Source organism: Bidens hawaiensis, unplaced genomic scaffold (genome assembly GCF_021521415.1).
Source record: "Bidens hawaiensis isolate Kalapana, Puna unplaced genomic scaffold, B.hawaiensis_p1.1 tig00006617_1, whole genome shotgun sequence".
In the NCBI taxonomy this organism is placed as follows: domain Eukaryota; kingdom Viridiplantae; phylum Streptophyta; class Magnoliopsida; order Asterales; family Asteraceae; genus Bidens; species Bidens hawaiensis.
Window position 1 is genome coordinate 1,215,562 of NW_027491447.1, and position 72,089 is coordinate 1,287,650.

At 38.1% G+C, this 72,089-nt stretch overlaps 2 protein-coding genes across 2 annotated transcripts; one reads left to right on the top strand and one right to left on the bottom strand.

Annotated features, from left to right (window-relative positions):
• Positions 1-18,616: 18,616 nt before the first annotated feature.
• On the bottom strand, positions 18,617-22,081 carry LOC143633131 (uncharacterized). The gene is made up of 7 exons (XM_077101476.1): positions 21,983-22,081; positions 21,815-21,913; positions 21,425-21,664; positions 21,276-21,334; positions 20,861-20,996; positions 20,213-20,780; positions 18,617-20,136 (listed from the first exon to the last, which is right to left on the bottom strand). Exons 1-7 carry the CDS (start codon positions 22,079-22,081, stop codon positions 18,617-18,619), a joined length of 2,721 nt encoding a protein of 906 aa, XP_076957591.1.
• Positions 22,082-46,394: 24,313 nt separating this feature from the next.
• LOC143633108 (BEL1-like homeodomain protein 8) lies at positions 46,395-50,301 on the top strand. Its single transcript, XM_077101455.1, has 4 exons — positions 46,395-47,338; positions 48,290-48,693; positions 48,791-48,851; positions 49,798-50,301. Exons 1-4 carry the CDS (start codon positions 46,400-46,402, stop codon positions 50,260-50,262), a joined length of 1,869 nt encoding a protein of 622 aa, XP_076957570.1. The 5' UTR covers positions 46,395-46,399; the 3' UTR covers positions 50,263-50,301.
• The last annotated feature ends 21,788 nt before the right edge of the window (positions 50,302-72,089 follow it).

The window sequence follows — 72,089 nt, forward strand, 5'->3', positions numbered from 1 at the left end:
TCCCTGATCAGATCTTTCGCCCATACCTCGTCAGGTACAGTGAAAGGTCCTTCAGTATAGACTGGCTTATTTGGGCGGGAGTATTCCCCCTCCCGCCTCTGTGCGGGATTGCTCCCGGCTTTGCTCATTCCTTCAGGTGACACTGAATGATCGAGAGCTAAGTACCTAGTGCGTGTAGCCATGCTGCGCGGGTGGCCTTCCCTCATGGCTTGTATCCGAGGCTGCGGGAACAGGCGGAGTCCTTCACCATGGGAGGCATTTCCTGCGGGACCAGCTTGCATACTGCGCGTAAGGACGTCACTTCTCTGAGCATGGTTGGTCCTGCGGATCCAGTTGGTCTCTGCGCAGACGTCCCTGTTTAAGGTGAGTCCTGCGGGTCCAACTGGGCTCTGCTGGGACCTACCTCTTCAGTATACCAAAGACGGCATATACATATGGTTGTATATATATAGTCTCGGCGTATACATTAATCATGTTACTAACTAAAGTTTATCATTGACTTCATGTGTAGATTTATACTAAACGGGTGTTGAGCATTTAATATATCAAAATTGAGTCACTATAATTCTATTTAATGAGCCTTTAGGCCGTTCAAAAATTTTAATGGGCCTATTAGAACTTCTAAATAAGCAGCACTCTCCGTAGCCCAATGTGATCGGGCTCAACTATTGATTAAAAGAGTATAGCTGGTGTAATACATAGTAACATAGGTGATTAAAAAGATAAACAAAAAAGTTAAATTTAATAATATATATAATAACATATCTTATGGATTCATAAGATATAAATAATGATAAATAATTTTATAATTCATAAATATCTAAAAATATCATTTAACAAAACATTCAAAATTATACTTATGGCTTTGTTAGTAATTATATATATGATAATAGTATTAGCTTGCATCTTAGTTGGCTGCTCTAGGTGAATTACATGTGGATGAACGGTTTCGTTTTAATAGTATAGGTAAATAAGCATGCTAAATCATCTTTATCGACGCCAAAATTAAGAAAGCAAAGCGTTATTCGATCAATAATTAGTATTAACAGTTGCTTAGAAATCAAGATCGTATATCAAAATAGATAGTTTCTATTAAATCAATGGGATGGTTAAATTAAGCAATAAAATAAAAAATATATGTGACGCATACAAACATCTATTGTAGGGTAGGGTGAGGATAGATACATACGAAATTTATAAGTTGTTTTACACAGATCATTGCATGGTTTGAAATCAACATTGCAATTGTAAAGTTCATTCATGCGTCAGGCCAGCATAAATTCAAAAATATATCACCCTTTTTGAACTTATACGATCATATACGTGACATCCTGTTAATAAACTTAGTAAATAGTATACTTTGTAAGAGTATGACTATATTCATAAAGTGTGTTCTATATCCATAATTTTTATATAAGTTTTATTTCTATAATAGTGTGCCCATGCTTCATGTTAGTTCTTCAATATTTTATAAGGACGTGTCTATATATATTCAAAATGGGTGTCTGATTTTATATACATTGTCGGTGACGTGCATTTACCGATCTTCATGTTAGTTCTTCAATATAGATAATGAAGATGTAGGTCCCAGCAGAGCCCAGTTGGACCCGCAAGACTCACCTTGAAGAGGGACGTCTGCGCAGAAACCAACTGGATCCGCAAGACCCACCATGCTCAGAGACGTGACGTCCTTACGCGCAGTACGCAAGCTGTTCCCGCAGGAAATGCCTCCCAATGGTGAAGGACTCCGCCTGTTCCCGAAGCTTCGGATACAAGCCATCAGGGAAGGCCACCCGCGCAGCAAGGCTACACGCACAAGGCACTTAGCTCTCAATCACTCAGTGTCACCTGAAGGAATGAGCAAAGCCGGGGACAATCCCGCACAAGGGCGGGAGGGGGAATACTCCCGCCCAAATAAGCCAGTCCGTACGATACGGGAAGATCTTCTGTACTGTACCTGACGAGGTATGGGCAAAAGATCTGACTAAAGATACGACAGCTTATTGACAACAGTATGGCGAGCAGCATGCTCCTGTACTGTATGTCACTATTAGCCGCTGCCTACTCACCAACTCCTGTCATACCACGTGCATAGCCGGCAGTTGGTGGAAAAGGAATAGTACACAGCAGGCCTGGTCACTATCAGCCGCTGCCTACCCACCAACTACCAGCAGGGCACGTGCGTAGGCCACAGTTGGTAGAACAGGAATACTATTCAGCAGGCCACACCTCCTTGGAAACCTACCTTCGGCTATAAATACCACAAATGGTATGACCATCTCATCTTATCATATCTTATCACATTATCATCATATTATACCTGATATCTGCTTTAGCAATCTCTTAATATACATTTATATTTAAAGAGCAATCTAGTCTGATTCTCACGCCGGAGGGTGGTCACAAGGAGGAACCCCCCCCCTTCTCAGTGACAAGCTCACGGTGTCTGTTTTGCAGGTCATCAGAAGAACCATCTTCTCTGGGTCTAACCCCTCGTGGGAAACATCTATCTAACCCCCAGGTTACCCGTAATCTGCCCGGGGTCCGGTTAGTGTTTCTTCATTGGCGCCATCCGTGCATAAAGCTAGAACTTCATTTTTCTCCAGTTTTTTCAAACTTCTAGAAAGATGGTTAAAGAAACTCCGGTAACCACAACCCCAGCTACTGGGGGGAATACCGGCTACACAGTTTTTACAAACACTACCCCGGTTACCCAAGCCGGGGCAAGTGAAGTAAATTTTACGAACACTACCCCAGTTACCCAAGCTGGGGCAAGTGCAGTAAATAATCGCTCACTGGGATTCACCGATACCCAGTTAGAGAAACGAAGGCTCCCCCACCAAACACTCGATGAAGTTAAGGCATGGGCGGAGGCACGTCAGAAGGAATTCCAAGCTGAGTTGGACGAACGCTTGCGTTCCGTCCAACAGGCTGACGAATTCGAAGAATACATGGACGATGACTCGGAGGAATCCGACTCCGACGCGAACCATCGCCATAGGGCAAAAGGGAAGCGTAAGGAAACGGACTCCCAACCGACAAGGCATTTTGGACAAGCCTTCAAACCAAAAAACACAGGTGGAAGTCCACGTGACTTCTCCAAAACATTCAGACCAAACGTTGCAAATGCGGGAACGTCCAAATTTGCAAGGGACATTGAAAAGCAATTGCCCCAAAAAGTGCCAAACAAATGTCCAGCATAGGCACATATGATGGTATATCTGACCCAGATGATCATTTGAACAGATTCATAGCGGGGGCAACCGTCAGTAGTTGGACGGAACCTACGTGGTGTTACATGTTCCAAATGATGCTTGTTGGGGCTGCTAGAAGGTGGTTCGATCGTCTACCGGTCAACCACATCTACGACTGGGCAGACTTCCAACAGAAGTTTAGCCAACACTTCAGCCAGCAAAGAAAGTATACCGAGGAGCAATGGACAATCCTCAAATGCATTCGAGAGGAAGATGAATCTTTGCTAGACTTCATCACTCGCTTCAACTCGAAGAAGCTAAGTCTGGGTAACATTAGCGAAGATCTTGTTCGCGCTGCTTTTATTCAGGGCGCGAACGACCCAGAGCTCATCCGCACCTTAACGGGTAAAGATGGCATGCCATCCACATGGGATGCCATAATGACAGCAGCTAAACGCTTTGCGGAAACGGAGAAGCAACTGGGTAGAGATCTCCCTCAGAGCACAAACCTCTACACCCAGAAAACAAGGGAAGACAACGTCCTTACCGCCCGATTAAACAAAAAGCGAAAGCTAGGCATTTGGCAGTCAAGGGTAAACTTTGACACCTCATCCGGCTTGCAACATCGGTTAGGCGGAAGGGATAACGTACGGTCGAACCAGAACTCCAGATGGACGCCGCTCACCAAAAGCGTCACCGAGATATTCGCCACTGAGGAGCTCCCATGGCCAAAGCCTTCAATAATCCGACATCGTCACAATGCTGATCGGAGCAAATACTGTGACTTTCACAGGACAAAAGGCCATAACACCGAAGAATGCATAGACGTAAAGGACATGGTCAAAGCATTCGTCAGAGATGGGACGCTCGCGCACCTCGTGGCGCAATGAACGCTGAGCAGGCTGATGCGTGTAGAACCCCAGCTGGGGAAAACACGAATAAAAATTCCAGCTTCAATGAGACTACATGCTGCGTAAAGAACGGGATCCCGAACCAGGTGCGTATCGGCTCGATGGCACTCCCATCCCAGTAACATGGAAGGGAGCTCATTTACACAGTTTGCATGTAAATCAATTCCAAATTTGTAAAGAAAAGGCCAAGAGCCACTTCTAATGGAAATGATTCTCCTTAGAACATCGACGCTGATGATTTTACATTTATACTTTATGAACTATCAACACTGATGCCGGTTTTCACCGCATAATTACGTGGAAAGTCGTTGCATGGGGAAGGCGGCAAAACCCGCATAAACCCAAAAAACGGCAAACCTTCACGCAGGTCAGTTGAAGGGGAAAAGTTCAGTCATCCCATTAAATGAAAGTGCCGGTCTATCCGCATGAATCATGATAGAGGAAACTGAACACTAACCTATTAACAACCGCGCGTCGAACGGTTAATTTATTCAACATGGATATGCCGGTTTTCACCGCATAATTATGTGGAAAGTCGTTGCATGGGGAAGGCGGCAAAACCCGCATAAACCCAAAAAACGGCAAACCTTCACGCAAGTCAGTTGAAGGGGAAAAGTTCAGTCATCCCATTAAATGAAAGTGCCGGTCTATCCGCATGAATCATGATAGAGGAAACTGAACACTAACCTATTAACAACCGCGCGTCGAACGGTTAATTTATTCAAAACAGAATTTCTAACAAAAGGATGAGGAAAACCTACACGCAGGCCAGATGTACGTAAAGTTTAGCCATCCTACTAAGTGCAAGTGACGGTCCTACCCGCACAATCACGAAAGAGGAAGCAAAACTTCAACCTATTATCTACCACGTTCAAAGGTTAACTTATCCTAAACACTTAGAAATTTCAAAACAGATGAGGAAAACCTCCACGCAGGTCAGATGTAGGTAAAGTTTAGCCATCCTACTAAGTGTAAGTGACGGTCCTACCCGCACAATCACGAAAGAGGAAGCAAAACTTCAACCTGTTATCTACCACGTTCAAAGGTTAACTTATTCTAAAACACTTAGAAAATTGCTAGTTTAAACTAAAGTATGCAAGTCATATAACGTTTATAAAGCAAGGAATCCAGAGAAAATAGCGGTCTTACTCGCACAAAGATTTATATTTCACAATGATTCATTACAAGAATGGCCGGGTAACTACCCGCCTACAAGAAAATAAATCTATACAAACTAAATCTATCCTAGCAGTGGGAAGGGATATTCAGGATCAGGCTTCAGGGCCACTTCCACTTGGACCAGCACCATCAGTAGAGCGTGGCAGTTCAAGGAAAGCTTTAAGGATAGCTAGCCCATCATCAGCAGCAGCAACTTCGTTTACCTTCTCCACCACCGGATGCGGGAAGGCGGCATACTGATTCCCTGCTTGGTCGTATACAGCGTCAGTATCTACATCGAATAAAGGGAAGTTGGAAGGCGGGATGCCTTTCTCAACGAACCCTAGACCAAGCAGGAAGCCGGCCTTTTCCCCATCCTCGTGAGAAGCGTTGAGGGCTGCGCTCATAGCATCGTCATAAGACGTCTCAGTGAAGACTCGATGCACAACCTACAAAAGAAAATATACGTGTCAAAAACCTTTTCTATTTACAAAGAAAAGCGTAAAGACATGAAAAGCTTACCTGAGACAACGCTTCTCGAAGAAGCCATTCCTTGGCAACCAGAGCTTCTTGGAGGGCAGCTTGAGCTTCGTTACGGGCGCGTTCGGCTTCACTCTTGTTGAGGTTGGCAAGCAACACTTCTTTAGCCGCAGCCTCTTCGACGCCCTTTAGCTTCCGCTCAGTATGGTCAAGCACCCCCCTCTGGTCCAAGATCTCCTGGAGCTTTTTGGCGTCTTCCATCGCCAAGGCATCATGAGCCTGCTGGAGAGCCTCTAATTTGGCTTTAAGCTCTTCATTCTCCACGCGTAGAGGCTCAGCAACAGCTTCAGCCTTGGTGGCCCTCTCGGTTGCGTTCCTTGCAGTTTCCTTAGCCAGCCGAAGCTGTTCATTAACAGCTTGGGCAGCCTTGGAACGGGCCTCGAGCCGGGCCTGAAATTCAACCTCGAGGGCCTTGAAGGCCTTCTCCTTCTCCGCAGCCACTGCGGTAAGTCTTTGGTTCTCCTCCCGGACAGTCCGCGCCTGAGCTACTTCTTTAACGCGAGCTGCTTTTAACTTGTCGTTTTCACGACAAAGCAGCTCGACGCGCGGCTGCATCCAGGCCAGGAGAACCCGAAGCTCATTGCTTAGCCTACCCTCCTGGTAGCTAGCCATGGCTTCCCCCAACGCACCACTGGGAGCAGCGTGACGAGCCCACTCCACGCACTCCACAGGGGTGCGAAGGGTTGTTCCTCGGCGAATGTTCCATCGTGGAACATACACTTCATTGGAATCCGACACTGCAAAAAACATAAAGCAGTTAGGAAAAGATGATATAAAAAAAAAATATATGAAAAGGGCCAAAAGAACCCTACGCACCTGTAGGGTCAATAACAGGCCGATAGCCGCCGAACCCATCACCTGAACCCAAGGGAAATCCATCCAAGAGGTCAGGCAGATGGGAAGGTGGCAGAGATTGGCGAGAAGCCCCATGCGTACCTGATGGATCGGCCGTCGTTGCCGATGACGGGGGCATGGTAGCAGCCGCCGCGGTCGCCGCTGCGGAATCTGCAGCAAAAGTAACCGCCGGCTCGGTGAAAGATGCGGTAAAAATCGCACTCACAGCCGGCGGTGACGTCATCACAGCTGGAACAGTCGGCTCAAAGGAGTGAGCAACTGAACCAGCGGAAGCAGGCGCAGGCGCCTGGGTCGTCGCCTCAGGTAGGCTGACCAAGCCTACCGTCATTGGCGGAGAGGTACTCCTCTGCGCTCCACCCTGGAATGCGTCAACATCCACGCCTGCGTAAAGAAGATAAGTGTTAAACGATATTAAACTATGAAAAAGATAAAGGAAGTTTGTACTTACGGGTTTTCTTGAGCCTAAAGGTACGGAGAGGCGGGGACGAACCCGAAGGAGCCGGCCTCTTTGCGCCGGTTACCGTCGTCTTCTTGGGCTCTCCGGAGGTGACAGTCGCAGCCTCCGGAGCGGTGGTCTTATCAACACCGGGATTCCCCGCCACCTCTTCGCTCTCGGTCTCCGAATCAGACCGAGGCGCCGGATCGGCAATGGAGGCCACCTTCTCCTTTCCCTTCCCGCCGGCAGCCTTCTTCTTCCGCACCAACGGAGGACCATCTGCGGATTCCTCATCAGAACATACGATTAGAGGAATTCCAGCAGAGGTTTCAACATTGAGGGGTCGAGGGTTGAATAGCGCCTTACCTGGCCGCCTGGAGCTCAGGATCTCGTGGCCTAGCGGGTAGACCTCCACGAACCGATCCGCAGTTTGTTCTAGGATGGGCAACTCGTTCTCGTCTAGAGCGCGAGTACCCATCCGAGCGGGACCATCAGCCTCCCGCGGGTTCAGGAGCGACTGCAAGTCGTTTCCCTCTGAAATAAACAGGAAAAAAGTTAGAAGAAATTCAGAATCAACAAAAAGAAACAAAGCATACCGTAAGGAACAGAGTTCGAACCGTATTCGAGGACGATCGGAATCTTTCGCGCATCCGCCTCCTTCCACACCCGGCTCATCCCCAGCATCACCATCCCGGACTCCGCAAACCGGTAAACCGGAGATTGGACTCGGGATATCTTCGAAAACCATTCCGCCTCCTCGTAGTTGGAGGCGTGAAGGCTGGGAAGTGCTTGCCCGTTCTTGAATTTCATGGCAAGGGGGATGGCGCGAGCGGATATGTAGAAGAACTCCCGCTTCCACGCGCGAAGACTGCGCTCGGTTGCGCAAATCTTCAAACCCTTTATCCGGGTTATCAACGTATACCACCCCTGGATGCACCTCCAAGTGTAGAAGGTCATCAGGCGGTCAACATAGGGCTCATTGCCCAGAATCCGGCACACCCACTCGAAGTGCCGAATCTTGGCAATCGCCATCGGGTGCACCTCGGTCAGGTGCACACCGTGCCTCTCAAGGACACGGTAAACAAACTTTGTCAATGGGAACCTAAGATTCCCATAAACAAAGAATGCAGCATATACCCCGATCTTGCCTCTAGGGGCATCGTACACTGTCTGATGGGGTTCAGGAAACTCAGGCTCGAGAGACTCGAGCATGAACTTCCTGACGACGTACTGGTACAGATCGCCAGGCAGAGCACACTGGCACTCGCCAGCAGTACTCTTGTCATCGGCTGTAGATTCAAGATCACGAGACATCTTGTAAAAGAAAGAAGAAAACGATTTCGGGAGAATGCTTGCCTGAAAAGGTGAGTATTCGCCTGAAATCGCTTAGAAGATGAAGAGAAGAGTGAAAGTATGGATTACAAAGAACCCTCTCCCCCTTTATATACTAATCGCAATTAATGCGATGCATTTAATGCGGAAGAGAGAGAAATCGAAGGTGCAATGAAACTATGACACGTGGCAAAAAGCAAGCTGGCAATAGCTGTTGAAAGGACGCGTACCATTAATTTCGCGGCCACGCGCCCGAAAAATCGCGCCCACGCACCTGAAAAAGCGTCTGGAATGACCATGTACTGTCATGTCACCATAACTTCCTGCACGTCCTGACAGTCAGAAGAAACCGTCGCACGACGTTTCAGAGGTTTGGACTGTTCTTATCTTTCCACCAACTCTTCGAATTTCAAAATTCAAAATTCAAAAAGATTCAAAAGTAAGCGGGAAAATACCCCTTACCTTGGCAAACAAGTAACCGTAAGACGGATGCGGGTACAGTGTTATGGCAAAACCCTTCACATACCCGCACCCGCAGGGAATTGAAGCCAAGTATACCTCGGCAACCAAGTAACTATAAGACGGGCGCGGGTACAGTGTTAAGGCAAAACCCTTCACATACCTAGCACCCGCAGGGAATTGACGCCAGGAATACCTTGGAAGTAAAGTAACCGTAAGACGAGCGCGGGTACAGTGTTAAGGCAAAACCCTTCACATACCTAGCGCTCCGCTGGGAATTGAAACCAAGAAGGATCTTCTGGGCAATGCTTGCGGAAACGGAAATAACATCCCCGCATAGCGGGAACGTCGAGAACTACGTTGTTTGAAGCTCCAGGATGGAATTGGTGGTTTTAACATAATTGATCACTATGTTCAAAACTACCAAAACCTCATGGAGAATCCACACAAATGGGACTCAACGCTCCTGACTTGCGAGGAGGTTACAGACCTACCCGCATCATACCCAAAGATTAAGCAGGAAACTCGGGAATTTCTGCAAGTGACAAGGACTTCCGCGGGAAGAATCCCCATGGAAAACCTTAAAAAACCCTTTTCAAAACCCTTTGCTTAAGTCCAAAAGTTCACCTCACTTTATTAAACACTCATGAGAAGAACATTGGACTGGGGGGACTTGAAGAGGTAGGTCCCAGCAGAGCCCAGTTGGACCCGCAAGACTCACCTTGAAGAGGGACGTCTGCGCAGAAACCAACTGGATCCGCAAGACCCACCATGCTCAGAGACGTGACGTCCTTACGCGCAGTACGCAAGCTGTTCCCGCAGGAAATGCCTCCCAATGGTGAAGGACTCTGCCTGTTCCCGCAGCTTCGGATACAAGCCATCAGGAAAGGACACCCGCGCAGCAAGGCTACACGCACAAGGCACTTAGCTCTCAATCACTCAGTGTCACCTGAAGGAATGAGCAAAGCCGGGGACAATCCCGCACAAGGGCGGGAGGGGGAATACTCCCGCCCAAATAAGCCAGTCCGTACGATACGGGAAGATCTTCTGTACTGTACCTGACGAGGTATGGGCAAAAGATCTGACTAAAGATACGACAGCTTATTGACAACAGTATGGCGAGCAGCATGCTACTGTACTGTATGTCACTATTAGCCGCTGCCTACTCACCAACTCCTGTCATACCACGTGCATAGCCGGCAGTTGGTGGAAAAGGAATAGTACACAGCAGGCCTGGTCACTATCAGCCGCTGCCTACCCACCAACTACCAGCAGGGCACGTGCGTAGGCCACAGTTGGTAGAACAGGAATACTATTCAGCAGGCCACACCTCCTTGGAAACCTACTTTCGGCTATAAATACCACAAATGGTATGACCATCTCATCTTATCATATCTTATCACATTATCATCATATTATACCTGATATCTGCTTTAGCAATCTCTTAATATACATTTATATTTAAAGAGCAATCTAGTCTGATTCTCACGCCGGAGGGTGGTCACAAGGAGGAACCCCCCCCTTCTCAGTGACAAGCTCACGGTGTCTGTTTTGCAGGTCATCAGAAGAACCATCTTCTCTGGGTCTAACCCCTCATGGGAAACATCTATCTAACCCCCAGGTTACCCGTAATCTGCCCGGGGTCCGATTAGTGTTTCTTCAGATAACTTTGCACATTTTTCACAAAGATATATGTCTCCATATTTAAATATGAGCATGTTTAATTAACAATTTTATAAAGATGCGCCTAAATATATTCAAAATGGGTGTCTGATTTTATATACATTGTCGGTGACGTGCATTTACCAATCTTAATTCACAATTATAGTTATATCATTTACAAGACGGTATATACATATGTAACAAAAACTATTTCAAATAACGTATATTTGACATATGTAAACAAATTCAATTCGCTAATTTTTAAAGTAACTGGTTGTAAATAATAAAGGATTTCTACTTGTTTGGGAACAAATGATTAAATTACATAATTAAAGAGTGAGAATCACGATTAGGCAGCAAAATTATTATTAATATATAGCAATTCAGTAAAAAGTTTTATAAATAAAGATTTGAATATGCTTGGATCCTTATCAAAGTTATAGTAATAGCCAAATAGGGGCTACCTAAGATCACTTCATCATTTAAAATGTCGAAAAACTCTGCCCTCCCTCCCTCTTTGACGTTTGTTCCTTCTGTAGTCTTTCTTTATGTCATCCCATACCTTATATTGTTATTATTTCTCCATTTTCAAGCTTATACTGTTACATTTAAGCTAAAAGAGAAAAACAAAAACAATATAATAACAAGGAGATATCTGTAAAAGAAAAATAAAATAAAATAAACTAATACTACAGACACCGTCGCATGCCATTACTATTACCATTTTTTCGTTTCGGTAAAAAAAATAAAAATTTGAGGCATACTTATTTTGTCCTTATATTTCATTCATTCATTTTTTTTACCCACCAAACAAAATAAAATAAAAATTCATTTCATTCCTAGAACTTAATTAAACAAGACAATAGCCTAGAATTAAGGATAGTCATGATCTATTTGATTCATCTATTAATTTTATTTTCTCGTTCATTCTATTACTTCAGAGCAAACAGACCCTAATACTAATTCCAATGTAAACTATAATTTTTTTTGAACGAACAATCAAGGACATTTATCAAACGATAAACGTCGACCTAGCAAGTTGCTTTTTTTTATATATTAATATCATTAAACGAAAAAACATGACGACTTACAAGAAGCAAAAGACTTAAAACATACAAGGAAAAGACACACCAAACAACTATCAAGAAAAAGACTTAAAGCAAAAAATTCACAAAATTAAACTTACACCATTTTTCTCAACCCAATATAGAGCGTTTATTTCTACGCTTAACCCAAAGGAAAGAAGCAGCTTTGATATTATTCGCCACCTTAGACACCGAAAAGGGAGCGCCTCAAATATAACCTCATTCCATGATTTTTGAATCATCCAACACATGATCGCCGAGATGGATTGAATAGCAAGGCATTCCCCCTTGTTCGAAGTGTACCGGGTGGGATACACGAGTAGCTCCTTAACCAAATCAAAGTGATTTAATTTTGGTATCCAAACCCAATCATGTGTACCACACCAATCTAGCCACTTTACATTGTACAAATATGTATTGAGATGCTTCAACAATCACACCACAAAGAAGGCGCATGCAATCACCCATCTGAATATCTCTATACAAAAACGCAAGTTTGGTTGTGATTCAATCCATTAACAAACTCCAAATAAAATAGTTTATTATAATCGAACCCAATTAATAAAATAGAGATATATCGGATAAATATCGAAGCAATATGTTTTTAATCTTAAAGTTTTTTTTTTACACCGAAACAGAAGGCAAGCGGGCAACAAGTTGCGTCGCTACCCAATTTAACTAAAAAGAAGGTCAAGAACCTGATGATCCAAATTATCAATTTTCCATCTTAAGGATTTCACCGTAAATCAAAAAAGTACGACATCTAAGCCACTTCAAAGCCATCCTCCCGGAGTACCAGAAAACGAAAATTCTTAAATCAATTCAAGACATCTGTTTAGTTCGTATTGCTGTTGAACTGCAAAATAGGTTGTCTCTACCATCTTCGGTTCCAATATAACTCATTATTAAACTGTCTATAACAATCCACAACCCCCCCCCCCCACCACCACCACCACCAACCACACACACGTCTTTTTGCTGCTCAAAAGAAAATAAAAGCGGAAACAACTACATAGTGGTTGAGATTTAGCCCATCAATCTATCCAAAGGAAAGTCTTATAACCAAAACCAACTTGATATGTTTTAGCGATACTTCTCCACGTACCACCGATAAAAGTTTTAACAGGAGGCGAAACCATTTTTGTGAGCTCCTATGGACGGCCGTGATGACTTTCACCCAAAGAGAGTGATTATCATTTTTATGCCGGGCTAGCCACTTTGCTAATAATGCTATATTTACTGCCTTTAAAGTACCAGCTCCTAAACCACCGTGGTCTTTATCAAGAATAATTCTACACCACGTCACCCAACTAGTTTTCTCCTTTTCATCCGAACCTCCTCGTAGAAATCTCCTCATTTTCGTTTCCTCATTAGAATCTCCTCCTTTTCATCCGAACCTAGCAAGTTACTAGTCTGACAAAGTTAGAACGAATCTAAACTATATCAAAAAGCAAATCTCACACCAATCAAACAATTGAAACACTAATTAGTAATCGTTCTTGTAACAAAATGATCATTAATCACAACCACATGATTAAAAATATTTAAAACTATTAATACTTAAAACATATGTAGTCCACACCTACAAATGTAGAAACAAGCATACAACCATTTTTAGTGGTTTGAGTAAGCAAGAGGAAAGTGATGGTTTTTACTTTTTACCTAATTGTGTAGCATGGTATAAACGCAACAATGTTTTACTAGAACAAGAAACGATTTTTCTTAGTAACTAAAATGTCATGTTTTCCAAAGTTGATAATTTCATGTAAGAGTGAGATGACAAAAAGGACATGATTGTGAAGGTAGGAGGAAGATAAGATCAATTGTATCATACGAACCATCCGAAAACATGTTTACATAAAAATCAAAGGAACGAGTCAAATGAGACAAAAACATAGTGAATATACAAAAAGATTAAAAAAAACACTAGCTTTTGATAATTTAATTTGAGAGAATAACATTAAGTGCTAAAATAGAATATGAAATTGGAAATATGACCAACCAGTATCAGTGTTAGGGAGTTCGTTTAACTTTACCAACCATAATAGACTCTCATACACAAGAGTACGCTTGAAACAATATACTACGTACGTGTGGGTGTTACATGTAACGCGAGAGCTAGCACCTATGTCCATGTAGTAATTTGATCTCGTGACGACTTACGTGCCAACATGCTAGAGAAGGAAATTGTGTATCACCAAATGGGTTGAATTATAGTTAACCGGTAAGACGACTAGTTTAAAGATCAGTTGGTTATAAAAACACTTCATACGTTTATTGTTATATTGTTAACATGTTTTCTTAATATGTGAATAAAATGGAAGAAATTAACCCGGCCATTAAATATTGGCTGGATTGCTGCAGCCTTAGTCAAATATATCGTATACGGACGTTTAGAGAACGGATTTTCTAGGGACACCGCCCAATTGATAAAACACTGGCCTATATGTGGCGTATAGGCCTATACGCAACAGCGTATAGGCCGGTGTTTCTAGAAAATCCAACCAATTTTGTCTTATTATGTTTTTTTTTTAATTTTTATTCTTTGTTATTTTGTTATTATTATTATTATATATTAATAATAATAATAATATATAATTAATTATTTATTTATTATTTAATATCCTTTCGGTGAAAAACAGTTAACACATATATATACCAAAAATCATTGTTAAATCTGTACAAATAAAAGAAAATATGACAACTAAAACATAAAATCTACGTGAAGTCCCCCATGTCCATGCCCATGTCGTCGTCGTGGCCCACGAGCCCCGAACGCATTGCCAACGTCGGCGTCGTTCTCTCCCCTGCGCCTCGGCCCCGAACCGTCCGGGGCATCCACGTCGTCGCCCCGTCCGCGTCTCACGCCAGACGTGCTCGCCTCGTGGTCAAAACTGGGGGGGGGGGGGTGGCGGTGGCGGTGGCACGGTGTACTGCTGTCCAGACAGCTCCGCTACCCGACTGGCAACAAGCCAGTTGATCTGGCGCGACATCTGGCTCATCCGCCAGTCAATCTGGCACGACATCCGCCTCATCTCCAATTCTAGGGCCTCCAACCTAGCGTCGGTGGCGGGACCCAGACGCACCGCGCGATATGTGCGTGAAACGTGCTGCGTCGGCCCCTAACAACAAAACCACGTAAATACGTTTAATACGAAGTCGAATTAAAAGAACCGATAAAACGATAATATATTAAAACGTACCTGAGATGCGCCCAGATCCTCACGTTCGGCACCACCGTCGTCCGAATCCCCGCCGGCCCCCTCCCCCGCGTCAACAGCCTCATGGACAAGCTCCACCTCCGATGCCGCGATCGGGAGAGGCTCGACTAAAGGCACCGAGACATAAGGCGCACGTGCCCCCGCCCCGGCCACCAGTCAGTCCCGCGGCCCGTGGGGCCCGGGGAACGAACGTACAATGTGCATGTCGCCGCAACGCTAGCCGTCCAGCGAGCAGGGACGGGTCGGAGTGATACGCAGGCCGTCCACCAGGTCTCCATGGCCCAGAGATATCGCAAGCTGGGTGACGTACCCGCCACCCATCAAGGACCCTCGTCCCTGCCAGAACTAGTAGGCAACAAAATAGTCTGCAAACCCCCTAGCGAGGTTGCAGTGCCTGTGAGTCAGCAGACAGGTCGTGTAGGCTGTAGTGATCCGCGCCCTGATTGCGACCTGCAATGGACATCGCAATCAGCCTGTGAAGTGTAACATCCCGAAATTTCAAGATAATATTAATTATATTACTTAATAATAGAGGGAAAGTTTACTCGGGTTATCGGGATATAAATAGAGTAGGAGTTGGTATGGGTCGGGCTAGTGTTAGGTAATGGATATGGGCTATGGACTTGGGTTATGAACGAAGGAAGGAGAGTCCATGGGCTTAAGCCCATGATCCCTAATATAAATACCCTTAACCACCATTTCTCACATATTCCATACACACACTCAAAACACACACATTCCAACCGATCAAGATTCGAAGCCGAGACCCGAGATTTTGTTGATAGATCTGAGTTGGTAAGGTAAGAACAAATCCAACAAAGCTAATATTACTGAAAATGGTTAGGATTGGATGGGTTAACCGGACCCGAAACCCAAACTGCCCAAATCGGACCCCTAAAACGTCGATTTTAGGCCGATTTGATGGTTGGGATTTGTAGGCGCCGATCATACGATTCCGTGGGTACCGAAATCGAGTTATTTGGCTAAGAAACGAAGGATTTATGGGCAAACAGATCTGCAGCGCGATAACTTCGCCTGCAAGATTAAGTTCGCCTGATGAACTTCGCCTTCAAGCGTAACTTCGCCTTCAAGCCAAGTTCGCCTAAGGTTTAACTTCGCCTGAAGCCAAGTTCGCCTAAGGTTTAACTTCGCCTGAAGTCAAGTTCGCCTGATGGCAACTTCGCTGTAAAGCTAAGTTCGCCTAGCTGGTAACTTCGCCTACAGCTAAGTTCGCCTAAGGTTAACTTCGCCTAGAGCTAAGTTCGCCCGAGGGTTAACTTCGCCTAAAGCCAAGTTTGGTTAGAAAATAAATTATAAAGCGATAAGTTAAAGTAAGCTAATACTAGGCCACCAGATTAGATCAGACGAGTATTGATACGTGTAACTTGTACAGTCAGCCGAGCTCAGTTAGAGAAGGGATTTACAGCTATCAGAAAAAGAAGCAGAATTCAGGTGAGTTTCTAGCCCCATTCCTTGTTATGTTTTCGGGGCTGTGTGCATACTCGATGTGTTGTTAATACATTTATCCTAAGTGATAAGTGTATGTCATATGTGATAGGTGTGATAGATATGAATGATTGTTTGTCGGTACGCGAACGATCTTCGGATATTGCGCGTACTGTCAGGTTAAAAATAAAGGTACGAATATTATATATCGAAGATGTATGAATATTTCAAATGAATACTTGTCGGGGCGTGAACGATCTTCGGATATTGCACGTAACGTCAAGGGGTATGGTTGTTAAATGATTGAGGTAAGGAATGCCTAGAGTGTTCTTATGTTATAACGTAAGTATGTGTATATAGGTACACGAATGGCATGTGAGTTCTACGTTCGACATAGTAAGTTAGGATGGCAAATCCCTCTAGCTTCTGTCGGACATAGACTCGGCTGGTAATGGCGTAGTTAAGGACTGCGAGCCTTATACGTGAAGTAGATGATATATGTAAACGTAGATAAGGACTGCGAACCTTATACGTAATGTAGATAGGCGTCAGCATAGGAAAGGACTGTGAACCTTATACGTGCTGTATTTGTAGCATAGGGGAGGACTGCGAACCTCGTACGTGCTATGAATTAGGTTGCAACATAGGGAAGGACTGCGAACCTTGTACGTGTTGTGGATGTATTTCAGCATAGGAAAGGACTGTGAACCTTATACGTGCTGATTTTGTAGCATAGGGGAGGACTGCGAACCTCGTACGTGCTATGAATTAGGTTGCAACATAGGGAAGGACTGTGAACCTTGAACGTGTTGTGGATGTACTATGGTATAGGGAAGGACCGCGATCCTTGTACGTACCATAAATGGTGAACATAGGTAAGGACTGTGAACCTTGTACGTGTTCACGACCTTGAGTACAGGTATAGACGGTGAACTATGAACGTACTCTCGGTAGACTGAGGTTAGTGATTGTAGATATGTATGTATGTATGGTAGCAAGTATGTATGTAGAACAGAAGGGAAACTAGTGAAGTATGGATATGTATCTACGGATATGTATGTATGTGTATGTATTGTATGGCGTTCGATTAACTAGAACTCACTCAGCGTAGCTGACTTTTAGTATGCACGCAGGTGAGCTGATTACAGAGTTAGCATGAGGATGACACACGGCATGGATTGAACGGCTGGCATCTGAAGAAAGAAGTAGAGATGTTTTAAATATAAAGTTTTGTGTTATGGTATCAAAGAAAAGATTTAATGTTTTGTAACAAATGATTGATGTTTTATATTCCGCGAAAAGTTTTAATAAACTCTGATTTGAAGAACTGTGTTTATGAGTAAATCCGACGCTAAAGTAGGGCCACCGGGTTCGGGGCCTTACATGAAGTTACCTGTGTAATATAAGATAATATAATTTATTAACAATAATAATAATAATAATATAATGTTATATTCTATTATATTATACTGTATTAACAATAATATTATATTATATTATATTATATTATATTATATTATATTATATTATATTATATTATATTATATTATATTATACTATACTAAACAATAGAATACATTTTAAGAACGTACCTGTGCAGCGGGTCCCTAATAGACGAGACCTTGGAATTGGTGTCCAAGGTCCTATCCCTGAAGTTGTGATCGCTGATAGCCCGCCACCATACCCGCAGCTCGTCCTCCGGCATCATGTTAACCTAATCATCATCACTAATATAATATTAAAAAATTACCTCCATATCGTGTCGGTGTCGAGTGAAATCTCGTCGGCTCGTTTGGTATTCCGGTGGGTGTCCATCCGATATAGGCTCGTGTGTGGATGCTCAGTTGTTCGCACGGGAGTTTTGAAATTTGAAAGTGTGGCAGCTGAGCAGGCGTCTGCTAATATAAGGGGTCCTAGACGCCACGTATAGGCCTATACGTGGCGTCTTGGGCCTAAGTGTGGTTGCTGAGCAGGCGTCTGCTGATATAAGGGGTCCTAGACGCCACGTATAGGCCTATACGTGGCGTGTTAGGCCTATTTTTTTTATTTAATTATCATTATTTATTAGTATTTATTATTTATTAGTTATTAATATTAATATTAATTTGTTATTTATTTATTATTATTATTATTTATTATTATTATTTTTATTTTTTTTATATTATTTAGTTATTAATATTAATATTAGTTTGTTATTTAATTATTGTTATTTATTATTATTAAAATTATTGTTATTTATTATTTATTATTTAATATTTATTATTAGAGATTTTTTGTCCATTGATACAATGTTTTCTATAAGCTGTCTAGATCTACGTTAGAGGATTCCCTTCGCCAACCCTAGTGTATGTCTTCGTACTCCTTTCAAACGCTGTCCGAACCATGTTTTCCATTCGAGCGCCGCCGGTACGGCGCTTCTTTCCCAATTAGGGTTTGGCGTAGGCATTGGGAAATCCCCTACCGGGTTTATATATATCCAGTGATCACATCCCCAGTTAGCTATGCCTATAACCTGTGGATCCGGAACCAAGTCAAGACCGATTCTCAATGGGAAGTAAGATTCGGTCTGATTGCCAACTAGGTTGACTAACACACACGCGTATGTCTGAGCATCCATGTGCCCGTGACCGGGTAAGCTGAACCAACAACTCGGCGGTGCCGGTTTGGCCGTGTTGTAGTACAGAATGCTGGAATGAACCCAGCCGTACAACCTGTCATCCTCTTTGTTGAACATCGCCCTCCACCACCCTTCGTTCGTTTCCAGCTCGTTCTGCATCGCTCGCCTAATATCCGGCCAAACTTTCTCATGTATCCCCAAACACACTGCAATTGATCGAAAACCGCAGTTACCGTCTGGGCGTACGTTTTTGATGTCTGCGACGAACGGCTGGGCCCAGCTAGGAATGACGCTCCTAAACGTTTCTATCGCCGGTACTTGCGCTGGCGAAACCATCAAAGGAAACCCGAGGTGAGCTCCCGTAGGTCGTCCACGAGGAGTTTTAAACCACGACGCTGACTGGGACAACGAACGAGTCAGCGAGGATGGGGTGGGGTTTTCTTGGCTGGGCCCATGTGACGAGGATGGGTTGTAGGCGCTGTGTCTGGGGAGATCTGGAGTAGGGGTGCATGCACTGTGCCTCGGGATCTGGTTTTTTGGGACGCCCCCGAGGATCTTCTCTTTTTTCTGGCCCTTCTTTTTAGATCTCCCTGGAATAGCAGTCAAGAGCCTGGCGAAAAAACTTTTCTTTTGATTAGGGTCATCTATGGACGATAGCGTATCTGTGATGTCCCGTAAGCTTGTTGCATAGTCTGGCTCTTCGTTCGGCGGACAGGCTGGATCAAAATTAAGCCTCCTCCAGAACGGGTCAACATCCTCTATTGGGATACACGTGTCGTTAACTATGTATCCCTCAATCCGACCAGCACATGGCAGCCCCAAAGACGAATACAAATGGTGGTCGCATGAAGCGCCGCCGTCACACATCTTGTGTATCAACCCATACTCGTTCACAAGTAGACCCAGGGCGTGAATCGACACCCTGTTTATTAGCTTCTTCAACCAAACGTGCTGTCGATGTCCTTCCATGACCTTCGAACGGGAGGCTTCAAAAGATTTACCGATTTCTTTCATCTGCGAGTTGACCATTATAAGGATTTGCCTGGCAATTGTGTCGAGCGAGTTGTTGCTCCCATTGAGGTACCTTTTCAGATTTGCGTGCTGGCTCTCAACTCGGTTCATCGTAGTTTCGCTGTAGTTTCGGCGTTCGTCGATACAGCAGGCTACAAACTTGTGTTTGTATGGATCCAGCCAACTCTTGCGAATGTATTGCCAGACCTCTGAAAAATAAAAGGAAACGTTATTAACACGTATGTTTAGGCTATTAAAAACTGTCAGGTGATACGAAGGACTCACCGGCTCTATCGTCCCGTATCAAATGACGCTCCATGTTGAGGGGACGGTGGTCGTACTCCTGAATCGTCGGCGACTGATACAGATTCTTCCACCAGTACGCAAAGTTCGTCCCCATTTCCGTGCTATATAGGCCCTTAAATTTTCTCCTTATATTCTCGGATATGTGCCACCTGCATAAATTTTTGGTGGCATTAGGGAAAACCGCGTCGCATGCGTTCATGAGGGCCTGGTCCACATCAGTCAGGATCACTCGTGGCTCCATGCAGCCATAGATCATTTGTTTAAGTTTCTCTAGAGCTCTGCCGAAGTTCCTCTGCCGTTCCCTGATCACAAACGCGGCGGCGATACAAAACGACTGTGATGTCGAGGTCACACCGATAAACTCAACCAACGGCCAGTCGTACATGTTGGTGTTGTACGTCGTGTCAACCATCAGTACCTCAGGGAACGCACGCCACATCTTATGCGACTTACTATGACAGAAGAAAATTTCCTCCGTCCTGTCGTCGGTATCACTCTCCCGGGTATATAATGTGAAACCGTTGCCTGTGAGAAAGTTTTCCAGCGCCTGCATTGGATGAAATAAAACTTTGCTAAATATTACAAGCACGACAAGTACACATTAAAACTACAAGTGTTTTGAACTACCTTCATAGGGGTGTCGCCTAGTAGCCCATCCCTCCTAATCTTGACGGTGTGGTTGTATATATCTTTTAATACAAGTTGCACACCGGGAAACTTTTTGCGGAGGGCTGCTTCGATTTCTTGCGGCTTCACGCCGGCCCTGTGTAAACTCTCAACCATAACCAGCTGATCGGTGTTCATTTTTCTAAAAGACACACACCCCTCCTCGAATTCAACGGGATCGTGGTTGTGAGTCTCACTTACCACTTGAACCCTCCAACATGCACCCCTCGAGTCGTACCTGCCCAGGATCTTAAACGGACAACATTTTTTGATGCTGCCGGTACGTCTCACCGTCGCCTTTATTTTGGGTTCGCCTCCACGATTGCATGCAAGGTCCACGGCGTTTTTCCTTGACCGCTGGACCACAACAACAAACCCATGCTCTCGTCCTCTAATTTTTACCCAGTTCTCCAGCTCCTCTCGGCTCTTAAAAATCTAAAACAGTTTTACGCTAATTCTTAAGCCGTTTATTAAATAACATACAAACAAATAATATTAACTTAAATAAAACACACGGTGTCTTACAGCATCTGTTTTATACGAAACCTTCACCTCGTGTATGTAGTCGTTATCGTAACCATCTTCGTTATTTGGGTTTGGCTCGGCATAATCATTTCGCCCGTGGTGCGATGAAGACTCGGTTCCATAAAACGGATCATTTGCTACTGGTGGCTGGTACGATGACGTAGCCTGACCTCCATAATCCGACCAGGCGACAGATGACGGGTACGAAAGCTGTCTACCGTAATCCGACACGAAGTACTCCTACCATACATAAATTATAAATTCAAACAACAGTGCCAGTGGTAATAATTAATAATAATAAATAATAATAATACCTATAATAATATAAAATATAATATTTTAATAATAAATAAGAATATTAAAATAATAATAACATAGCCGTATATTTACAAAAAGACTGTATAACGAAACATGGTTCAAGTTTGGCAAGCCCGGCGAGCTAGTGTTGCCATAAAACTGTTCGGGCTGGGTATCATACCCGACATACTCCTAACAAAACGTAATGCAGCATGTGTTAGTAAAAAAAAACTACCAAATTCATACTAAATAAATATATACCGAAACCTGGTTCAAGACGGGTAACCACGACGTGCCAGGCTGATCGTTAGCGGCGTATCCCGGGTCCTCCTCTGGAAATAAATGGTTAAACCAAGACATTCTGGATATATATAGTACAAATATTGTGTTGTTTTTTTGTTGAACGATGAAACATACAACAACGATATTTATAATAAAGAAAGGAAAGAAGGGAAAGGAGGGGAGCCGGCCTCCAATAATTCAGCAACATCAAGACGTCGCGTGTAGACCTATACGCGGCGTCTAAGGTACGAGTTGACAACCTAGCCCAGCTTTTGCAGGGCATGTTGTAATCCAACTAAGGCGCCGCGTATAGGTCCATACGCGGCGTCTCTCTCATAAAAAGACGTCGCGGAAAGATCTATACGCGGCCGATAGGGGAGCTTTTCTAGAATAACCCACCAGCTTGTCTTGTTATGTTTTTTTTTCTTTTCTTTTTTTTTGTTATTTATAATAATTATTATTAATATTATTTTAATTATGAATAATATATTATTATTCACAATTCGGCAAAGCGTGTTCGGTAGCAGGCCTTATATGGGAAAATTGACATTGCAAAACGTCCCTTCAATTTATTGGCTGCCATCGTTATGGACATCTTGAATCAGTTACGGTGATTACCTTGGGAAAAACTGACAGTGCCAAACGAACCTTTTCTTGGATGCTCTCGATATCGGCACCTCAAATCCGCCTCTTCGATATCTTCAAACTCCGACAGTCTTGACCTTCGGCCACCACTGGCAACCGTAGTTGTGTTCACTCGAACACATATCAGTCGTCACTAAGCTTAAGCTTAGGCTTGTTATTAGTTTTATTTTTAGTTGCGGGTATTCTAAGTTGGTCATGTTGCGTATATTAAAGAATTATCGGCTTATATATATACGCATACATATATAGTAGATGTGCGTTATAAGAATTCATTGCGCCTACATAACCAGAACCAGATCGAGACGCTAGTTTGATGAGTTTCAATCTCTCGGATCCGCGGTATCCGTTAACGGCAGCGAGAACGTGAGCCCATACTTTGGACAGATAAGTGGAAATTCGGTCATTGCTCAAGCTCAACGAGCACCAGACTGAGATATTAGCCGGGACTTACCTGAACCGGTTGACACGTATGCTGACGTGGATTTAGGCTCCGTGCTGGCGCTGATATTAACACGTTTGCATAATACACAATGAAAGCACAAACTCAAACAACAATCCATACAATAGCAATTCTCTTCAACGACCAGTCAAACAAGAAGAAGAGAAAAATAACGAAGACAATTGCTATTGTATGGATTGTTGTTTGAGTTTGTGATTTCATTGTGTATTATGAAAATGTGTCAACAAATGTTGTAAACAAATGTGTTAATATCCGGGTCAGCATCGAACCTAAATCCACGTCTGCATACGTGTCAACCGGTTCAGCTAAGTGCGAACTAATATCTCAATCTGGTGCTCGTTATGTTGGAGCAATGATCGAATTTCCACCTATCTGTCCAAAGTAGGGGCTCCCGTTCTCGCTGCCGTTAGCGGATACCGCGGATCCGAGAAGTTCAAACTCATCAAACTAGCGTCTCGATCTGGTGCTGGTTATCTCGACGCAATGAATTCTTATACCGCACATCTACTATATATATATGTATATATATACGCCGATAATTCTTTGATATACGCAACATGACCAACTTAGAATACCCACAACTAAAAATAAAACTAATAACAAGCCTAAGCTTAAGCTTAGTGCGAATGATATGTGTTCGAGTGAACACAACTACGGTTGTCAGTGGTGACCGGCGGTTAAGACCGTTAGAGTTCGAAGAAATCGAAGAGCTAGATTTGAGATGTCGATAACGAAAGCAGCCAAGAAATTGAAAGTTCGTTTGGAAATGTCAGTTTTCCCAAGTAAGCCACTGTAACTGATTGAAGATGTCCATAACGAAAGCAGCCAATAATTTAAAAGTTCGTTTCGCACTGTCAATTTTCCCAAATAAGTCCTGCTACTAAACGCCCTTTATCGAGTTTCCAATATAATATGTTATTGATAATTAAATATTATTAATATTAATAATAAATAACATTAATAATAACAAAAGAAAAGAAAAGAAATAAAAAAAGGAAAAAAAACCATAATAAGACAACACTGGTGAGCTTTTCTACAAAAACTCACTAACATAAATATAACATAATACAATATAACATAATATAATATTATTATATTATATTATATTATACAATACGCTATACAAACGTACCTCCGAAAGTCTTGCGTCGCCGCCTAACCACGGCATCTGACTCTCAAGCGTACATCAGATACCTAATAATAATAATATTTTAGTACTAATAATAATAGAAAACCAAATGCTTTAATAATAATAATTATATGTTTAGAATAAAAATAATAATAATATAATAATTAATATTTTAATAGTATTTTATTATAATTATTATAATAATAATAATATAATAACTTATATTTAAATAGTATTTAAATATTATTATTTTAATAATAATAATACTATTTTAATAAATACAATAATAGTATTTTATTTTACTAACAATGATATTTTCATTACAATAATATCTTAATAATAATATTAATATTTTAATAGTAATAATATAATAAAACTTTTAGCGCTAACAGTAATAATACGGGAAATCTATTTTAAGTTTAGGAGGCCCGACAAACTAGGGTTACTGTCAAACGGTCGGTGCCTAGACAAATTTATAAAGTAAACCATTCACCAAATCTCTGTCTTAACATCTACAACTATGTCCTAACATGTAAAAAATAAAGATAAAACGAAACCTGGTTTAACTCTGACTGACCGTTAGCGCCGTCCGGCATCTCCTCGTCCGACTCCGGAAACATACATGGTTTAACTCCGACTGACCGTTACCCGTCCGGCATCTCATCGTTCGACTCCGGAAACATATATGGTTGTTTGTGTTGGTTGAATGAAGAGGATGAGGGTTAAGAAAAAAAATTAAAGGAAAAAAGAAATGGTGGAGAGGGAGGGGAGGGAGCCGGGCTCCAAAAATATACAAAAGACAATACGCCGCGTATAGACAATACGCCGCGTATAGGTCTATACGCAGCGTATAGCCCGTACGATCCGACAACCCTATGACAGGCCAGGCTAGGACATCAAATCGTAGTATAGAAAAGTGTGGACGATGTCATGTCACAAATTCCAAAATGCATTTGTAGGAGATTTTATTTGCACTGCAACTTCGAACTGACATTAAATAATTATTTTTTATTTAATTAATTAAATACTAAGGAGATTGTGTTTGGTTTATTTGATCTGATTTGATTGGTCATGAATGGTTCCATCATACTTTTTGATGTGTGCTGTACCGCGTCACTGTTTTATTAGACCATGGGCCCCTTTCATACCATTTTTAATTATCGAACAGTTAAGTTTTAGCTCAAAGGTTTAATCGTATAACTATTTATTTGAAATAACCTATAAAAAACATGATAAAAAGAAAAAAAGTTAAGAAACAATTGTGTTTATGAAAATCTGCTCACAACTAAATGACTTTCATGTTGCAAGTTGTCACGGAGCTTTCATGAAATATCATGTAAGGGGCCATTGCTAAAGTGACATTATTTGTACTTTCTTTTACTATTAGTAATAATATGTTTTAAGATATGTGTTATGTTTGCGACACGTTTTAAAATATGTCGTAATTATCACTAATTCTTTAATGTGAGTGTTTGATAAACTTTAGAACAAAATTTTAAAAAATATATCACGAATTGTCTCAAGACGTAAAAAAATAAAACACTATCTATTTTATATATAACCTAGTATTAATATAATAAAAACAATACACTTTCTCATTTTTAAGGAAAAAGTCATTCAACATATTTTGAGCGTATAAAAGTCTATGTACATGTAAAAGAATCACGAAAATGTTACGAAACCCAAGTTTGCTATATTAAAGTCCATGAATTTATAAAGAATGCATTTACTTGTGAAAATATATAAAATAATAATTCATAGTTGTGAAAATTTCATGAAGCGGCATTCAACTTTTTAAGAAAAAAAACTTATACAATCTTATGTTGATGAATTTAGGTGATAACAAGATATTATTCTAAATATCTATTCGTAAGTACTTTTATAAGTGACTTTTTCATGGAATAAATAGTAAGTAGATTTTTATACTACTAATCTATTCGCCTAATTAAAAAGTTATTACTTTAAAGACATTTTAAACCAAAAGATAAGAGCATATTTTGAAAAAGTGTGAGAACTATATCTTTGATAAAAGTATAAGCTTCTACTTTTCTTTATCATAAGATCATTTTGTTTAATGTGTATTGTGATGGATTGTATTGATGGAAGTGTTTCTTTTAGTGTGGGGTGGGTTGGGGGGGGGGGTAAGGGTTTACTTCAATTAGTATAGAATTCAGGCCTTGGGGGGTTGAGCAAAAGCATAATCAGTGGTATATGTCTTTCCATCACTTTTCCCCCGTTTTCCATGGGTTGCCTGCATTTATTCCTGGATCTAACTCATTTTTCACTTCACTACTGTTACCACCTTTCACTTTTCATTAAATACCCTACGGTCCTCGTACTATTGGAACACCAACCACTAAGTATGTCTTTTAAGGACAGCATGTCCTTAAGGACATAGGAAATTCGATTCGAATATCAAAGGTTTAGTTTTAGCATATATGATTTTAACAAATGACGGGAAACATTAAAGCAAATAAAATTACAAATACAATATTTATATGTTAAAACAAAATTACATGATCATCTAGACTTGGGTTATGTAACATTGTATGGAGAGTTGCAATACCTATACAAAACAATGTGACTACGTGAGTTGACTTGCATGGTAATGCCGTGTTAGACTTGTTACAATCAAATGAGTTTTTTTTCCTTTAGCCAAACTTCAATGTGAGAGTAGTTATATCTATAGAGTTAATACAGTATGCATTATGTTATGAGATAGCAATGCACCCTTTTTTTCTTGTGAGGGAGAGGGTATCCATACTTACACTAATTTAAGGTTTTTTTTTTGGTCATGCGGCATGTATGAATGTTTGCAAACATGCAGTACACCAGACCTTTTGCTTAGGCATGCAATAGGCGCGGGTATTGGTCGTTGATAATGTGTGTTGCATCTTCGTGGTTTTGTGGTGTCAACACTAGGGCACCACGTTCTAGCAACATTACGTACATGTAGATTTTTCATGATTGTGTCTCTTTAGCCTGTGCTCCGAATCATAATCTAGATTTGGACTTGTGTCCACGCATGTATGAGATGGTGTTAGAAGCTCATGCTCTAGAGTGGAAGATTTGATCTAGCTTGAGCTCTGAAGAAAAATGGTTAATCTTAGTTTTAGAGATATGTATAATATGAATTATGATCTTGTGGTGAAAGATATAATTTGAACCCTTATCTTCAAAGAGATTATGTATTTGGGAGCTTTAAACCTCAAAGAGAAAAATGTATGTCTTACTTTGATCCCCGAAAAGAAAGATATATTCCAAAAGGTAAACTTTCAAAAGAAAGATGTTATCTTAAACATCAAATGTAGCTGGAGCCTAAGCTCTAAAGGTAAATACGATTTAGAAGCCTAAACTCTAGAGGTAAAAGTGTGGTTTGTCAAAGATATGCATTATGGATTGTAGAATTGGGATATAGAGTATTAATCTTACATTTAAGAAGATAACGATTCAGAGAGTATAGAATTTATTGACTTTTTCTTTCAATATACAATATATTGAAAATGGTGAAAGGAAAGAAGATGAAAAATAGGAGGTGGGAAAATATTAAGAGTGAAAGACGAGGGGTTGTGTATAAAATATGAAGTTTATGACCGGTTCAAGTACCGGGAGGTTAATAACCAATGAGGGTTATTCATAGTCTTTGATGATTGGGGCCCATTGTCACATCCAATCAAATCCAGAGATCCAGATAACTTATCTTTTGTTTTAGATTTTTATACCATTAACCTGTTTATATTTTTTTAAGTGTGCCTTACACCATTGAGGGCAAACAACGGCGTTTCTTTTTAACCGCAGACTATATAAAAATCAAAACGGTAACCTCCTAACCGTAAACCAGCGAACATAGCTATAAAAAATAAATAATCAGAAACGGTCCTTGAGTATATTGTTTAGACTTAGGATATCTAATATAGCTAGATTACTAGAACATATATACATTTATTGCACTTGGATGTCGACATGGACATATGGTGCTTTTGGATTTTAAGTTGATCTAACATTTTCTTTTTCATAAATATAAGATGCGAAATTTATATTTACGATGGTGGGGTTGTGGGATTTGAGACGACTTACTTATATTACATTGCAGCAGTGGTACAAAGACAGCGTTAGAGGGGACTCATGCCGGAGCCTAGCACACTCTTAAAAAGATGAGGGCAACTCCTTGAAGCACTATGACCCACTCTTGGGACTACCCAAAGCCAATAATTAAAGATATATGATATATAAAGGTGGAAGCTATATGATGGTAATTTGAGCTTACCGAAACACCCTAAACTTCGAGGTCAAGGTGAGCATTTGTAAGGAGAAAGCCAGTGGCTATCTCATCAACCTCATGTGGCACATTTGTACCGATCATCGAGATAACTATTTTACCGGTTTACGGTAGGAGAATCGAGTTGTATTCAACAACTCATGATGTAATAATTATTTTTTTAAAATATTTTAATATTATAAATACTATGTGGAAATCAAATTTAACATAAGTATTCTACTATATTAGTTATGTTTGAAAGTAATAATAAAATTGTTTTTTTCAAGAAAAAAACTAAAATAATGAAGAAACTTCTTAAAAATAAAAGAGATCAAATAAATTTGAGATCTATTTAGTTTATATATCTAGAATTACAATATCATTATTTTTTCTAACAGGGTGTTAAAAATTCGCCCATTGTACGAGAGATACTAAGTTAACGTGAATTTGGATTATTAAAAACTTTTTAACTATTTGTAAAAGAAAACTGGTCCAGGTCTCTAAAATGACAACCGGACCGGTTTTCAGTCCGACCGGTTAGTTTGATCGGCTTTTATATGAAAGACCCCTTCTTCAAAACTCACTTGGGTATTTTCCATACAATGATGTGTCATGTATTTTGTTTGCCACATGTTTGTGTCATATCCTAGTGACATGTTTTACAAGAACACTTAGATCGCTTAAACAATGGATTTGTATTCAAGAATCCTCATGATACTTGATTGAATTATGAAAACATGGTAAAATACATAGTGTTGCATCAAATTAATGTAATGAGATGATAAAAATATTTAATTCAAAAACAACATAATTATAGTGTCTTCTGTCTTGTACTCTTGTTCAAAATTGACGCACATGAAATTTTACATCATTTTAATATTTGAAGTTAAACAGATAAAACGTAGACCGTTCCTATTATGTAACGTGAAAGAAAAATAAATGCAAGCGATTTGACATGATGAGACGTTGAGAAAAAACAAATCGTTCAGTAAGAATATATACATGAAAACAAGTCGTGCGCTACTTATATTATACGTAATTTCTCATTTCTTTCGGAAAATCATAACTTAAGTCATCTATATGCCAACATGCATGATTCAAGTTTCAAACAAATGATTGGTTTATGATTTCCAAGTTTTGATCTTCTTACACTATAAGCAAATTGAATTTTACCAGTCAATAATTCATAAGTGATTACGAATAGATATCAGATAAGATTTCGTTTCAGACTTTCATGTTTTGAGAAATGATTTTGCTTTTGATGGTGAGAAACCGAACGAAAATAAATCGCATAAAAACTGTTGTTACAAAAGTTACATATAATGGAGCAATATTCGATTTTATGTATCAGCTTTTTTGATGGTTTTCTATTTGTTACCATTATGGTATGCCAAAAGATACGAGATGGTGTGTTTTCACTTGCTTTGTCCATTAGCTTACTGCAGAAATGTGAATGATTCTCCAATATTCTCTTTTCATCAGTCATTTTAACTTCCAACTAAAAAACATTCTTGTTCCTAGGGAACCGTAACAAGTGTTTATAACAACTGAAATAGGCCATAAAAACACCTAATTAATCATATTAGGTAATGGATTAACGACTTCGGTAGATTGGAAAGGGTGGTGTAACTTTAATGTAATGTAATTGTTTGCTTGTTGTTGGCGTCCCCTATTTCTGTCTTAGAGATAGCGTGCTTGGTTCTATTGAAGTGAGCTTTTCAAAAAAAAAGGGTAATGGATTAACCTATCAAAATAACAATCGTTGATCCAGTTAGCCTACCACAAACACTTAATAAGAATCAAACGCGTAACGTTTTACTATATATTCATCTGATACACCGTGCACAATAAAATGGTTCCGCTTTATGATCCTTAATTGTTTACTTAATCTAATATTTGTTTAATTTGTCTTTAATTTTTATAGCTAATTCTAGGGGATTATAAGATTGTGTCATATAAGCAATTTGAACTAAGTTGACACGTCTAGAAGTCGATCTATAAGTAATTGTGATTTGACATTTTTAACACGATTAACTAACTGGGTCATGTTCGATTGGTTTATACAAACCCATATATCAAAACAAAAACAAAACAAAAAAAATCATTGAAAGGCACTTCCCTAGTCGGTATTGATTATAAATATTTGTTACATCAGTTTTCTATCATAAGAGGTGATTTTATATCTATAATATCTATAAACGAAACTCCTAAAATCCTACGTGTCGTGATGCGGTCGCTTCCCCCTTTTATGGAAGCTATCAGATTGCTTAATTTTTAAATTGAGGCCTCTCATTGATTTAACCCAAATTCATGGGTATGGGTCTTACCAAAACAAGATAGCTCTTAAATGGGTTATAACATCTCATTAAATTAAAAATTAATCTTACCAATTATTTGATATGAAAATCCTATAAAATAGGGATATACTAAAAATTAATATCCAATTTAAAAAGAAAATCATATTATTTATAATTAATAAACAATTTTATAGTAAAAAACATAAGCTGGTAATGGGTCACCAAATCCAGATAGCTTTTAAACGGGTTATAACATATCATTTATTTATGAAACCTTTTCATCATCAAACATAAAAGTATATTATTGACTTTCTCACAATAAAGAAAATTAAAATCCAAAAAATAAATATTAAAAAACAAAAAATGTAAAACAACTATTCTCTCAAGCCATCATATTGTTTTATTTATAAATGAAGGCTTCTCAAGCATTTAACTTGAATTCACGGGTAAAGGTCTCACCAAACCCAGATAGCTCTTAAACGGTTATAACATCTTATTATATTAAAAATTAATCTAATCAAATATTTTATATGAAAATCCTATAAAATAGGGATATAATAAAAATTAATATCCAATTTTATTTAAAAAAATATATATATTATTTATAATTAAGAAACAATTTTATAATAAAGAAAATAAACGGATAATGGGCATCACCAAACCCAGATAATTTTTAAACCGGATTATAACGTATCATTTATTTGTGAAACCATTTCATCATCAAACGTCAAGTATATTAATTATTAACTTTCTTACAATACTTAAAATTAAAATCTAAATATACATATATAAATATTAAACGAATAGTGTAAAATAACCTCCGTAATACGGGGGATAAAATCTAGTAGACAATATATAACATGTACAACATCAACATGAATACACAGTGTCATATTATGTACTTCCGTAATATAACTTTACGTTCGACACGTGAATTAAAACTGTTACATTATTTAATACTTGTTTTTTTCTTAACCAAAAAACAATAATGAATCTACTTTTACATCAATTATTAAAGTAAATTTGAAAATAATACTGTCTTTAACATGATTTTATCATGAGTTTTCACCGAACAATTTTGCTCCCAACCTTTCATGATTTATTTAATATTATTTATATTTTATTAAATTCACATCTATCTATCTATCTATCTATAATATATATATATATATATAATTAAAACCCCTAAAATTCTACGTGTCGCGATGTAGTCGTTCCCCTATTTTATAAAAGTCACCAGATTGCTTGATTTTTAAATGGAGACATCTTATTGATTTAACCCAAATTCATAGGTATGAGTCTTACCAAAACCAGATAGCTCTTAAACGGGTTATAACATCTCATTAAATTAAAAATTAATTTTACCTATTATTTGTAGTGAAAATCCTATAAAATATGGATATACTAAAATTTAATATCCAATTTAAAAAGAAAAATATATTATTTATAATTAATAAACAATTTTTTAGTAAAAAACATAATCGGGTCATGGGTCACCAAATCCAGATAGCTTTTAAATGGGTTATAACATATTCATTTATTTATGAAACCCTTCCATCATCAAACCCTAAGTATATTATTAATTTTTTTACAATAAAGAAAATTAAAATCCAAAAAATAAATATTAAAAAATGAAAAATGTAAAACAACCATTCTCTCAAGCCATCAGATTGCTTTATTTGTAAATGAAGGCTTCTCACGCATTTGACCCGAATTCATGGGTAAGGTCTCACCAAACCTAGATAGTTCTTAAACGGGTTATAAATGCTCATTATATTAAAAATTAACCTCATCAAATATTTGATATGAAAATCTTATAAAATAGGGATATACTAAAAATTAATATCCTATTTTATTAAAAAAAAGGATATTATTTATAATTAAGAAACAACTTTATAATAAAGAAAATAAATGGGTAATAACAAAACCAGATAGCTTTTAAACCGGATTATAACATATCATTTATTTGTGAAACCATTTCATCATCAAACCTCAAGTATATCAACTATTAACTTTCTTACAATAAATAAAATTAAAATCCAAATATACATATATAAATCTTAAAAACGAATAATGTAAAACAACCTCCCCTCGGTAATACAGGGGATAAAATCTAGTAATATATAATATATAACAATTAATCATGAAATTTAACAAAATAATATTTTTTTTAACGGTAAAATTTCACTATTATCTTGTATTTGCAAAGATTTAAGCCTTGCTTATGTTATAAGAGAGAGCACCGCAATAAGCTTGCATGCTTTTATCGTGAGATTTGTGTTGATTTCATAGTTTTGATTAAAAACTATTTACTTTGTATTCTTCTTATCTAAAGAAATTATCTGAGTAGAGAACCTTTGTGCCACAAAGTTGGCTCTTTTTATTTTTGTATATGTAGTAATGATTTTGATAGATTGTACATGCATTGGTGTTGGCTGGATGGTTTTGTTGGTAAGGGAACCCAGGTTTGAATCCTAGTGCTGCAAATGATGGTTTATTTTTTTAATTGTGTTATTTTATCATTTTTGTGTGGTAGAATAGTTTATCTTACAACATTAACTTTGGCGTGGATCTGATAGTTTTGTAATCCCATCGGTTTCACTTAACTTTTTGTTCTTTAGTTTTGGTATCGTAACAAGCGTGACGAATACCGACCAAAATTTTGAAGTTTAAAATATAACCAATTGCCTCAACAACCAAGATTGACAATGTTCGGGTGTTACCAAGCCTGAGCTTTACTGACCAACGTTACCCCATTGGTCCACCTTAGTTTTTTAATTGTTTTTGTTTTATTTTTTGTTTTAGTTTCGATGCCATAACGCACACAACCAAAATTGACCGAATTCGTGTCGACTTACCGCCTCAAAGCTGGGACCTACAATTCTTGGGTTTTATCAATGCCCGAATTTTACCAACATAAAATGCTAGTTTATATAATAACAAAAGTGGGTGTATTGTGCTTCTATATTTTTTCCTCATGATGTGGTTGTTGTACTCACTTTATGGTTTTTTTCATTTTTGTTTTCCTTTTTTTTTCTTAGGGTCTGTTTAGTATGGGGTAATGAAATAGACGAGTGAATGGAATTGACGGGCGAACGGAATGAACAAAGGAATGGAATGGATCATTACCATTCCATTGTGTTGTTTGGTTAACATCTAGAAAACTAAAAATGAAATGAATAATTAATTAATGTTGTTAGTCAGGAAAAAAAAAGAGAGGGAATATAATAAAATTGGAGGTACGCGGTGGTGATGGTGGCGATAGTGGTGGTGAGCGGTGGTGGCGGCGGCGGTGAGAGTGGGAGGTGATTGGTGATGGTGGTTGACGGTGGTCAGTGACGGTAGTTGGCTGTGGTAGGTGGTTGGCAGTAACGGTAGGCGCGGTGGTGGGTATTAGCGGTGGTGGTGGTGGGAGGTGGTGGGTAGGTTGAGGTGATGGTGGGTGGAGGTGGTGGTTGTCGATGGTTAATGTGGTGGAGACAGTCGGCGGCGACGCTAGTGGTTGGAGGCGATGACGGTGGTCGGCGGCGGCGGGGGTGGGGATGGTGGTGGGAGGCGGCGGTGGAGGTGGCGTTGGTGGTGGGTGGTAGTGGTGATGGTGATCGATGGTAATAGTGGGAGGGTGGTGGAGATGAGTAGGGTGAAAGAGAGGATGGAATGAAAAAAAAACAAGGGGGATGTATGGAATGAATTTGGGGTGTTTTGGATGGAATAGAATGGATAAGGTAATGAGTGATTTCATTCCTTTAGTCAACCAAACACACTTTTCTTCATTCCTTTGTAAAGGTCCATTCCATTCCACCTCCCATTCCTGCATACCAAAAACTACCTTAATCTTTTTTACTTTTAACCCTCATACTTTTACATCTTCTCCAATTTAACCGCAACGTCTTTTTATTTTCAACTTTGGTCCCCTATACTTTTCATCTCTAATGAATTTTTCGTTTCACGTTTCGGTCAAAATTTTGCGAGTTAATACGCAACAATGTGCATGTGTGATTCAACTATGTCGCAACGTGCGGTCCTAGATCAACTTAGTTATTGTTTCCTATTATTTACGTTTCACGTAGGTGGTTCAACATTTTTACGTCTACCTTTTGTTCGGTTTGCTTTTTTTGTTTATTATTTTTTTATACAAGCTTTTTCAGTGTTGGTACTCGATGGCGGTGATGTAGCATTGGTGCTACTTGGCTCGGTTTATGTAACACCCACAAACTTTTGATCCAAATTTGACAAGTTTATAAAGATAAAGGACTAAAAATAATTGTGAGATAAGTAATGAGAAGAAATGAGAGAAAGAAAAGAAAGCATTATATGTTAAATGAATAAGTATGGAAACTCCATCCCACATGAAAAGTAGGAAAGAAATGAGAGCACTTTATAAAGAAGGAGTTTTTCATGGTAATGTTCTTGTATGGCTAACCATTCTCACTAGTCCTAACGGAGGGTGCGAAGCACCCGACGCGCACGAACACGGACTCGGGCGATGGGCGTAATGTGGCGTTTTGATGGCGCACTTTGCACTTCGCACGCTCGCATCGCCGCGAGCCGCATAAGGGCCGCTGTAGTATTTTTGAACTATGATCAAGATATGACAAGCTATCAAAGTCCAGGGACTGAAAATGAAAATTTAGCACCTTCGCGATACGCGAAGATACATGAAGTAATCTCACCTGGTGCTGACACGTGGCAGGTCTACGGGTTGACTCAGCCAAGCTATTGAGCAACTTCGCGATACGCGAAAAATCCTTCGCTATACGCAAAGGAATATAATATTAATTGCGGCTACATTTGCACTTCGCGATACGCGAAGATCCTTCACGATACGCGAAGATGCACGAATTTTGCCTATAAATAGGCAGCCATGGGGATGAAGTCTCCATCACATCACACACACATTACCTCGGTTTTCGTGCCATAGTCCCGACAATTCCGACACGTTAATTGTCTAGAAGTACGTGCAAAAAGGAGTGCTGCCCACAGGAAGTTTAAGTATTCCGTAAAGAAAAGCCATACCATGTAGGGGTTCTGCCCGATTATTTTATTATATATGGCTTAGACCCTAGTCAGGGGTATAGTCTATACCTTGATCAGTTAATAAGTGAAATATAGCTTTCATAAGATAAGGTTATGAATAAAATATTATTCTTTATTATAAAGATATATCTTATGAATGAAGAAATGAATATACGTTTCTTTATGATGAAGAAACGTAGTATATAAATGTTTTATAAATGAAATGGATATCAAGGTAAAGGTTATGCAAATAGACTTAAGGTCTATAGCTAGATTGTAGATCTAGTTATTTATAAAATGTTATTCTCGTACAAGATCTGAGATAAAGATCAGGCAATTATCAGTGAGACACGTTGATTATAAGGTGAATACGTCCAACATTTTTATGAATGTTTTATGACGTGAATACGTCCATGTACTGTTTTAAAGATATTTATGGAGGGTTATCCATAAATAAAGAGTCGGAAAAGATTTTATATGAGGGTTGGTACGAATCCTCTATGTTTATGAAATGTTTACTCTTATAAACTATGGACTGTTATCCATATGCAAAGAGTTATGAAAGTATTTGCATGAGGATTGGTTCACATCCTCTAAAACGTTTTGATACAAGGTAGTACTAAACACTCAGGCTAAAATACATGTGTCTGGATCCATACATAAATGTTTTGTAGTGGGCACACTACAAACATACTGACCATGAGGCAAGTGACTGTCTCTAGGGCGAGTGAAGTCCGATTATGTGGTCTATTGGTATGTTTAGTTCCGATGAGATGGGATAAGGCCCACTGAGTCGTTGAATAGTATTGGTGTTGTGTCATAACGAAAATGATTTGCATATGATTATGTATGATGAATTATGAAAACCTTTTTGTTGAGTCAGCGTTATGCACTAGCACATAGCTGACGTATTTTCCCCACATTTAAGGGAAATAGTAAATGTTAGAACAGACAAGCAAGACAGATAAGAAGATTGAGGACATAGTCATTAGAGGTGATCTGATGGCTCAAATATTTAAAATACTGTGAAGAATTATATTTTAAAATGACAGGTGTTTTAAAATGGGTATTAAATTCCCGAGATTTCAATATAATGATATTTTATTCAAAAGACTTCCGCTAAAAGAACATAACTCTGATATATTTACAAAACAGGTACCAACTATTGGTCATACGCCTAGGTCCTAGGGCGGGATGTGACAGTTTATGGCCCCGCTGCAACAAGAGGGTTTTCTTAATGGTTCACAAAAGTTATTGGCCGCGGGAGAAAGGATGATGACCGAAGACGTTGGTGGTGGTGGTCATGACTTCATATTTTCAAGTGAAGTGGGTGTGTAATAAACGGCTTTACACCCCGCCGCAACCCGCGGGTGTAAACACTAGTTAGATAATATTTAATGGTTGGGAGGCCTAGTTAGACATGTAGTTTGTTTTTTTTAGGACTTGGTCTTCTGGTTCAATAATGATTAAGCCTGAGAATTATATACGGTCTCAGATTTGAAACCTAACTAAAGAGGGTTTTCTAACATTACTGAGTGTCACACCCTTAAATTTCGACTAACGGAGTTTTATTTCGAGACGTGTGACATACCCGGATCTAACTCATTTGTTATACCAAACAACCAATTTAAAATATTCAAAACATTACTTAAGTCTCATTCAAACATGAGAAAACTAAAAACAAACCAAACCGTTTAAAGTTTTGCGGAAGCATAAAAGTAATTGTTTAAAATAATAAACCATGTGCTCAAACATGCACAACTCATCGAATGTAAACGATGTGAAATAAAAGTTCAAGCGACAAGCGTGACTCCAGACATATGCAATGCAACCCACTTCGTAGCATATCTAGCAACATGGGCAAGTATAAATACTCAATGGTCAATACGAGGTTGGTGAGTTTATAAGTTATAGTAAAAGTAGCATGTATAGTATATGTAGTATACATAGAATAAGTAGTGTATATATAAGTAGATCTAGCACTTTTCAAATATACTAGGGTAGCTAACCCATTTACAAGCTACTACCGAAGCTGACTATATATAGGCCTTCTTGCCAGGTCTATCACAAAACACTAGCGCATGTATGTTAGGACAATTTACACTCGTCCAACCTCCAATCGAGTTTTAGCAGGTTGGGTTTGTCAAACCTAGTATTGCTACTTAAATTTCCCCGTGATCTCATCCTAACAGTTCAAGGTATGTAAGGACTTTAAGTGATATGAGAGCATCTAGTATACACTTGTGATATATAAGGAACTACATAAATCCAAAACAAGTCACTGATTTTTCCTCCAGAAAACCACTATGTCTGTGTTTTCTCCTGGAAAATAAGTATAGGCAAATGTTTTGTGTTAATCCAGAAAACAAGTAAGTAAAAGTGTTTTGTGTTTTCTATCCAAAAAACAAATGTACGAAAATAGTTTTGTGTTTTCCCTAGAGAAAGCAAGTAGTAAACATGTATAAACTCACCTGGTGACGCGTGCAATAGACTTTTCTCAAACCAACTGAATGCACTTGACTCGCTAACTGTTACTTAGTACAAGTGTTTAAGTGATGAGAGTGTGTTCAACAACACATGACTCTAAGACTCACGTATGGACTCACACACAAACACAAACTTGGCCCGCCCATTGGTTATTGAAATTAATGTCGATAGCTTTAAGTTGTTCTAGCATGCATCCTATGTCACAACAAGATCAAAACATCAAGCAATTGTCATGTATTTCCAAAATCTGATCAAGTAATTCCGATATAGATTTTTGCATGTACAACTTAATTTATTTAACTAAGCATTACGTAGATATAAAATCCACAAATATTACCACATAAGCATGCATGAATAGGGTTTCTCAAATATTTTTATTATATTTTACCTTTGTGTAAAATATTCACAATAAATCAATAATCACAAGTAGGCATAGATAATCCATCAAGTTGCAATAAAAAGTATAGACTTGGTTAAACCATTAAATTAAACCAATTCAAGCAAGGATAATTGGGCTAGAATACTAACTCAAAATGTGAAGTTCTATAAGTGGAAACAATCCAATTTGATTTTTCAATCTCATGTTATGATGTCGGGAAATTAGGTCAGAAAACATATTTTCGAATCAGATTTGACATGCTGTTTTGTAAAATCAGAAAAATAATGATCCACTCTTTCAAAAATTAGAAAATATAACTTTATGGAAACTAGACTCAAAGTAGAACATCATGGAATCAAGAATCGATGAAAAACAATCAATTAGCATCGAGTTACAGACCAATCAATAAACGAGAATGAATATGCCAGAATCTATTGTCATATTGTCCTAAACACATACAAGATCATGCTTAAATCATTCCTAGGGTTTCTAATCAAGAAAAATCAATCAAGTATCATCATAAGCATGAATGAACATCAATATTACAGATATATTGGACATCTAGGGTTTTTCCACAAGTAAGAATAATAGATAAGCAAGAAACAAGGATTAAACGTTAATTACTTCATGTTTTGATTAATTGTTGAAAGGAACACACAAAATTGCCCCATGTGTGTGTTATTGTTTAAAGACGGTTTTGAAGAGTTATGAGACATTAGGGTTCTCAAAAATTGGTTTTATAAAAGCATTCTCGTCTTGTTGCTTACTCGCGCTACGCAAAGCATGAGTGCCACGCCTGTCGCGATGCGCAAAGGGTTTAAAACACTTTTTTAAAATTTTATTATAATAAACAAGTAAACTAAACAAATATAATAACAGGTCATGTAACACATAATCATTTAGCATGCAATGATTAAATTATCTAAGTTATTTAACATTTATGGGTTCGACATTAATCACCAACACGCACTGACGAACTCGTGTGTGTGACTCGTTACTGACTCATGTAAACGCTATGCATGACGTGTAAGATAACGGAGTTTGAGTTAACGGGGCTAACATGAAAATGCGGGGTGCCACAGTGAGTTTCCTCCTTTATGGTGTTCATGGGTGAGTCAGGCAAGGAGCATCAAAATCAGTATGGACGGTTAAAATCCCGTCTCAGGAAGACTCACTTGGGTATTGGAGGTGGTTCTAATTTGGATTGTTCACGAGTTAAGCCCAAGTCAAGCCAAGGTGGATTTGAGCTCGAAATTAAACAAAGAAGCTTGGCTCGACTCGAGGTCCAGCTTGAAGTTGAACAAGCATAGGATTGAGCCATGACCAAAGCCGAGCTTAGGTCAAGCTCAGTTTGATAATAGCAATGAACCAACTCGACTCAGATAATTTAAATCAAGTTTTTTTAATTAATTTTATTTAAACTTTTATCAATCAAGCTATAAGCCACAAGATTTTTAGCATGGTATATACTCCTAACCATAAATCAAGCCAATAATCCTATTAAAAATTAAGATCCATTTAAAAAATGTCGCATGGGGTGTAGTGTATGTTCTAAAATTTAGGAAACAACTTCTTCAAATCTTTACTTTCTTTTTTTCTTGACAATTTCGTAAGCTTAAAATGTAAGGTAGCGTTTGATAGGCGGGAATAAAAAACATAACAGAATAGGTCATTGCTAAGGAATAAAAAAAAAGTGTTGATTGGTTAATGGAATGGAAAGATCCATTACATAGTTCATTCTATTCCCTCTAAACCCACCACCACGACCACCGCCACCGTCCACCACCACCGCCATCGCAACCCACCACCACGACCACCGCCCACCGCTACCTCTAACCATCTTCGCGGCTACCCACCACCAACCACCATTGCTTGTTGAACCCTGTGATTTGTGTGAAAGTAGGATACTCCAAATTCAATCAGTAAATGATCAACTTACCACCCTTTCTTTCGGAGGACCGCCGCCACCTACCACTACTAACCGCCACCTCTCCAACCACAGCCGCCACCCACCGCTGCCGCCACCGATCATCTTCATTACTCACCACCACCACTCACCACTACCCCTACACCACCAAATTGAGTCACCACCAAATTTATTTTGTTCATTCGTTTACAAAACAACACAAAGTAATGATTCATTTCATTTTCACATGGTAACCAAACAAGACAATTGAATGGTAATGATTAATTCAATTACCTCGTTCATTCCATTCCCATATTCATTTAATTCTCTCATCCATTCCATTACCCCATACCAATCATACCTAAGAGTAAACAAAAGGAAACACAAAGATTGTCCTACTAGAAATTTGGTTCCATTTGATCGAAAAAGAAACTTTCACGTGGGGTGAATATGTTTTAAAATTTTTGTAACATTTTAAAAAGCTTTTGATGATTTTATAAGTTTAAAATCAAACTTAAAGAGTAAACAAAAGGGAACTTGATAATTTATAAGTTTAAATCCAAGAGTAGAAGAAACAACAAATTAAAGATTTATAATTGTTAGGAGAGCGTTAACTAACTCATCCTAATCCACACTAGTAATCCTTATTACATTGTCTCACTATTTGGGTAGTGAAAGTTCCTTCACTATCTTCTCTAAATGGGTATGGATCACCTTTCATTATATCACTAATAGGGTAGTGATCACCTTTCAACATCTCACTAATTAATATGGTGATCACCCTCCAAAATTTCATTAAATGGATAACGATTACCCCTTCAACATCTTACTAAACATGTGGTGATCACCCTTACATTCCCCCCACCCACTTACAGAAAGTATATAGATAAATGTTAAGTGGAAATACTATAGTATATCTCATAAACAATTCAATACCTAACACATAAATGTTAAAAAGGGATACTACAATGAATTTTCTAAATACCATTTCACCGGCATTCCTGTAATCTCTTAATTAAGAGCATTTATATTGAGGTCTCTAAAACATATGGTATCTTTTAAATCTATATAAAAAATGTGGAGAATGGTAAAAAACAACCTAAATCATTCCTCTATCCGTTTATCTAAAATAGAGAAAAAAAATATAGGGATACAATATTGAATCTCTAAATATCAATATTTACTATTCAATATTTATAGATGTTTATGAGTGGATATAAGTATACACGAAAGAGGAAAAAAAATATACTACTTAATTGAATATGGGTAAATATGGAGAGGTGGATGTATGGGGTTTTATAAGATCAATAATTTTAGAGATAAATGAGAGTTTTAGTTAAATTTTTGAGATAGAATTGAATGTAAATGTTCCAAACAACACTAAAAGCATGTTGATTTGTAAACACCTAATAAAAAGGTGATTGCACTTAGGTTTTGGGTTTTCGTAACATAATGTATAACTTAATCAACTTTTAAGTAATTGAAAACTACATAGACATAATCGGTTCAGTAATTAGGTTAAAGGGCAATTCCTAGACTAAGGAACCCGACCAAGTCACTTAATGATCCGAATCCAAATAAAGACCCGCGCTAGGATGTTTTCTAAACAATTACCAACACATTATATAGAATTGCAAAGCATGATGTTTATTAACGATTATAGAAAAAATAATTGACACATTGCTAATGCAATCATATAAAGAAAAGGTGTTTCTTTAAAATGTTAATACCTCACATGTATTAAATTAATAATAACATAACTCGACAACACATAACTGAATGATTAAAGCCTATTCATCTTTAGCACATAAAAGACCAAATTGAATACAAGTTGCTAGCAAAATCTTACACCTGGGATTGGTCATGGGTGGATTAGCTGCTCATATACATAATTCAATCTTGAATTTGGTTGACTTGGGAATTGATTCGGAATTGAGTAGATGAAGTGATGCCTTTTTATTTCCTATTGTCGCTTCTTGTTCGACCTCAGACCCTAAAGAGTCAATTGAAAAACCCTAACCTTATGCTTTGAATACCTCTTTAAACTAAAGTGTTTTGTCAAATAATCAATTAGCATAGGAAACTCTCCCCCAACATATGATAATATGTCATGGTATAGGATACTATAGGGTCTCTATACTATGATGAAAGGCTCTTAATCTGTGTTTAACCTTCACTTGGCCTACGCTGCCAGCATATGATACTCTAGGGTCCATTTTCTTACAATTTCTATTGCTTTGGTTAGGAATCTACATAATGACTTCTATTTTGTTTATTTCCCACTTTCACCCTACATATAACAAACATATATAACAAACATATAAAACATAATCGTGTTTACCACACAATTGGATTAAAAACTCATAATTAACTACGATAAAAGCATGGAAATAATTAACCCATCAGGACTGAAACCCACAACATCTTAGCAAGGGAGAAGATGACAAAATCTATATTTTATCTTCTCCGTCATCAAATAACTTATAAATCAATCTCAATGACTAATATAGTTTAATACACCAGTAAACCAATTTGTTCATATGCTTTTTTTTTTCAATTTTAAACGTTTGCTTCTACATGTGTAGAAAGTTTATTACACATGCGTAGGTTATGTATAAAAAATATATCTACTCATGACTTACATATATTCTATAAACAATTTTGGTTATATAACTTTTTAGATATAAAAATATATGAATAAATATTGCATTTTAACTTTTCTTGTATATTAAAAGGTCTTTTTTTCAAATTAAAAAATGAATGATTTATATCAAATTTCTATTCTCGCAAAAAAAAAAGTCTTTTATAGAGTGAGATTCATTACAAAACACTACACTATTGTGAAATAAAGAAGAACAAATCTAATAATTATAATGGTGGTATGCAATTAAATAACCTTGTTGTGTAGCATGGTACGTAATATATAATTACAAAGCACACATTATGTGATTATATATAAACGTTTATACCCCTCGCCTGAAATATATGCATGTGTTGCCTTTAAACAAGAATTCCCCCAAACCGATCAACCCCCCACCCCCACCACACTCACCTAAATTATATGCGTCTGTTGCCTTTAAACATGAACTATCCCCAAACCAACCCTCACCCCACCCACCCACCCACACACAAAGTTTTATATATATTATGTATTATGTATTTTAGTTGGGAAAATTATTAAAATGACACTTTTTAAGAGAGATTAATTATAAAATGACCCAAATATTTTGAAGATTCTCAAAATAGATCAAATAATTTGGATCGGGGCTATGCATTGGAAAAAGATTCTTAATATGAGGATGCAGGCCAAATTTTTGAAAATGTTGAGGGAACAGGGCAAATATGGGAATAATGTTGATACACACAGCCAAATTTTTGAAAATATTGAGGGAGTAAGCCATATTTCTGAGTTAACTTTTTTTTTTATCCAAAAGTGTCTTCCTAGATGGTTTTTTTTATATTTCTTACCTGATCTGTACAAATTTTCAAAATCTTGGAAAATGTACCTTTTTAATTTCGTCTTGGGAGACGCATTTGAGAGAAATTTGTTCAAAGGAGACGAGATTTTTATTTTCTTGACATAAGTTGGAATCCTGTTTACGCCGACAAGATTTATTTTAAATCCGTCCACACTGACAAGATTTAAGAAGATTCCGCCCACACCGACAATATTTTTTATTAACTAAGTTTAAGTAACCAGAACTTATATTTGTTTATTTGCCTAACTTAGTTTTAAAATTAAACATCTATAACATTTTATCAATGGAAGAAGAAGAAGAAGAAATCTTGAAGATATAATAAAATGAAGATTAAGGAAACTTAGTTAATAAAAAATATTGTCGGTGTAGACGGAATCTTCTTAAATCTTGTCAATGTGGATGGGATTCCAACTTATAAGAGGAAATAAAAATCTCGTCTCCTTGGAACAAATTTCTCTCAAATGCGTTTCCCAAGACGAAATTAAAAAGAAACATTTTCAAATATTTTGAAAATTTGTACGGATCAGCTAAGAAACATAAAAGACCGTCTAGGAAGACTGCTTTTTGAGAAGAAAAGTTAAATAAAAAATATGTCCTACTCCCTCGACATTTTCAAAAATTTGACATGCTCCCTCATATTAATGATCTTTTCCTAATGCGACGCCCCAGTCCAAATTATTTGGTCTATTTTGATAATCTTCAAGATATTTGGGCCATTTTATAGTTTCTTTCTCTTAAAAGACAATTTTGAAAATTTTCCCATTTTAGTTTAGTTTATAGTTCTCTATTTAACTCTTTAATTGGATGAACGTAGCATTTTATGCGCTTGTTCACCTTAAAGGTGTAAAACATCTGATCTTATGGGATAAGTTCTTATTTAAGGGAATCGACTTTTAGTGGAACTATGGCTAAAGGTTGAATCTTTTCCATCATTAAGGTTAGTATTTTATACCATTATACCATAAAATTAGCTTTCAACGATTAAATGATAATGATGCTTTAATAATATATATACTTAACAAATATAGTTAATAATTATAGTGACATCTTTTATAATTTAAATATTTATAGCATCTTTAATAATAATAATAGATAATTATAATAATGATTTATTGTTTTATTTGATTGTATGACGACAGAAGTAGTAACAAAAATAAACTACAAACTTTTTACCAGTATATGAATTACTTCACATTATGTGTTTTAATCCGATTCAGTTTATATATTTTAAAATTAAATATATCATAAATTTCCACAAACAGCTAAAGGTTAAAGCCTCAACTTCAAAACTAAAACTTATAACTAATTAAAGAAGGGACATGGGTTCATGAGATAAGTTGTTAAAGCCTCAACTTCAAAACTAAAACTTAACTAATTAAAGTGATATAAAAGAGGGTTAAGTATATATATAGATTTTTATCAACTAACAAATTAAAGTACTTAATTTTGTAAAGTAAATTACACATATGACACATCTAAGATACATGTATTAAAGAAGGTTGTTGGGGTTTATAAGAATTGAAGTTTATGCTTAACTTGAACAAGTTTGCCAACATATACCAGAGACAAAAACCAAGTTACACCAAATTCAGCCTATAAAGATCAATCACGAACAAACTCAAATTTAATGAAGGGGTAGATTTGAAGAAGTTGTTGATGAATTACATTTTAAGATAATTTCGACGAGTGCTATCATACAGTGGCCGTTGAAGCAAGTGACTATGAATTCAACAAAAGTCTCAACTCTCCACATACACTTAAATCACTTGTAAGTTGTAACTAAACATATAATTTAAATTTCCATACATATAACTTTATGAAAAGAAAGCATAACCAAATACAAAATATTGATTTTTTAAAAAAGTAAGCAACCAAGCTAAAGAACTAAATGTAATGTTGTTGTAAAGGCGTCCAACATTTTGTATGGTGGAGGAGAAAACTATATCGGAGTAGAGATTCGGGTACATCCAATTAATGGCCGTCAAATCCTTGTGGCCTCCACAAAAGACAGACAGGTAGTATTAACCAAATGGCCTTTTCGTAATTAAGTGGCCGACTAGGGGCACTTCCTTATCCTCCAACTCCCGTCAACTCCGCAAACCAACATCTGCCGTCAAATCGTAACGCCGTTAAATATCTATCTAGGTCACTCTTAAGTCTAAAAAGCCAACTGCACTTAATTATCACCTTTGCAATCATTGTCCTTACGCTACCTCTTCTTCTCTCTCTCTCTCTCTCCGCCGTCCACGGCGGCGTATCTCTCTCCGACCACCAACCAAACATGTCCGATTATTATTATTATTATTATTAAACTCCTCCTTGTCGATGGATACCAACAGCATGAATAATATGAATAACATGAACAACATAAGAACGGAATCTCATGTAGCTCAGAAGAACCGACGGCATAAGCTGAGATTCCAACACAACTCCGACGACCCGACCCACCAAGATCCTTACCGACCCGTTTCATACGACCCGAATGTATTCCCACCCGAAATGCTTCATTCCATTGCCAACAACCCTCACCTTTTATTACCTCCAAGTCATACTTTCATCGATCAAGATTCGGGTTCGGTATCGGTTTCGGGTTCATCTCCGGCGAGTTTTGCTCTTCCGGCGACGTGTAAAGTGATCGATCAAACCCAGATGCAAGCAAGCAATGATCACTGGAACGTCGTTGGTTCCATGAACATTGATCAAACTTATGCTCAAACATCCGGTGAGCTTGCGGCGTTTGGCTGTGCACCACCACCGTATTACCCAAACACACTCCAAGAAGTTGTCACATCCGCCACCGTTGGATCGCATAACTGGATGAACGGTTCAGATCAATTAGGGTTTACACAAGGATTATCTTTATCATTGTCATCGGTTCCTCAAGCCAAACCCGAGTTTCCAACGTTAAACCATTGTCCGAAAGCGGGTTCGGACCACCCGAAACAGTTGATGGATATGCCATCTTTTGCGCACCGGAACGTCGGGCCGCTTGGGCCGTTTACGGGTTACGCCACGATTCTTAAGAATTCGAAGTATTTGAAGCCTGCTCAGGAGTTGTTGAGTGATAGTTGTAAGGTTGGAGGTCAAGATTTGGTTCAGGCGTGTGATAATACGAGAAAGATTCTTGAGGAGGAAATGAGTAGGGTTTCGGGTGAGTCGGGTGCATCTTCATCGACTGGTTACGGTTCGAATGATCATGTTGCGGGCCGGAGTGGCTCGGAATCGTATAGGCCGGAGTTTCATCATAAGAAAGCCAAGTTGTTGTATATGCAAGAAGAGGTATTATTAATCTTGATTAGTTAATTTTTATAATCCGAACTATCGATTGAGTGGTAATAATCCGTACTTGTTATAACGTGTCCTATGACATTTCTAACTTTAATTTTTGTTGCAATGGGCAATTCCACTAGCTTTATCTTCGCGTACGAACAATTGGCTATTTTTATTCTAATGAAATTGTTATAAATTTGTTTTAAAACAACTTGAATAAAAGTTAAGTGCAATGGTGCACACGGAGTTATTTTTCGGTCAGAGTGGGATTATCCTTAACGAAACTAGAAGTTATAAGTGTTAGTGGTCACGTTACAAAGTATGTATCATTTTTGGATTAGCAAAGTAAACTTTCTATAATAACTAGTACACTTGTGCAATAATTAGCTCAAAATGTTCTTGATTTAAAGGTGTTTTGTGATGATGTTTTAAAGTGATTACGCTATGTAGGATAACAACTTTGGATAAGCTAGTTACCTTCACATAATTAATTAATCAATATTTTTTTCTATAAAAAAAATTATTTTAGTTATAGAAGCTTTATTTATTCTGATTAAATTTATCATATTTTGATAATATGATTCATTATGTAAATAAATGATTAATTAATAATATCAACGTTGTTTATAGATATTTGAATTTGGAAGGTCCAAAAGCAAGCACGTTGGAACGTTGGAAACTCTTATAAACCAACCAATTAAGCCTACTTTAAACTGTAGTTACCCCACTGTCTCGTCACTATTAAAGTCCTTAATCCTTTCATAATTGAGGTTTCACATGCTATGTTTTCCCGCCCCATTAATCTTTTCATTACAACTATAATCCAAACAGCAACAGTCTCCCCCCCCCCCCCACTGATCACTGTCACTAAAACTAACGTTTAGTGACAGTTTTTTTTTTTTTACTATTAAACCTTCATATGTTTTATGTTAATGTTTTTTGTTACTATGTCTCTTAAAGGTATGCAGAAGGTACAGGCAGTATCATCAGCAAATGCAAATGGTGATTTCGTCTTTTGAAACAGTCGCGGGACTTACTTCAGCAACACCGTTCGTGTCGTTGGCTTTGAAGTCGGTTTCTCGACAGTTTCACTTTGTGAAGAATGCAATTTCTGAGCAACTCACACAAATGAAGAAAACGTTTGAAGATTTGTGTTCTCCAAGTAGAATATTTGATGCTAATAATGCAAACGATTCGTTGTCTCAATTGAAGTCTATGGACCATAACCTTCAAAGACATGGGAAATCTAGTGGCGGAATGGGATCTTATGCGAACCAACAACCGATATGGCGGCCTCAGCGTGGTCTCCCTGAACGTGCAGTCGCAGTTCTAAAGGCTTGGCTATTCGATCATTTTCTTCACCCGTAACACTCTATGCTTTTTCTATGCATATAAACATGATATTTTAGTTTACATTTATGTTTATATGATGTAGCACTTTTGAAATTCGATTTTGTTTAGGTATCCTTCGGATGCGGACAAGCATATGTTGGCTACTCAAACTGGATTAACTAGAAATCAGGTTAGAATTCTAATCTCTATGTCAATATTTCGTTTCAAAACCAATTAATAGTATGTTGAGAACTGCCACCGCATAATGAAATTTTACAATTTACTTCAAATGTGATACACAACATGATTATGTAAATGTATCTGTTTTCTCTCACTACTTTTGATTATCTTTTTTGCATTATTTACAAATGTGTTATGCGGTTACTATGGTTATCAACATGTTATTGGTTATGTAACGAGTGCCCCCCTTATCATTAAATAAAAACATTGATTTGTATGCACAAGATTCTTCTATTCATTCATTATCTATTGATATGCTCATGTGTAAGCAATTTAATATTGCTACATGTGGGGAACTAGGTGCATCCATGAAACTGAAATAACCGACATAATCAAACCAAACCGAAAACCAACCGTTTGGTTTTATGTTTTTTTTTCTCGAAAACCAGGTTTTCATTTCGGTTTTGCATGTACGAAAAATTGAAAAAATGAAACCGACTTTCATAACTGAATTGGAACTGTAAAACCGCGAAAATCGAACTTTTTTTATTGAATTTATGGATTGTAGTTTTTACTTTTGAATGTTGAGTAATTTATACAAGAAAAAATAAATAAATAAATGATGTAGCCAAAAATTTTAGATTCAAACTTGTAATAATCAATCAATCATAAATCAACAACAGGTTCAAGCCTTATTTTGGCACATTTTTTTTTCCCGATAATTATAAGCCCAAATGAGAACAGAAAGAAAAAAAAACAAAACAATGAAAACCGAAAACAAACGGTTTTCAAAAATCCAAAAAACTGAATCAGATTCAGTCCAAAACCGACACATGCAAATCCCTTAAGGAGAACTAGACGCGTGATCCCGGGACACCATAACTAGGCATGTGATCCCGGGACACCACAATGTGCTTCGAGACCAATAATATACATTTCATGGTCTATTGAATTAGGTTTCGAACTGGTTCATAAACGCGAGAGTGCGTATATGGAAACCTATGGTTGAAGAAATCCACACCCTTGAAACAAAAGGCTTAGCAAACTCGAACTCAAACAACCCTCCAACCGACAGTCAAGACACGAGCCACATGGACATAGGCTCATTGACGAACAAGCAACAAGCCGAGGGTTTAAGGACTTCTGAAACCCTGACCATGGTCAACAGTCAAAATGAGCAACTATGGGACCACGAGAAACGGTCAAGGTCCGATTACCATATTCCCGAACCCACCATGGATCGGTCCTTTACAAACATCATGCCCTACCAACGAACCACATTCGAGGCCAGTGGAATGGGGCCTGTATCACTCACATTAGGACTCAGGCAGAACGCGGAACACGTGCAACAGTTACAACAGCACGAACAACAGCTTCGACAGCGGTATGGAGGTCAGTTGGTTCATGATTTTGTAGGGTAGTTTTGTAACGGTGAAATGGTACATGTAGCATCAAGAAAATCGTATAACATGGAAAAATATTGGATTTTTCAGGAATCTAATCAGAATTACGGTAGTGGTAGATGGCATATTATTGGTTATTTCCAGGGTTTTTGTTGGTTCTGTAAACCCAAATCCATGATTTTGTAAGTTTCAAAAACTAGGAAGGAATCACTTTCCTCTTATAGCAAATTATTATGTATGAGGTATTAGTAGCATACATTTGTTAAATTATTAACGTTTTTTATAGATTGAATCTAAATTTGGGAGGTAGTAAATTGGATTGGATTTATGAATTAGTTAGATAAAATCCACCATACACGTGCTTTACAATAAAATCAAATGATAGCAGGCTAAACAATGATGCTGTGCGGTACAAACTACACACACAAAAAATGACCCAAAAAAAAAACCCATCTAATATAATGACACGTTTCTGTAATTGAATACTGAATCTAACCAAAACTGATTATTTTTTATTACTATTTCTCTTATTTTTACTCATAAAAATTTTAGAAAACAAAAATACAGAGAAAATGAATAGTGCATTCCTATGTATAGAAAACTAGGTTAGATCCCGTGTTAAACACGGACGAAAATATATAAAACTTCATATATATACATACATATATCTATATCTATAATATATGTAAACGAAACCCCTAAAATCCTACGTGTCGCGATATGATCGCTCCCCCCTTTTATGGAAGCCACCAGATTGTTTGGTTTTTAAATGGAGACCTCTCATTGATTTAACCCAAATTCATAGGTGTGGGTCTTACCAAAATTAGATAGCTCTTAAACGGATTATAACATCTCATTGAATTAAAAATTAATCTTACCAATTATTTGATATGAAAATCCTATAAAATAGAGATATACTAAAATTTAATATCAAATTTAAAAAGAAAAAGATATTATTTATAATTAATAAACAACTTGATAGTAAAAAAAACATAAGCGGGTCATGGGTCACCAAATCCAGATAGCTTTTAAACGGGTATAACATATCATTTATTTATGAAACCATTCCATCATCAAACCCTAAGTATATTATTAACTTTCTTACAATAAAGAAAATTAAAATCCAAAAAATAAATATTAAAAAACGAAAAAGATAAAACAACCATTCTCTCAAGCCATCAGATTGCTTTATGTGTAAATGAAGGCTTCTCACACATTTGACCCGAATTCACGAGTAAATGTCTTAGCAAACCCAAATAGCTCTTAAACGGGTTATAACATCTCATATATTAAAAATTAATCTCATCAAATATTTGATATGAAAATCCTATAAAATAGGGATATACAAAAAATTAATATCCTATTTTATTTAAAAAAGATAATATTTATAATTAAGAAACAATTTTATAATAAACAAAATAAACGGGTAATGGTTATCACCAAACCCAGATAGCTTTTAAACCGGATTATAGCATATCATTTATTTGTGAAACCATTTTATCATCAAACCTCAAGTACATTAATTATTAACTTTCTTACAATAAATAAAATTAAAATCCAAATATACATAAATAAATATTAAAAATGAATAATGTAAAATAACCCCCGTAATACGGGGAATAAAATCTAGTGTATATATGTGTGTGTATGTGTGTGTGTTATATATTTTAATGAATTGTAAACGGCAGATAATCTAACATTATTAATATAATGTATCATATTTTTGTTTTAATTAAAAAAATCCAACATACAAAGAAAAACAGAGATAAATAACAATTTAAAACATATTTCTAACCTATACCATGAAATAAAAAAGGATATATTAATTAAAAGTTCATCATGCACTGAAATCATATGTTGTAACCAACAAATCGTAAACATGCAAATGTTGAAACATAAGTTGTGTGCTATAAAAAATATTTTTATTGAAATTATAAAACATATAAGTAAACAACATAAAGAATGCTACAAATATGAATATAATAATGAGATATAAGAATTATAATTTTGATTAAACCGTTTAATAAAGTAACAATAAAATCCAAACTTTGTGACTTAAACCACCATTTCAATTGAAACATCCATACATCCAGTCTAAACGTTCATAAATAATTTCTCAAAATCCAAAAAAAAAAAATAGCAAAGTCTCAAAATTTTAGTAAATAACAATGAAGACAAGTTGCTTTAAAATAGTATAGTAAGACAAGATGTAGATGTTGTAAAATAAGTTGTGTGCTATAAAAACTATTTTTATTGAAATTATAACACATATTAGTAAACAACATAAAGAATGCTACAAATATGGATATAACAATGAGATATAACAATTATAATTTTGATTAAATCGTTTAATAAAGCAACAATAAAATCCAAACTTTGTGACTTAAACACCATTTCAATCGAAACACATCGAGTTCAAACGTTCATAAATAATTTCCCAAAATCTAAAAAAATAGCAAAGTCTCAAAATTTTAAAAAATAACAATGAAGACAATTAATTGCCTTTGCTACTCAATAAATGGTGATTATAACCATTTATTTTGAAACATTCTCCAACTTATGAGTTACTGTTTAAAATTAAATTGTTTATTAAGTGGATAATTTATTTATAGAAATTATATATTTGGCATCCTATGTGGATAACCTAGTTAAATAACACATGAAAAAGATATGTTGCTTTAATAGTATAGTAAGATAAAATCTGACAGCATTTACATTGTAATCCATATCATCATCATCGTCATCGGTTTTGACACTTCTTTGATTTAAAAAAAAAATAGCAATACATTAATAATGATAAATTATTTCATTGAAGAGATATAGATATAAAAATAGATATTTAGATATGAGGTTTGGAGTTTTTAAGTTTTGAATAAACACATGTTTCAATGTGAATACTTTTAAGTCAGTTCCTAAAGTTGATTATTATTTTTTTTAGAAAATGAGATATAGTTTTAACTTTAACTTAAATCTTAGAGCGTTCTCATCCAATATCTCATTTAATGTGAAGGGTGTTTTTATAAGTTAGAGAGTGATTCAGGGTGTTGTGAGTGAAGAGTTTTTATAATTTAGAAAAAGTGATGATTTTTCTGTATATTTGAAAAGTTACTGTTCATCATCTATAATTTTTAATATATTTTGAGAGTGGTTGTGATGAAGGAAAGAGAAAAGGTATAAAAAGTATTATTTAATTGAAATAGAGAGAGAAAATGTAGTGAGTTTTAATGTAATTTTTGGTTTAAGGATAAGAAATAGGATGAGAATGCTCTTAAAAAGAGATCTACTCTAAATTATAGGGATGGGGTTGTTTTGAGAACCATATGCGAATGCTCCAGTGGCATCCTGTAAAGTATGATATATTAGCGAATAACTATTTTTGGAAGTACGATGAACGAAGCCTATTCTAACACCAACTACAAAGATAATTGCGATAAATTGTATATAGATAGCAAATATTAACTGACGTTATTGAAACCTAGAGAGCTTGAATAGTATGTATGGATTTATAGGTTATAATAGGAAGCATGGTTTTTTATGAAGTCTAAAAAGTAATCTAGTCTATTTATTTTGAAAAAATGAATGGTTGAGATTAGTTTATAAGGGAAATCAAGTGTTAGATAAGGGGAATGGCAAAATAAGGATAACCCGTTTATTGATTGTCTCTCATCACATGCAAGACATATGTCAATTCCTCCAATATTTTAAAACGTTTATAACTTTTTATACGACATTTAAAAAAGATAACACCACCGTAATAACGAGTGTTTTTATTATTTATATGAGTACCATATTTCTATGTAAAAATAAAAAAATAGTGGGTTTTTTACAAATTGTGTTTTTCCATTGTGCTTTTTACATTGTGTTTTTTCATAATGTTTTTCCATTGTGCTTTTTCCGACGACGACTATTTTTGGTGACTTCCCGACAAAAAATCCCTGCGACTTTCTTGCCAAAAATGTTCCGACGACTTTTTCGGAGAAAAATTCTGACAATTTTCTGGTGAAAATTTTCGGCAACTTTCCAGTGAAATTTCCAACGAAATTTTCCTGCAGCTTTTCCGGTGAGGTGGTTGACAGTTGTGGTGCCGGTGGGCGGTGGAGTGGTGGTGGTTGTAGGAGATGAGTGAAGATGTAAGTGGGTTTTGTGATCAAATTAAGTAGGTTTTGAGGTTAAATTAAGTGGATTTTTAAGATTAAAATAGTGGACCAAAATGTCCTCTTTCCTAACATTACTAGGAAAATCAAACTTCTTATTGAAAACCAACACTGGACTTATATATGGAAAAACACTTGTGTATGCTACTAATAAATAAACAGGTATGTAAAGAATTTAGGGAAATAGATAAACAACTGATTTATAGAAGTATAATCGGATGTTATCAGCCACTCTATGTCCTCTTACAAATTCTCCACTCAAGAATTTTTGTTCTGCTAAAAACGTATCTCTAATCCGGTAGAGATCATCGGTACACCAATTGTCTCACATTCAAAGATGGTGATCACATTATAAAAACATTTCACTATACCAAGAAATTGATAACCATCTTCTTCAACATTCTATATCAAGATAGTATGTCTTTAAAATTTAACACAAAGATAGTGTTTCTGTCATAAATCCAAACTCAACACTATATTAAGGGGGTGCTTGGGTGAATTTTGAAATTTTGCTTAATTATTTTATTTTTGAAAATAAAAGATGTTTGACAAAGTCCCTCATAAAACTTAAAAATGAAGCTTTTCACAAGTGTTTTTTGCTTTTCAAAAATCAAATAAACAAATAAACAAATTTGAAAGGCTCACCCAAACATCCCCTAGAATAGGATCTTTCCTCTTAAATCCAACCAGCATTATGTCAAGATAGTGTTTGCAAGTTACTCTCATAATAATACTCTCTTGATTTTGTATTTTGCATTTCAAATCTTAATCTTCAACAAGTTGAAGAACCCACGCATTACGGCAACTCAAACTTTATTCGCAAATGAATCCTAACGCCTACGCCGATTACCTCGCCGGAAAACCCGATAGAATCCAAACCTCTCTCTATAGATTTTATAAACGGTACGTTGCAAAGGGGCACAACGATAACTAGGCTGGTATTTTGCCGGTTTGTTATGGTACCATCAACATAAAAATTTGTGAATAAAGTTGAAACGCTGAAAGTTTTTTGTCAAAGCTGTAAATGCAAGAAACTTAGATAACTAAATTTTGAAGAAGATGTAACTTTGATGGCCAAAGTTGAAAATTAAAACTTTTTAACTTTGTTTTGAATATTTTGGTGGCCAAATTCCACTTTGCCTTTTAATATACCACAACGTTTTGTACTCGCACGTTGCGGCGTTTGGGCATGCTCGTGTTTTAAGTGGTTGTGGATATCTAGCTCGTGTCACGATTAGAATCAATAACAAATTTACATGCAAGAAAGTAACTAAAAATGTGTGTCAGTTATTCAATATCGATTTCACCATGTTACTAAAACTTTAATCATACACTTTTGGTAGCCTATAGCTTTTCAACACCCTGCAAAGTTTTCAAACTTCTTAAGAGATAAAACGACCCGTATAGAAAACTAAAACTTTTTAATGGATGTCTAAATGCTATCTATAAAGACTTACAGATTTGTTATTTTTGTCACGTTGCTTAGATTTAGAAATGGTGAATTCTCTCCACTTTAAATTTTGAGTAACTTATAGTTCTTCGAACTTGCTCAAGAGGAAAATGCTTGCTTGAATTAGTACCTTCAATATGAAACACAATTTGCAGTTTAATTAGTAGCATCACAACATGAAATCTGACATGCTAAAAAGAAAATGTAACAAAATTCAGGGGGGGTACGTAACACGTAATTCGTGGGTTTGGGTTAGCAATAAACGGATTCATGTTAGTTTTAGGTCGACCCCGCGGACCCGTTTAACTAAACACGTCGGATTCGGGTCAACACGTTGGATTCACGGATTGACAGATTTAACTAAATTGGTTGTGTTTGGGTCAACCCGTGATATGCAAGTCGTGTTTGGGCTGACGTGTCCAACATGAATTTCTGGTTCAGGTCGTGTCTGAGTTCGTGTTGGAAATTCGAGTTGTGTCTAAGATCGTGTCGAATTAGACCCACCAACAGGCAAACATGACCCGTTTAACAACAAACCTAAAATCGCAGCTAATAAAAGAATACTGGCGCAAAGTCATCTAAACTTTAATTGACATTAAACAACAATAAGTTTATAAATTTGTGATTACTAAGGTATCAAAAACAAAACAGAAAGTAATAAGTTTCACACTAGTATTTGAGGGTAATGAACTTACTTGTAAGTATATTTAACAGAGATCCAAGCCACAGTTCAACTTCCTTTACACATAAAACTTCATTATTACCTGCACACGTTAAGATACGTTTTAATTTTGTATTAATGTATGATGTGTATGCATAAAAGAATTCTTTTCTTTTTTTTATAATTCGGATTATTCGTTTCAATAACTGAATCTGTATATGAAATTTCAGATATACGAAAATCGGATATCATATCCGAAATTTCGGATACGGATTCGGTTATCAATATTCACTATCCGAACTTTTAGGATATCCGATTTTCGGATATCCGAAAAACGGATAATCCGGTCTTCAACACCCCTGAGCAATTCGTCCAGCCAAATCCCCTATCATCTGCACTGTGGTTGAAGCTACTTCAATATGATACCAAATCTTCATAAACGCACGTATAATCACCCGATTCGATTAATTCTTTTTGTTTCTGTATTTTTCCTAGAGAGCAAGGCAAAATGCCTATCGCATATGTTAACCGCTTTCCCCGCGAAAGCAGCCGCTCCCAACAATGGTGGGTCTCATTTAAAAACCGATTTTTCATATTCTTCAAGTTTCGTGAAAGCCCTATTAATATTATGTTATATTCCTTCTCGTTAATATCTTAATACGTTAAAATAATGATATTTGGGATTAAAATTAGACCAATAAAATTCATGTTCCATAAATATTAAAATTCTCATATTAATAATAAATTAAAAGTTAAATATTATTAAAATAATATTAAAACGTTAAATTTCCGTTAAAGCTTAAAAATGATATTATAATATAAAATGCCCATAAGATAATAAAATACATATTAAAATAATGCATAATCTCTAAAACTAAATGACTTAACTTGTATAATTCCGTTAGTTAGTTTTTAATTTTGTATTTTTAATTATAGTTCGAGAGGTTCGATCGCTTTGATTTCTTTAACGCGCCTTCGGCTTTTATTTCTATTTCCGCTTCAATTTCAAAGGTCAGTTTCTTACAGCAATTTTTAATGCTTTTACACATTTTGTGGATACCATATATATCCTATCAGATCAATTGTTTACTTATTCATTTACAAAACTATAATTCATATCATGGACTTGTGTGTTTACTTGATTACTTGCTCAAAACTTACTTGCACGTGGTATCCTCAATAAGTATGATCATATGCCCCCCTTTGCATTCAGGGCCATTTTGTTCTGAGTGGAAAAGGGATTCCCGATCCGAGTACGTTGGTTGTTACCAACTGGAAAGGATCTTACTTGGACGATTATTACACATGTCTTATGGAATTGCATGGTTTTATTATTATATATCAAAACTTGTGTGAACTCGCTGACTATTTATTTAGTTGACCTTTATTTTATATATATGCTACAGGGAAAATCAGTAGAGCCATGCTTGGAGAAGACACTAGAACTTAGGTTATATTAATAAACGAACAAGTTGTCTAATTGTTCTTATGATAAATGTATTTCTTTCTTTTCAAACTTGTGTATTTGATGCTTAAGTAATTAATGATAATATTGTCACTTAATAGTTGTTAGTGCACGGATTTGATGTCCGCAGCTGTTCGAATAGGATAGGGGTTGTTTAGTCTTTATATTAATGTATAAAGGCACATTCGCTAAGGATGTTTAGCGAATGGGCCTCATTCGTTAAAGACTAGACATATTCATTAATGTAAGAGCTCATTCGTTACTACTGTGTAACGAATGGAGGCTCATTCGTTAAAGTAATGCCCATTCGCTAAGGATGTCTAGCGAATGGGATGTCATTCGCTATGGGAAGCCTCATTCGTTAGTGATGTTAACGAATGAGGAGGACTGCCTATAAATAGGCCTTCCCTAGTGAATGTGCATAGAGATCTGTGCCATATTTATCCCCTGTAACGTTATGCTGCCGGATTCTCTCCAGGCTTAATGTATTGATCTCCATTAACGTATTGAATGAACATGACTTAACGTATCGATTTGCGACTAGATCTTGGCTCGTAAACGTTTGTATAACGTTTCCACAATTGGTATCAGAGCAGGAAGTTGCTCGTGATACGTGTTCGTTCGTGTTCGTCATGATAATGTAAAATTTGATCTGAATTGGACCGATTCATGGATTGAATGATGGAATTGATTGATGATTCATGTTAATCATCAAAAACCGATCGTTCGTAAGGTATTTTGGATGATTTATAGGTCGTTTGATCGAAATCTGCCATGGACAGCCATTGATGAAGTTTGAGAAAGCTTCTGGTTGATCTAAATTAACAAGGAATCGGTGTGTTATTGATTAATCTGATGATATATTCAGGTTCTTGATCAAAATCCGAGTATTCAGGATGATTCTGGATGTTAATTATGAAGTTTGGATGAATCTGTCATGAAAGGAGCTTGAAGATTTGAGTTTTCCGGCGAGAAACCCGTTTTTCCGATGAAGATAACGAAATTTTCCGGCGACCAATGTGACATCTGCCCCGATCCGACCCGGCCCAGGTACCCGCTTCTCTGACCCGATCTCTTTCTTTTATGATTTAATATTTATTTATACTTATACTTTATTTTTAATAATAATAATATATTTTCCTTCCCGTCCCTCTTCCTTCTCTCTTTCCGCCTTGTTTCCCTCTTTTTCTTCTAACTCTTTGCTTGTCCTCTGTTCCTTCCCGCCTAAGGTTGTCTGCGCAGCTCCACGCGCCAGACCCCTTTCAAGGAATCCTGCGTGAAGACCACCTGTTACAGCGATACGCGAGACGAACTCTTCTCGCAGCGCGTTAAGAATTGTAATTCTTCTCGCAGCGCGCTAAGAACGGTAGTTCTTCCCGCGACGCGCTAAGGATTGTAGTTCTTCTCGCAGCGCGCTAAGAATCGTAGTTCATCCCTCGACGCGCGAAGAATTTTAGTTCCTCCCGCGGCGCGCTAAGAAATGTGATTCTTCCCGCGGCGCGCTTAGAAATGAAGTCCTTTCCGCGACGCGTTAAGGTTGGTTCTGTCTGCCTTCGCGCTCGCGCCCTCTTGACCTTCTGTGTCTGCCTTCGCGCTCGAGCTTCTCGCGCTAAACCCTTTGAGTTTTCTTCTGTTTAATCTAGCCGTTTGCTTTTGTGTTGTCTTATCTGTTGTGCTGTTGACCTAACCTGCTTTATGTCTGAAAAGCCACTTTTGGCGCAGCATGCGCACCAACCCCATTGGTTGGCAGAAAAAGTGACTGACCTAATCTTTTGAGATCTGCTTTTGCCATGCTTGACCAGTACCTTTTTCTGATCCGCCCATGCTTTTTTTTACTGTTCCCTGTCAGCCTTTTTCTCTTTTTCCCTGCTGCCATATCTTTTGATATCTTTTGCTTTTGGAATCTTTTGCTTTTTGAGATCTTTTTCCCCTTTTCTAGGGATTGTGTTCCCTAGGGTTTCTCTATAAATAATAATAATATTTTCCTAACACATCACACACAAACACTTAATCTCTCATGTCCTCCTCCTTGCTCTCTCTGCCGCCTCCCTCTCTGCCTCCGTCTTCCTCCCTGTTCTGCCCTGCTTTTCCGGTATATATATTATATATAATAATTTACTTATTAATTATGCTAACTTATAATCAAGACTTAAAACAATAATCTTATTTATAGGTTAACTTGTGCTTGTTTAAAGTTGGTTCTTGCTTTATCTTACACCGCATCGTTTATCAAGTGAGTAATCTCGTATCTAATCCCTTTTTATTTTTAGTGTTTTGGGATGTTCATGTGTTCGTACAAACTCGAGCCTTAAACTTGTTTATGAACTTTAGTCGCGCAGTATCCCATGTGTTGAGGACGTTTACTTGGCTGTTTATTTGTATGTGTGTATCATTAACCGCTTTGTTCGGCCTATTCCGAAGTTTTCATGGATCCATTAGATGAACACGGGAGACCTATCGTTTACGGTTTTCTTTGTTTACACTTGCACAGATGTTTTCTCGTTTTTGTGCTCAATTGGGAGCACGGATTGAACTATGAACTATGAGCTATGATCTATTTAGGCTTGATCACAATCTGATTGCACCCTTGTTAAACACCAGACATACACGTGTTGCGCGCAGACTTATTGTTATCTATGTATTGTATTAAACTTGATTTCTCACCAACACGCAAGTGTTTGACGTTTATTTTAACACATGTTCAGGTTTGCAGTAGCTGTTTTGGAGCTCGTGGACACATAGGAAGTTTTCTTTATTTTGGACCTAGATTAAAATGTATCAAGACAAGTTTTTGCTGTTCGAATATTATGATTTATAATATATTGATTTATGATGATTTATGTTATTGTGTTTACTTTGCGCGTGCGCGAATGAATGTATTTATTAAATATTGACACCCAATAGTGTCACGAGTAATGAAACAATATGTGGCGCCCCGATGTATAATCCGCCTTTGGTCGGGGTGTTACAGATTGGTATCAGAGCTCGTTGACTTTAGGATAGGTGGTTAGACGTAACGGCCTAGAATACCTAAGAGTCCCTTCTCGCGCATGGGAGAAATCTCATGTTTGCACGCTTATTGTTAAATTACTCGTTATTTATGAATATGCTCGCGCTTGCGCAGTATATGATTTTATGTTTTATTTCGCGATATTTCGATTTTTGTTGAATTTCGATTTTTATTGATTTTTCTTACATATTCGTTTGTTGGATTTGAAAATCCGAAAAGTCATAGTGATACATGAATAGTTGATTTTCAATTTCCATTTACGATTATGTTCTGAGGTTGGAGACTTGAAAAGTCATGGTGATACATGAATTGTCAACCTCCAATACTCATTTTCTTGTATATTTTATATTGAAGATTGAAAAGTCATGGTGATACATGAATCGTCAATCTCCAATACTCGTTTGCCCGTATATTTTAAATTGGGAATTCGGAAAGTCATGGTGATACATGAATTGTCGATTCTTGATTCGAATTTGTTACCTTTATTAAGTCTGCATTTAGGGTCATTTATTTTACTTTAACTTTGGACAGTAACTGACTCCGTGAAACCAAGCTTTTCAAGGTTATACTTTGCGCTAAAACCAAGATATTAACTAAAATTAAAACTTTTATAGAATGCCTCCGCTATCAGCTCGCCATCTCAAGAAGAAAGAAGCCGCGCGCAGGCGTTCGCAGCAACGTTCCCAGGAAATGGCCGCCGCAATAGCCCAAGCTTTGAGCCAAAACAATACCAACACCTCTGGTTACAGCATTAAATCCTTTAACGCGGGTAACCCTCCAAAGTTCACAGGTCTTGAAGGAGCCACCGTGATGCTCCAGTGGCTTGAGAAAATAGAAAACACTTTCCTTCACACCCAATGCCCCTCAGACAGACGAACCCTGTATGCTTCCAGTGTCCTGGAATCTAGAGCGCTTACATGGTGGAATGGAGTAGCTCATGCGCGTGGCGCAGAAGCTGCTTCTAGCATGACATGGGAGGAATTCAAGGAAATTCTGACGCGAGAATTCTGCCCTCCCAACGAAGTTAAGCGCCTGGAGGAAGAATTTTGGAATCTTAAGCAATACAGTGGTGAAGCGCGCGAGTACGCGACGCGCTTCCATGAACTAAGTTTGCTGATCCCTCACCTTGTTACCCCTTCCCGCCGAGCCATAGAGAAATTCCTTGGGGGTCTCCCCATGGAAATTCAAGATTCTGTATGGGCCAGAAACCCAGTAACCCTCTCTGACGCCATCGAGTTGGCCGCTGTGCTCAGCGACAACCATGTCAGAGCAGGAACCCTGTTCCTGCGGGGAACAGAAAAGACCAAACTCACCAAGACTGCCCCTGAACCAACAGAAACCAAACCAGAACCCTCAAACCGTAACAACCTCAAGCGCAGGCGCAAGGCCTATGCGCTTACCAACCCGCCCATTGTCCAGCAACCCATCTACCAACCTCCAGTTTACACGCCTAACCCTCTGTCAGCCTACCCAACACCTCCTGTAGTCCATAACTATGCTTTAACCAATCCCGCACTCCCTGCCCCGCCACCTAAGAAACCTTATACAGGAAATCAACCCTTTTGCCCAACCTGTAGACTTCACCACCCAACCCAAACCCCGTGTCGTCAATGTAACCGATGTGGCCGCGTTGGTCACTCTGCTGAGTTCTGTAGAATCCTTCCCGCCAATCCTATTGCGCCAACACCACCAGTCTACCCGCAGAACCCACAACCAACCTACCAAAACCCACGACCCAGGTCGTGCTATAACTGCGGTGATCCCAGTCATTTCCGGAACGCGTGCCCAAGGCTACAAGTTCAGATTACACAAGCGAATCCGGTGAACCAGATTTCGAACCAAGTGACACGCGGACGAGCTTTTAACATAACCGCGCACCAAGCGCAAGCGAATAATGACGTAGTTAATGGTACATTTTTGCTTAACGGATTTTATGCTTCTGTACTTTTTGATACTGGCGCCGATCGAAGTTTTATTTCTCGCGCGTTTGAGCAGAAGCTTGCGCGACCGCGCGATAACTTAAAAGAAGATTTTTCAGTTGAATTGGCTAATGGCGAAACTGTTTTAATTAACTCAGTGATTAAGGATTGTACGCTTAACCTTAACGAAAACGATTTTCTGATCGACCTCATCCCCATGCCTCTTGGAAGCTTTGATGTTATTATTGGTATGGACTGGCTTACGCATAATCGCGCCGAAGTTATTTGCGCCAAGAAGATGATTCGCATTCCTCGAGAAAATGGTGATCTTCACATCTACGGCGAGAAACCCTCCCGCGGTCTTAAACTTATGTCTTGCGCCGAAGCCCAAAGACTCATGCGGAAGAAGTGTATTGCATTTCTAGCCCATGTGGTTAAACCTGCTGAAAAGAAGAAGCTTCGCGATATCCCTGTTGTGCGTGATTTTCCTGAAGTTTTTCCTGATGATCTTCCTGGTATCCCTCCCGCTCGTGAAGTCGAGTTCCGTATTGATCTTGTCCCTGGTGCTTCCCCCGTAGCCAAATCTCCTTACCGTCTTGCGCCCGCTGAGATGCAAGAATTGGCAAGCCAACTTCAAGAGTTGACTGCTAAAGGATTCATTCGCCCTAGCTCTTCGCCCTGGGGTGCTCCGGTGTTGTTCGTTAAAAAGAAAGATGGATCGTTTCGCATGTGTATTGATTACCGCGAGTTGAACAAACTCACCATTAAAAACCGGTATCCCTTACCGCGTATTGACGACCTCTTTGATCAACTCCAAGGTGCCTCTTGTTTCTCGAAGATCGATCTCCGCTCTGGCTATCACCAGTTGCGCATCCGCGATGAAGATGTTCCGAAGACTGCTTTTCGAACTCGTTATGGCCATTTTGAATTCTTGGTCATGTCCTTCGGTCTAACCAACGCACCCGCCGTTTTCATGGATCTAATGAATCGGGTGTGTAGGCCTTTCTTGGATAAATTCGTGATTGTGTTTATCGATGACGTTCTGGTGTATTCTAAGACCAAGGCCGAGCATGAGCAACATCTTCGGTTGGTGTTGCAGAAGCTTAGAGCTGAGCAACTCTATGCTAAGCTTTCCAAGTGTGAATTCTGGTCTGATGAAGTACAGTTTCTTGGTCATGTTGTAAACAAGATGGGTATTCATGTCGACCCATCCAAGATTGAAGCAATCAAGAACTGGATTACGCCATCTACTCCTTCTGAGATCCGTTCCTTTCTGGGCTTAGCTGGTTATTACCGGCGCTTCATTTCGAACTTCTCGAAAATCGCTTTGCCTTTAACAGCTCTAACGCACAAAGGTAAACCGTATATCTGGGGCTCGAAACAAGAAGAAGCCTTTCTAACGCTCAAGCGTTTGTTGTGTGAAGCTCCTGTTCTTGCGCTACCTGAGGGTAATGATGATTTTGTCGTGTACTGCGATGCCTCCAACCAAGGTCTCGGTTGTGTTCTTATGCAACGAGGCAAGGTTATCGCTTACGCGTCAAGGCAACTTAAGGTTCACGAAAAGAATTATACAACTCACGACCTCGAACTTGGTGCAGTTGTTTTTGCCTTGAAGATCTGGAGACACTACCTTTATGGCACTAAGTGTATCCTCTACACTGACCATAAAAGCCTTCAGCATATCTTTGATCAGAAGGAACTCAACATGAGACAACGCCGATGGAACGAACTCATCAGCGATTACGATTGTGAGATCCGGTATCATCCTGGTAAGGCTAATGTGGTAGCCGATGCGCTCAGCCGAAAACCCTGCCAGCTTAACTGTATCTTGCCGCGCACCCAGCTTCGCTTCGCGCCGATCCAAAGCAACCTTGAATCGCGTATTCGTGACGCGCAGCGCGCATCCATCAGTAATGGTAACCTTCGCGCCGAGTTAGCGTGTGGCGCGGAAGCGCACTTTGTCCCTAATCTGAGTGGAATTCTCTGCTATCTTAATCGCATCTGGATTCCCTGTGATGAGAATCTTCGCGCTGATATCATGAGTGAAGCGCACAAATCTCGATATTCTATTCATCCCGGCGCTGATAAGATGTACAAGGATTTGCGCATAACTTATTGGTGGCCCGGTATGAAGAAGGATATTGCTATGTTCGTAGCTAAATGCCTGACTTGTTCTAAGGTAAAAGCTGAACACCAACGCCCATCTGGTTTGCTCGAACAACCAGAAATTCCTACGTGGAAATGGGAATGTGTAGCGATGGACTTTATTACCAAGTTACCTTTGACAGCAAGCAAACATGATAGCATTTGGGTAATAGTGGATCGATTGACTAAGTCTGCTCACTTTCTGCCCATTCGTGAAAAATACCGTGTTGAGCAACTCGCGCAGCTTTATGTCAAGGAGATTGTCTGCCGCCATGGTACTCCTTTGAGCATCATATCCGATCGCGATGGCCGTTTTATATCTCGCCTTTGGAAATCTCTCCAATCTGCGCTAGGAACTCGCTTGGACATGAGTACGGCATATCATCCTCAGACTGACGGTCAGTCTGAGCGAACTATTCAAACTCTTGAGGATATGCTCCGATCTTGTGTTCTTGATTTTGGAGGTAATTGGGATTCACACCTGCCTTTGATTGAGTTCTCTTATAACAACAGCTATCATTCCAGTATCGGTATGGCCCCATTTGAAGCACTTTACGGTCGTAAGTGCCGCTCCCCGATCTGTTGGAGCGAAGTGGGTGAAACTCAAATCACAGGACCCGAACTTGTTCAAGAGACAACCGATAAAATCGCCAAGATCCGTGATCATCTGCTGACTGCCAGAAGCCGACAGAAGAGTTACGCAGATCGTAGGCGGAAGCCTCTCGAATTTCAAGTTGGTGATCTTGTTCTCCTCAAAGTGTCGCCCTGGAAGGGTGTTGTCCGCTTTGGGAAGAAAGGTAAGCTTGCTCCTCGATATGTTGGACCATTCAAGATTCTCGCGCGTGTAGGAAAAGTTGCCTACAGACTAGACCTGCCGCCCGCGCTCAGTAATGTGCATCCAACGTTCCATGTATCCAACCTCAAAAAGTGTTTAGCTGACGAGAACCTTCACATTCCACTTGATGAAGTTCAAGTTGATGAATCTATGCATTTCGTTGAGAAGCCTGTTGAGATTATGGATCGCGAGGTAAAGCAAACCAAGCGCAGTCGTATCCCTATCGTGAAAATTCGCTGGGAGTCCAAGCGCGGAGCCGAGTTTACATGGGAAAGGGAAGATCAAATGAAGATCAAGTACCCACACCTATTCTCTGCGCAACCTACTTCGAGATAAATTTCGGGACGAAATTTCTTAAAGTAGGGGAGACTGTGACATCTGCCCCGATCCGACCCGGCCCAGGTACCCGCTTCTCTGACCCGATCTCTTTCTTTTATGATTTAATATTTATTTATACTTATACTTTATTTTTAATAATAATAATATATTTTCCTTCCCGTCCCTCTTCCTTCTCTCTTTCCGCCTTGTTTCCCTCTTTTTCTTCTAACTCTTTGCTTGTCCTCTGTTCCTTCCCGCCTAAGGTTGTCTGCGCAGCTCCACGCGCCAGACCCCTTTCAAGGAATCCTGCGTGAAGACCACCTGTTACAGCGATACGCGAGACGAACTCTTCTCGCAGCGCGTTAAGAATTGTAATTCTTCTCGCAGCGCGCTAAGAACGGTAGTTCTTCCCGCGACGCGCTAAGGATTGTAGTTCTTCTCGCAGCGCGTTAAGAATCGTAGTTCATCCCTCGACGCGCGAAGAATTATAGTTCTTCCCGCGGCGCGCTAAGAAATGTGATTCTTCCCGCGGCGCGCTTAGAAATGAAGTCCTTTCCGCGGCGCGTTAAGGTTGGTTCTGTCTGCCTTCGCGCTCGCGCCCTCTTGACCTTCTGTGTCTGCCTTCGCGCTCGAGCTTCTCGCGCTAAACCCTTTGAGTTTTCTTCTGTTTAATCTAGCCATTTGCTTTTGTGTTGTCTTATCTGTTGTGCTGTTGACCTAACCTGCTTTATGTCTGAAAAGCCACTTTTGGCGCAGCATGCGCACCAACCCCATTGGTTGGCAGAAAAAGTGACTGACCTAATCTTTTGAGATCTGCTTTTGCCATGCTTGACCAGTACCTTTTTCTGATCCGCCCATGCTTTTTTTTACTGTTCCCTGTCAGCCTTTTTCTCTTTTTCCCTGCTGCCATATCTTTTGATATCTTTTGCTTTTGGAATCTTTTGCTTTTTGAGATCTTTTTCCCCTTTTCTAGGGATTGTGTTCCCTAGGGTTTCTCTATAAATAATAATAATATTTTCCTAACACATCACACACAAACACTTAATCTCTCCTGTCCTCCTCCTTGCTCTCTCTGCCGCCTCCCTCTCTGCCTCCGTCTTCCTCCCTGTTCTGCCCTGCTTTTCCGGTATATATATTATATATAATAATTTACTTATTAATTATGCTAACTTATAATCAAGACTTAAAACAATAATCTTATTTATAGGTTAACTTGTGCTTGTTTAAAGTTGGTTCTTGCTTTATCTTACACCGCATCGTTTATCAAGTGAGTAATCTCGTATCTAATCCCTTTTTATTTTTAGTGTTTTGGGATGTTCATGTGTTCGTACAAACTCGAGTCTTAAACTTGTTTATGAACTTTAGTCGCGCAGTATCCCATGTGTTGAGGACGTTTACTTGGCTGTTTATTTGTATGTGTGTATCATTAACCGCTTTGTTCGGCCTATTCCGAAGTTTTCATGGATCCATTAGATGAACACGGGAGACCTATCGTTTACGGTTTTCTTTGTTTACACTTGCACAGATGTTTTCTCGTTTTTGTGCTCAATTGGGAGCACGGATTGAACTATGAACTATGAGCTATGATCTATTTAGGCTTGATCACAATCTGATTGCACCCTTGTTAAACACCAGACATACACGTGTTGCGCGCAGACTTATTGTTATCTATGTATTGTATTAAACTTGATTTCTCACCAACACGCAAGTGTTTGACGTTTATTTTAACACATGTTCAGGTTTGCAGTAGCTGTTTTGGAGCTCGTGGACACATAGGAAGTTTTCTTTATTTTGGACCTAGATTAAAATGTATCAAGACAAGTTTTTGCTGTTCGAATATTATGATTTATAATATATTGATTTATGATGATTTATGTTATTGTGTTTACTTTGCGCGTGCGCGAATGAATGTATTTATTAAATATTGACACCCAATAGTGTCACGAGTAATGAAACAATATGTGGCGCCCCGATGTATAATCCGCCTTTGGTCGGGGTGTTACAACCAACTTCCCATTCGTTAATTTAAAAGTCATTCGTTACGGAAGTTTAACGAATGAGTTATTCGTTACAGTGTTTAACGAATGAAAACTCATTCGTGTACTGTTCATACGAATGAGGGCTTAACGTATGTGGCTATTTGTTAATGGTTTAACGAATGAGACCCATTCGTTCAAGGGTAACGAATGTGGATGGATGTTTAACGTATGTGACACTGTTCTAGCGAAAAAGGAGATAACGAATGAGAATTGTAAAAAAAAGAAAAAAAATTCGGGGATATTTTAAATATGCGGGATACTCTTCTGGTAAATTTTGGTGATATATTTTCCAGCCGACTTTTCACGCATTTCGATGGGCCGAGGGGGAGTAACCGATTAAGTTAATGAGACGTTTATTGAAGATTTTCGAAGAATTGTTCAAGACCTTGCCTAATTTGTCAAGAAAAGGGGGAGATAAAACTTTCAAAGAGTTTAAACGATTGGTATCTTTCCTACATTTGCAAGGATTTCTTGAAAAATTACTGCAATTCGGGTGGTAATTCATGTTTGCAAAGCTATGTTTGACCGAGTTCAAGACTGTGTTTGTTCTTCGATTGGTGATTGATTTGTTCGAGATTGAAACCTGACTATGTGGGATACGAGTGTCTGTCCGATTACTTCTTTCTGAGGGACTTTGATCCTGACAATGTTGGCTACGAGTATTCGGCGGATTGCTTATGTTGAAGGGGACAATTCTTGAATGGGTTGATCTGATTGAGGAATATACAAGTCTTGTCATCTGATTGAAGAATATGATCGTTCGGGATTGATTAACGAAGGTTGGAACTCTGAATCATATGCCCAAAGCATTAGCGCATCCAAGAGTATTGGTTGCCGAAGAGCTTCAAAGAGTTATATTTTGGGATACACGTTATCGAGAGAGTGGAGACTGTTGTGAAAGATGTGGAATGATCGGGTTTTTCATGAAGATGTGTGACGAGGTTAAACGTAAAGACATTTGGTGCGACAGATAGCCGATGACTTGCTGCTAATTGATTCTTTTGATTGAACCATATCATATGCCAGTTGGATGATCGAAATGATCACCTGGACATGCTTGTTTGAGGGGGAGATCTATACGAGTTGCTGCAAGTTGTTGGTTTTCTTACAAAGAGTTATATTTTGTTTGTTTGCTCAAGTCCGAGAATCATCAACCAAGGGGGAGGTTGGTTGTACGGCTGATGATATGCAGTTAAAGTATTAACGGTTAAAGTATTCAACTTTAACGTATTCGTTGTTAACGTATTCGACGTTAATGTATTGGTCTTTAACGTATTCGTTGTTAACGTATTCGACGTTAAAGTATTGGACGCTAAAGTATTGAAGACTAAAGTATTGGATGCTAAAGTATTGGAAAGCATTCGAGAGCTACGGACAAGGGGGAGTTTGTTAGTGCACGGATTTGGTGTCCACAGTTGTTCGAATAGGATATGGGTTGTTTAGTGTTTATATTAATGTATAAAGGCACATTCGCTAAGGATGTTTAGCGAATGGGCCTCATTCGTTAAAGACTATACATATTCGTTAATGTAAGAGCTCATCCGTTACTACTGTGTAACGAATGGAGGCTCATTCGTTAAAGTAATGCCCATTCGCTAAGGATGTTTAGCGAATGGGATGTCATTCGCTATGGGAAGCCTCATTCGTTAGTGATGTTAACGAATGAGGAGGACTGCCTATAAATAGGCCTTCCCTAGTGAATGTGCATAGAGATCTGTGCCATATTTATCCCCTGTAACGTTATGCTGCAGGATTCTCTCCAGGCTTAATGTATTGATCTCAATTAACGTATTGAATGAACACGACTTAACGTATTGATTTGCGACTAGATCTTGGCTCGTAAACGTTCGTATAACGTTTCCACAATAGTGTTACATGTGTTATGACAATTTGTCCGTAACACTCAGGCGTTTCCGCTTTAAGCTGGGGTGTTACAGTTTTAAACCACCCTTGATAGCTTGTATTTTAATCACAATGTGCAAACACAAAACTACCAATGGAATTCAATAGCATGGACAGATCAAATAAGCACAGAGTAAACGAATTACAAAATTCATATACTCATACTAATCAATGTCAGTTGTGCATAGGTGTTTAATTGAGAAAACATGAACCCAAAAATGACAAGCGAAGGTTGAGACCCGTAGCAAGGGAACCTCATTTTGCCCACATCCACCATGGATGTAATCGCAGTTGCATAACAATTGCTATTGGAATGCCAAACCAAGAGGTAGATCGGATCCACAATGTTCGATTTTATTCTGACAACACTCAGTCGTCATTACCTCACCGACAAGCTCTATTTAAACCAAAGAATGAAGGTATATAATAGGAAGAAATAAGTACAACATCTATGAACTACCGACTCCGATAACTTCCACCATCGCCACGTATAACAGTTGTAGCCCAGGTTTCCTAAATGTAACCTGACAGCATTTGAAATCGGAGGCAGAAACTTCGCACAACATATTGTACAACATCAGCAGTCCAAATCGAAGCCATAAACTAAAAAGCGACATTTTGTAGAAGATGAAGATGATGGTGGTGGCGAGAGTCTATGGAAAGAGGTTGTGAGGATAGGATTTTCAACATATGGGATACAAGAGAGAAAAAGAATAAGGAAAATACAAAAAATGAAGCACTAAGTACAATATTAATACTAGGGATAGCAATGAAACCCGAACCCGATGGAAAAACCCGAAACCCGACATAAATGGGACGGGTAATACCCGACACGTTAGGGTTTGGGAATAGTTTTGAAACTTTTAGCGGGTTTGGGATTTCTAATATACCCGATTACCCGATAACATAGACCTATTTACCCGATTATATACCTGATGTACCCGATATAGCTTATTATATTATACATATACTATATTCCAAATATATTATTTGTCGAAACTTGTTTATGTCAATTATTTAAGACATTTTACCTTTATGGTAACCATATTTGTAATCGTTAGTTATATTTTGTCAAAACCCCGGTAGAAACTCGACAGGTTTTGAGTTGGGTATACCCGACGAGTATTTTGTCAAACTCGATAGGAAACCCGAAACCCGATGGGAAAACCCGAAACCCGACGGGTAATTACACGATTAAAACCCGACGGGTTTGGGATAAACTTTTATAACCGGGTATAGGTTTGGGAATACCTAACCCGACCCAAACCCGACCCATTGCCATCCCTAATTAATACACCACCGACCTTGTAAATGTAGTTATATAAATTTGATGTACAAACTGGACCTCAAAATTCATTTAGGTGGCGCGTTTGTTTCACATAATGGAATGAAATTTGAATTGGAATTTGCATAGGATTTGGAATTTGAATGAATTGGATTTGGAATCTGAACATTCCAATAGGAATCGGAATTTGAAGGAATTAAAATCCAATTCCATTCTTGATGTGTTCATTTGACAAAGAAATTGGAATCGTTTATTTTTATTTTATTTTTTTATTTTTACGAAGATAACGGCGAAAACATTTTAGTTTTTTTAGATTTTTTGTTTTTTTATTTATATTTTGCGTTATGTTTTTTTTTTGAAATTTTTTTAAGGGTTTTCTATTAAGATCAAAAACCCCTCAAAAAATATTCAAAAATAATAATAAAAAATTCATAACTCGAAATATAAATCAAAAACAAAAAAGTAAAAAAAAAAACTAAAAAATGTTTTAATCGTTGTTCTCATTAATTAAACAAAAACATCGAGAAAAGATCCAACGAATACACTTGAAATCCTCCATATTTTGAAAGGATTTAGAATCCATTCATTTAAAGGAATTTGAATGAATTGAATTCCAATTCCAATTCCTTGATAACCGAACACACTAAAAGGAAATTAAGATT

Excerpts from the sequence above, each read along its gene's own strand:
- LOC143633131 (XM_077101476.1), bottom strand. The coding sequence starts at position 22,081 with ATGTCTTGGTTTAACCATTTATTTCCAGAGGAGGACCCGGGATACGCC. Across the intron at positions 21,665-21,814 it reads TTTCGTTATACAGTCTTTTT|GAGTACTTCGTGTCGGATTA; the intron begins GTAAATATACGG and ends TATGTATGGTAG. Across the intron at positions 21,335-21,424 it reads TTTCGTATAAAACAGATGCT|ATTTTTAAGAGCCGAGAGGA; the intron begins GTAAGACACCGT and ends AAACTGTTTTAG.
- LOC143633108 (XM_077101455.1), top strand. The coding sequence starts at position 46,400 with ATGAATAATATGAATAACATGAACAACATAAGAACGGAATCTCATGTA. Across the intron at positions 48,694-48,790 it reads TTCGATCATTTTCTTCACCC|GTATCCTTCGGATGCGGACA; the intron begins GTAACACTCTAT and ends GATTTTGTTTAG. Across the intron at positions 48,852-49,797 it reads CTGGATTAACTAGAAATCAG|GTTTCGAACTGGTTCATAAA; the intron begins GTTAGAATTCTA and ends CTATTGAATTAG.